This window comes from Macaca nemestrina, chromosome 16 (assembly GCF_043159975.1).
Source record: "Macaca nemestrina isolate mMacNem1 chromosome 16, mMacNem.hap1, whole genome shotgun sequence".
In the NCBI taxonomy this organism is placed as follows: Eukaryota; Metazoa; Chordata; class Mammalia; order Primates; family Cercopithecidae; genus Macaca; species Macaca nemestrina.
In genome coordinates, this window is record NC_092140.1 from 4016916 (window position 1) to 4089004 (window position 72089).

A 72089-nucleotide genomic window follows, 5' to 3' on the forward strand; every position below is an offset into this window, starting at 1 on the left:
GAGTGTGAGGAGGAAGAGAAAGAGAAAGAGAGGCAGGATGAAGCATGGGGAGAAGAAGGAAGAGGAGGAGGAGGAGCAGGAGGTGAACTGAGATGAAGAGTTCAGTTGTGGATGTATAGACGGCAAGACTCTTGTGGCTTCTCTGTCCGTACAGTAAGCCAACAGTTGAACAGACAAGGTTATAGAACTTGGGAAAGTTTAAACTAGAAATAGAAATGTGAATGTCACCTACATATAAATGACAGTAAACTGCAAGTAGTTTTGTTCATAAGCAATGAATGATCGCCTGTGAAACACATAAGCAATGTGAAAAGCAGTCTGCCGTGGTGAGATCTCTCTAGAAAACCCCAGAGGTAAATGGATCAGCAGAGACAGATCCGGAAAGCACGAGGAAAAGAGCAATCAGGGAGGGAGGGAGAGAAAAAGCAGGCACGAGCCTCAAGGAGATGAAAGGAAATTCATTTCTCAAGTTCAAGGCAAATTCCAAGTACCCAGGATTGAAGGAGCAGATATGACCAGACAGATAAGAACTGAAAACCATCCCTGGGATTTGAAAATAAAGAGATCATTGACAACTTTTGCGGCAGGAGTTCCAAGGAAAGGTGAGGTGTGCTCCAGGTTGCAAGGTTTGAAGAGTAAATGACTAGGGAGCAAGTGGAAACAAAGTGTAGACTGGGTTTTAATACATCGGCCAATAAAAGAAGGGAAGAGACAGCAATAGCCACGGAGCAGACATAGAATCATATAATTTTATTTTGTTTAGTTAGGATGAGAGCCAGTTTATAAATTGGGGGGCAGGAGTAAGAAAAAAAGAGGAAATTAGTGATAGAGGAGAGACACAGGGTAACTGATGAACAAATATCTCTGAAGACACAGAAGGCTGAAAAGATTGTTCTTGAATGAGAGAAGGGTCTGGATTTCTGAGACTGACGGGGGTGGGGGGAGCGAGGGAGGAAGGGGCTACCTCACGTTGTATGCGGCGGGTGGGAATTTGCAATGAGGCTGACATAGATTACCCATTTCCTTGCCAGTCAAGAAGGTAAATAAAGAGAACAGTGGGGAGCTTGCCATGTGAGTGAAAGTTTTCCACAATCACTTGGGGTAGGCAGGGAAGTGACCCAACATGAGTAAAGGGATTGTTAAATGTGGCCTAGGGGCAGGCTGACGTTGCAGGCTAGCAGTAATTCCTAACTTCATCCTCGGTTTTCTGAGTTTTCTCCAGGAGGCCAAAGCGTCCAAGTTAGGGGAGGCAGATTATTGGACTCACCCTGAGCTAGGGTTCTACTGCACCTGAGCATCAGAGGGATGGACCAAGAGGGAGTTGAGGGCCCCAAGGTTGCAGAGAAACAAGAGAAAGCTGAACGATCAGGTGGGGAAGTCTGGGTGAACTCAGCGGGTGTGTGTAGCATAAGTGAGGGCATGACTTTGGAGGGGTCTTGCCATTTAGTATTTCAGAGTGAGACCAGCTCTTGGAGGATGGCATCTATGATGTGGTGATGTGTATCCAACTTGTGACCTCCACCAGGAAGCCTTCCCTGATGCTCGGGTGAGACATAAATTGTTTTCTCTCATTCCTCTGAGCCTGCACATCACTCTGTTCTTTTCTTAAGCTTGACTGTAGGTACCAAGTGTGGTAGATTACAAAAATGGCCCCAATTCTCCCCACTCCCTGTGTCCAAGTCTTTTCCCAATGCACTTTGCAGTTTTCTCCTCCTCTGACTCTCAGTCAGCCATGTGACTTCTCTTGGCCAGTGGGACGTCAGCCACCATCATGTAAGCAGAGGCTTGAAAAGCCTTGGGTGGTTAGGACGGCCCTTGTCCTGGCTGCTGCGTCTGTGTCTGAGCTGGTCTTCTGGAGGAGTAAAGATGCGTGGAGCAGAGCCGAGTCCCTGTCGTCCAGCGGAGGCCATCCTGGGTGAGCCAACCCCCAGCTGGCCACACAGGAAGCACACAGGTGTGCTCAGCCCAGATCACAGAACCCCATGGAACTGTGAGCTAAAAAAAAAATGTATTTTTGCATTTTGCTGGGTTTTGTGGTTGCTTGCTACTCAGTGTTATTAATGATACACTAGGTTAACTCTCAATATATCAAAGACTCATTCAGGGCAGGGCTATGAGCTCAAATAAAGTGGCAATCATGGAAAATAAATGAAGAATTTCATGTGAGGTCTCAGAGAGGGGCCACGTACGTGGCTGCTCTAGCCTGGGAAGCCTAGTCAAGGCCGTGTTACACAGTCTGGAATCACAATTTACAAATTAGTGAAGTAAGTTAGTCCTTGTTTGCCACCAAACTAGTGAATACAGGATTTAATAAAGCAAATGTGGATACTGAATCACCCAGACTGGAAGGTGGAAGCTGTCTGGTGGAAGTGAAGTCAATCCTTGATTTTGATGCAAGAATTCCAAGTGTTTAGCGATAAATCTCAATTTGATGAAAGGTCTATTTTTTCATGAAACTAAGAGAATAATGTATAGAAAGAGAGTCCGATATTAGAAACACAACAGCATGCTTCATGTTACAAATGCACATGTATTTCTGTTCATCATTACAGAAGTATTTTTGTGTTTGCCAAATTTGCTCCATGCTTCTCTGTTTAAAAGGCTAGAGAAAGGTGGTTTTAATAAAGTTTTCTAATGTAACAGAACAAGCAGTAATAACATCCTGTTTGGAATCTTTGGGGAAAAAAAGATTTCCTTTTGAAATGTTTTTTCAAGAATTGTTTTCAACTAACTAGAAGAGGAAAAATCAGTGTCAGGGAACTAAAAGGGGGCTCCATGGTCATCTATAGTCATGCCTTTCATGTTGTTGATTGATGGTATTATTAGGGGCTCAGAATTACTCTATAATCAAATGAAATGGCCAGAAAGCTAAAAGCAAAGGGGAGCCTTTGAATGTAGTCAGAAAGAGAAGGCAGTTTCCCATTTCTTTCATCAATTAAAGCGGCTAATGCGTCCATGTGAAATCCATAGTCAGGTCTGTACTTTGCGGGATAGCATGGACACTTTATAAGGAGGTACATGGCTCATTCTTGTATGGGAACAAGTAATCCTTTAAGTGAAAGCAGTTACATAACGGGAAAGAAATTTAATGCTGATCTCTTTGCTCTCACAAATGCAATCCTGGCAACCTGTCAGCTATGACCTAAGAAACACATCATAACACTCTAGTCACATTTGGCTGTGCGTCATCCGAGGAATTCATCTGTACCTGTATTTCGATCCTAGCCGAGGGAGTTGAAGCAGCTGAATTTCATTTTTCATTTGCTTTATGAATTCTGTTGGTTTTCATTCACACCGGGCTGGAGGTGCTGTAATAGGACCTGTTTCATAGGCCTACTTTCCTAGGAAAACACTGTGTTTCAGACAACTGGCCATTACTATAAAGGAATTAAGGCTTAAACAGTACTCCTTAGTGTCAGGCACATGCCCTAGGATGAGGTAATAACAACAGGGCTGTGTGTGTGAATTACAGGAGAGAGGCACAAAAGAGGAGAGAAGCCTGGTGTCCTCAACTGACTCAATTGAGAGCAGTCCTTCTTTTACAGGCAGAGGCTGACAACTCCAGATGGTAATCGTGCACTTGTTTAGTAGCTGGTGGAATTGTGACCAAGTAGGACAGGCCCCAGGGGCACGTCTCAGTAGGTGCCCCATCTTCCAGCTTGGGGTCTGTGCAGCCACTCTCATGCTACAGCTTCCTCCTGGAGCTACTTGCTGGGCTCACAGGCTCTCCCTACTTTCTCTTCCACCAACACTTTGCCCTTCCCCAACACAGTTAATGGAGTCATAACAAAACCTACTGAGCGTCTAATGAATTCTTTCCACCATTGTTCTAGGTCAGCCTTATTACTCCCATTTTAGAGATGAGATGAGTCAGGCTTAGAGAGGTGACCTTTGCCCAAATTACCCAGCTAGTATGTACACATTCCAGGTCTGCCTAGGTCCAAAGTCCGTGTGATGTTGAAATGGTTAATTTCACATGTCAGCTTCACCCAAGCCAGGATGTGGCTACGATGATATTTGGTAGATGCGCTTAATATCTATGATCAGTAGACTTTGAGTAAAGTAGATGACCCTCCATAATGCTGGTGAGCCTCAGTCAATGTCGAAAACCCTGACAGCAAAGACTGAGATTTCCTGAAAAAGAAGGAATTCTGCCTCAAGACCGAGACATAGAAATCCTATTTAAGTTTCTGTTCTGCCATCCTGTGGAATTTGGACTCGAGACTGCAAGATCAACTCTTACCTGAATCTCCAGCTTGTGGGTCCACTCTACAGATTTCAGACTTACCAGTCCTGACAATTGCACAAGACAGTTCCTTAAAATCTCTCTGTCTCTCTCATATATATATATATATATATATATATATATATATATATATATACACACACACACACACACACACACACACACACAGACACACACACACACATCGCCTACTGGCTCTGTTTCTCTGGAGAACCCTTGCTAATACACACATCCATCATGCCTTATTTCTCACACATAGCACACCCAGCTTTTCAACATGTTGCCTATAGCATGAGAAACTGTCAGGGTACAGGCCACATGGAACCTCGAAGAAGCACAAGTGTGGATTTCATGCCAGCACTGTATCTTGTTAGTGCTGTTAGCCCTGTAAGAGTTAAACAATAGCTCTAGGCCTGATAACTGGTATGTCCCTTCCATCCTTGGGACCCCAGTGACCATCCTCTAGTCTCATTAATTCACCTCTTAACGTAGCTAGGCCTGGGCTCACTCTCTTCACTTGAATCCCTGCAAGATCAGACCTCTTTTCCAGGTGATGCCTTGGTTCTCAGCCATTATATTGGTTCTTCAGAGAAACAGAATAAATAGGAGATGATAGATTTAGATATGAAGGCATTAGATCTAGATATGTAGAGATGTAGGTGAATAGATAGATACAGATGTATAGACAGAGAGGAAGACATGCAGATCAATTGAGATGGAGATTTTATTTTAAGGAATTGGCTCGCTTGGTTGTAGGGGCTGGCAAATCCAACATCCTTAAGGCAGAGAGCAGACTGCAAACTCAGGCAGGAGTTCATGCTGCAGCCTTGAGGCAGAATTCCTTTTTCTCTGAAAAATCAGTTTTCACTCTTAAGGCCTTCAACTGATGGGATGAGGCCCACTCACATTATAGAGGGTGATCTTCTTTACTTAAAGTAGGATGACTATAGGTGTTAACCACATCTACAAAATACCTCTACAGCAACACCTAGATTCATTTTGATTAAATAACTGGGCACCTGAGCCTGACATGTTGACACATAAGACTACACATCATAGCCGTGCACTTCAGGATAACACGACTGTGTAAACCCTTATCCATAGCCCACGTCGCATTCCTGGGGCTCTCTTCTAGGTAAATCTTTGAGTCTGACTCTTGTCTATAGGCACTAAAGCCCTTACTAACATTGGCTGAATTGAGCCGAGTATCTTGAGGGTGACCGTATAATTTATTGCCTAAACTGGAACACTTTTGAGAATTAGAGGGAATTCCCTTGATAACTCTACCAGACTTAATCTAGGACATAGGTCATGTTATCCACATCTTCCTACACATAGCCTAAGTGTGGCCTTTTCATCTCCTTTTCCCGAACCTACTTTTAGGGCTCCTCTATTGCAAAGTCTTTCTAAGAAGAAAGCAGATATTTACAATGCATCACTGAAGATATTTCACTATGATATTTACATCCACTCTGTAATAAACTCTGACATTTTCTACTATTTTCTACTTCATTTAAAAAATATTTTTATGACAAATGGAAAAGCATCCAATGCTCATGGATAGGAAGAATCAATATCATTAAAATGGCTATACTGCCCAAAGCAATTTACAGATTCAATGCTATTCCTATCAAACTACTAATGACGTTCTTCACAGAACTAGAAAAAATTATTTTAAAATTTATATGGAACCAAAAAAAGAGCCTGAGTAGCCAAGGCAATCCTAAGCAAAAAGAACAAAGCTGGAGGAATCACGTAATCTGACTTCAAACTATACTACAAGGCTACAATGACCAAAAACAGCATGGTACTGGTACAAAAACAAGGACATAGACCAATGGAATAGAATAGAGAACCCAGAAGTAAGGCCACACATCTAAGACCATATGATCTTTGACAAGGCTGACAAAAACGAGCAATGAGGAAAAGACTCCTTATTCAACAAATGATGCTGGGATAACTGGCTAGCCATATGCAGAAGATTGAAGCTGGACCCCTTTCTCACACCATATACAAAAATCAACTCGAGATGAATTGAAGACTTAAATATAAAATCCAATACTATAAAAACCCTGGAAGACAACTTAGGCAATGCCATCCTAGCCATAGGAATGGGTAAAGATTTCATGAGAAAGACACAAAAAGCTATTGCTACAAAAGCAAAAGTTAACAATTGGGATCTACTGAAACTTAAGAGTTTTTGCACAGTAAAAAAAAAAAAAAATACTATCAACAGAGTAAATAGACAACCTAAAGAATGGGAGAAAGTATTTCCAAACTATGCATCTGACAAAGGTCTAATATCCGGCATCTATAAGAAATTTACATTTACAAGAGGAAAACAACACCGTTAAAAAGTAGGCAAATAACATGAACAGACACTTTTCTTTTTTTTTTTATTTTTTATTTTATTATTATTATTTTTAATTTATTTATTATTATACTTTAAGTTGTAGGGTACATGTGCATAACGTGCAGGTTTGTTACATATGTATACTTGTGCCATGTTGGTGTGCTGCACCCATCAACTCATCATTTACATCAGGTATAACTCCCAATGCGATCCCTCCCCCTCCCCCCTCCCCATGATAGGCCCCTGTGTGTGATGTTCCCCTTCCTGAGTCCAAGTGATCTCATTGTTCAGTTCCCACCTATGAGTGAGAACATGCGGTGTTTGGTTTTCTGTTCTTGTGATAGTTTGCTAAGAATGGTGGTTTCCAGCTGCATCCATGTCCCTACAAAGGACGCAAACTCATCCTTTTTGATGGCTGCATAGTATTCCATGGTGTATATGTGCCACATTTTCTTAATCCAATCTGTCACTGATGGACATTTGGGTTGATTCCAAGTCTTTGCTATTGTGAATAGTGCTGCAATAAACATATGTGTGCATGTGTCTTTATAGTAGCATAATTTATAATCCTTTGGGTATATACCCAGTAATGGGATGGCTGGGTCATATGGTACATCTAGTTCTAGATCCTTGAGGAATCGCCATACTGTTTTCCATAATGGTTGAACTAGTTTACAATCCCACCAACAGTGTAAAACTGTTCCTATTTCTCCACATCCTCTCCAGCACCTGTTGTTTCCTGACTTTTTAATGATCGCCATTCTAACTGGTGTGAGATGGTATCTCAATGTGGTTTTGATTTGCATTTCTCTGATGGCCAGTGATGTTGAGCATTTTTTCATGTGTCTGTTGGCTGTATGAATGTCTTCTTTTGAGAAATGTCTGTTCATATCCTTTGCCCACTTTTTGATGGGGTTGTTTGTTTTTTTCTTGTAAATTTGTTTGAGTTCTTTGTAGATTCTGGATATTAGCCCTTTGTCAGATGAGTAGATTGCAAAAATTTTCTCCCATTCTGTAGGTTGCCTGTTCACTCTGATGGTAGTTTCTTTTGCTGTGCAGAAGCTCTTTAATTTAATGAGATCCCATTTGTCAATTTTGGCTTTTGCTGCCGTTGCTTTTGGTGTTTTAGACATGAAGTCTTTGCCTATGCCTATGTCCTGTATGGTACTACCTAGGTTTTCCTCTAGGATTTTTATGGTATTAGGTCTAACATTTAAGTCTCTAATCCATCTTGAATTAATTTTCGTATAAGGAGTAAGGAAAGGATCCAGTTTCAGCTTTCTACTTATGGCTAGCCAATTTTCCCAGCACCATTTATTAAATAGGGAATCCTTTCCCCATTTCTTGTTTCTCTCAGGTTTGTCAAAGATCAGATGGCTGTAGATGTGTGGTATTATTTCTGAGGACTCTGTTCTGTTCCATTGGTCTATATCTCTGTTTTGGTACCAGTACCATGCTGTTTTGGTTACTGTAGCCTTGTAGTATAGTTTGAAGTCAGGTAGCGTGATGCCTCCAGCTTTGTTCTTTTGACTTAGGATTGTCTTGGAGATGCGGGCTCTTTTTTGGTTCCATATGAACTTTAAAGCAGTTTTTTCCAATTCTGTGAAGAAACTCATTGGTAGCTTGATGGGGATGGCATTGAATCTATAAATTACCTTGGGCAGTATGGCCATTTTCACAATATTGATTCTTCCTATCCATGAGCATGGTATGTTCTTCCATTTGTTTGTGTCCTCTTTTATTTCACTGAGCAGTATTCAAAAGAAGCCATACATGTGGCCAATAAGCATATGAAAAAAAGCTCAATATCATAGATCATTAGAGAAATGCAAATTAAAACCGCAAGGAGATACCATCTCACCGCAGTCAGAATGGCTACTATTCAAAAGCCAAAAAATAACAGATGCTGGCAAAGTTGTAGAGAAAAGGGAACCCTTATATACTGTTGGTGGGAGTGTAAATTGGTTCAACCATTGTGGAAAGCAGCGTGGCAATTCCTCAAAGAGCTAAAAGCAGAACTACCATTCGACTCAGAAATCCCATTGCTGAGTATATACCCAGAGGAATATAAAGCAATCTACCATGAAGACACATGTGCATTGCAGGACTGTTCACAATAGCAAAGACATGGAATCAACCTGAATGCCCATCAGTGACACACTGGATAAAGAAAATGTGGCACATATACACCATGGAGTACTATGCTGCCATATGAAAGAATGAGATCATGTGTTTTGTGGTAACATGGATGGAGCTGGAGGCTATGGTCTTTAACATACTAACGCAGGAACAGAAAATCAAATACCGCATGTTCTCACTTATAAGTGGGAGCTAAATGATAAGAACTTATGAACACAAAGAAGGAAACAACAGACACTGGGGTCTTCTTGAGGGGGGCGGGTGGGAGGAGCTGGAGGAGCAGAAAAGATAACTATGGGGTACTGAGTTTATTACCTGGGTGATGTAATAGTACGTACAACAAACCCACGTGGCACACATTTAACAGTGTAACAAAACTTCTTATGTACCCCCAAGCCTAAAATAAAAGTTTAAAAAATAAAAAATTTAAAAAGTTTCTACGGCCCACGAAATTGTTACCTTGATCCAATAGTCAATGACAAACTGAAATGTAAAAAATATTGTTCTAGCTCACTTTTCACTCCCAGCACACGTCGCAATTGCCCCAGTCCCTTTGGCTCTGGGGGGTATTTCTTTTTCTTTCTTGTATTTTTTCCCTTTTGATGAACAGAGAAACCCACATTTGTTTTCTATCTCTCATTGAGATTAGATACTTTGCCAGGCTGTGGTCTCTCCCACAGTAGCACATACATAATGTCTCTCAAACCTATGCACTTAATTTTTAATTTTTTAAATAAAAACTATTTCAAAAGTAACATGAGAATTGTTAGAAAATCTGGAAAGCACAGATATGGCCCTGATGTTCTGCCCCTTTGTCCATACCCTTTCCTGTTGCAAGTTGAAATGGGCTTTGACCAGGTACATGCTTGACCCGGCCCCTTAACACTGGGCTTAGCCATGTGACGTGTTGTGGCCCATCGGATGTCAGAAGATGTAGTAGCAGCACAGGCTTGAAAGAGATGTCTGGTAGGTGCTTGCCATCCTGCATCTCTGCCATCCCCACGAGAAGATGCCCAGGTGAGGTGGCTGTCCCCAGGGTGAAAAGGAGGAGTGTGGAGCCCAGGTCACTGCAGCCGAACCACCAGATCAGCTACAGCCAGCTGAGCCCTCCTCCTGTAAGCCAGGAGGCCAGGGTCACAGGAAACATCTCACCTAAATATTCCACTCACAGAGCACAAAAGAAATGAATGCTTATGGTGTTAAGCCACTGTTTGGGGGTGGTGTGTTACACAGGATGTCTGTGGCAATGGATAAGTGACTCAACAGAAAAGGCTACATATATACCTACCTTTTAAACAAGCACCCAGATAATTCTCATGTAAGTGGCTTGTAGGCTGAAATTTAAGGAAGTCTGCATGATGGTACAATATTAGAGAATCAGCGTTTTGATCCTGGACTCCTAAAGATTTTTTGGTCCTTTTTAATTTTCTTTCTTTAACCCAGGGATGGATATTGCATTTTTTTTTTCAGATGCCTTTTTATGGGCATTTTAAAGATGATTATATGGTTTTCTTTGTAATCTATTAATGTGATATATTAAAATATCCTTGTGCTCCTTGAATAATTTTATTTGATCATGAACTATTGTCATTTTAATATAGACTTGGTCTGAAATTGCTAGTGCTTTATTTAGAATTTTAATAAGCTTATTCATAGCCTGTCATTTTCTTTTTTGTGCCACTTTTGTCAGGTTTTGGGATCGGATCTGTGCTGGCTTTGTTAAGTGGGCTGGGAAGCTTCCTGCGATTTCCTCTGCTTTACAGCAGTTTACATAGCGTACTAATTATCTGTTCCTTGAAAGTTGGAAAGAACTTAGCCCAAAAAACTGTGGGCTTGGCACCATTTTTGGAAGAAATGCTTGGATAATTCTTCATTTTATTTTTCCCCTGTGATCATTGTACATTTAGATGGTATACTTAGTCTTCAATAGGTTTGGAAAATTGCCATTTCCTATTAGTGATTCACCCATTTCTGCAAGATTTTCAACTGCGTTATCATGGAGTTAACCACCTTTATTGTGAGAGGTTTTACCATATTATTATTTGAATCTTCTACCTAGCTGTGTTCTCATTCTTTATTTTGTATATCTGTATTTTCCCGTTTTTCTTAAAGAGATTGCCAGATGTTTGGCATTTTAATTAGCTTTTTTGGCCTCAATGAAAGGGCTCTTAGATGTGTATATCAAATCTGGTTTTATTCTATTTTGGCCATCAATTTTTTTTTTTTGTAAAAATTATTTCCTTCCTCTTGCTTTGTTTTCCTTATATTAACTTCCTGAAGTGAATGCTTTCATTTGTTTTCATTTCTTCTTGTGTAATAATAAAAGCTTTTACGGATATGAATCTGTCTTTGAACACAGCTTCATTCTATTTTTCTGTGGTCAGAGTATTTGGCCTGTATAATTTCTGCCTTTTGAAATTCAGTGAGGGTTTTTTAAACATGTGCTCTGATGCATACTTAATTTTTGTAAATATTCTGTGTACCCTCGAAAAGAATACATGTTTTTTATAGAGGACAAAGTTAGAACAATATTATTTGAATTACCATTATAACACATCTTCCAGGTGTGCTAAAATTTTATTTTTTTCTACCTCTTGATCTGTTAAAGACTGAAGAAGTTTTCTTTGTATTTTAATAGCAAAAATGTGTACTTTATTGAATAACACTACATTTTAAATCAATGTGTGTAAAAGTATACCTTTGAACATTTCGTTACATCCTTTCTCCATCACCTCAGTCCCCTCACCAAAACAAAATAATAAAATAAGACAAGACAAGATAAGATAAAACATGCTGCCACGGGTAGCCACCATTATTAGTTTTCATATATCCTTCCAGAATTGTTTTATGTAGATCAAGGATATACTAACATATATATACTTATTTTTATGCGTTTATTGTTCCACATTTGTGATGAAATCCTTTAAAGTAAGTCACAAACACCATGACATTGTGCTGTAAAATACTTCAGGATCCATTTAAAATTTGGGGAAAAAATTCCATTTAGCCACAATAACATTCTCATACCTAAAACTCAGTGATAATTTTTGACATTTCTCGTATAGAGCATGCCTGTACAATTTTTTCGCCTGTCTCTCAACTGTTCCAGAATTAACTTCCTTTTCTAATTTCATTAGTTAAGACCTCCAATAAAAAGTTACAAAGAAAAAGTAGTTAAGTAGTAGTGATGGCAGTAGACAACCTTGTCTCATTTCTGACTTTGATCTACACATTTCATATTACGTACTTGTATATGTATAAATTATGTTTAGATATTTTCTGTTGATTTCTGTGTAACTGTCTTTTTAAAAATTAGGAATGGATTTGAAATTTAATTTCAAATGCTTTTCCAACGTTGTAGTAATGAGTTTTTAGCAAGACAATATTAATGCTTCCTAATGCTGAGCCATCCATGTGGTAATATTAATTGGTTTCTTAATTGGAAATTAGGAATATTAATTGGTTGCCTAATTAGAGGCATTCAGCCATTCTTATAATAAAATGTACGTTTCATGATTTTTAAACATGTGTTGATTTCTGTTTGTTAATATTTTACTCACAATGTTTCTGTCAGCCTTTGTAAGTGTTATTGATCTTTATCTTTTGTGAATTTCTTACAGGGTTTATGAAAATAATTTGAAAGACTCTTTTCTTTGTTTAATGGTTTTGAACAGCTTAAATGGCATTAGAATCATCTGCTCTTCAATGTTTAGGTAGAATTTTCCTGAATAACAATCCAGGCCTTTTGTTTTGTTTTGTAGTGTTTTGGTATTTTCTTTATGGGTGGAATTTTTCTTTATTTCTTCTAAGGAAATTGTTCTGCTTGGACTTCTCGGTAAAATAGCCAACCTTTCTAATTTTAAAAATACATTTATGGAACAATAAGTAGCTTCTCTTGACTAAAATAGAGTTTTCTGTTTCGAGGATTATTTCTTCTTAATCATTTCTAATTTTGGTCTGTATGGTTTCCTCTTCTTTTTCTCCCCTGATTAGGTGAGAGGTTCATCAATATTACTGTAATTTCAGGGAAGTTTTAATTTTTTTCTTTGGCTGTACTCTTTTTCTATTTTATGCTTTTATCCATGTTCCTTCAATAAATTTTGATTTTTTTTTTTTTTGCTAACCCTTTTACTTGAATGCTTAATGTATTTAATTTTGGTTTTTAAATTTCCATTGACATAATTTTGAGACTATGAATATTTCTTACTCTAGCTGTATGTCATAGGTTATATTTTTATTTAATTTATATGTACATACCATAAAATTTACTTTTTCATGTGCAGTTCTGTGAGTATAGACAGATGCATGGAGTAATGTATCCATCACTCTGGTGCCATATTGAATAGTTTCATCACCCCAAAATTTCCTTTGTGCCCCTCTTTAGTGTCAAGCCTTTCACTGACCCCTAAACCCTGCCAACAATTGATCTGTTTTCCATTCCTATAGTTTTGCTCTTTCTAGAATGGCATATAAATAGGCACATGCAATATAGCCTTTTGCATGTGGCTTCTTTCACTTAGCAAAAACGAGTTTAAGATTTATCAATATTGCTGTATGCACTGACAGTTTATTCTGCTTTATCCTGAACAGTACATCTACTTTATGGATGTACTATCATTTGTTTAGCCACTGACCATTTGAAAATATCTGGGTTGTTTCCTGTTATTGCCAATTATAGAGAAAATCGCTATAAATATTTTTGCACCAGAGTTTTACAGACGTGTATTATCCCTTTTATATATTACTGAATTTGATTTAATATTTTGTTGAATATGTATGCGTCTATGTTCATGAGGAGTACTGGGCTATGATTTTCTTCTCTCATATCTTTGATTCCTTTTGGTATCAGAGTAATACTTGCCTCAAAAAATGAGTTTATAAGTGTCCTTTTCTATTTTCCACAGGAATTTTTGTAGAATTGGCATTATTTCATCCTTACATGATTGGTGGAGTTTACCTTTAAAACTACCTTGGTCTGGGATTTTCTTTATTGTAAAATTTTAACTATATAAAATATGTTTAACAGACATAACACTAACTAGGTTATTTATTTATTCTTTAGTGAGTTTTTGTAATATTTTACAAAGAGTTGATCTATTTCATCTAAGTTATCAGATTGATGCGTTCCTTTATTATCTTTTTAATGTCTGTAAGGTCCGTAGTGATATAATCGCTTTTGTTTCCGATACTGATGACTCATGTCTTCTCTTTTTCCCTTTGCTTAGTCTGTCTAGAAGTTTATCAATTTTATTCTTTTTTCCAAAGAAACAGCTTTTATTTTCAATGATTTTCTCTATTATTCTTAGGTTTTTATTATTGCAATGGTTTCTGCACCTTACTTTATTATCACTTTTCCTTTTGCTAGCTTTTGGTTTGATTTTCTCTTTTTTCTTATTTCTTAAGGTAGATGCACAGATAATTGATGAGGGACTTTTCTAATATAAACATTTTATGCTATAAATTTCTTTCTAAACTATAATTTGGCTGTATCCCACCTGTTGCATTTTCAAATAAATATATTTTGAAATATTTTCTAATTTCCCTTGAAGCTTTCTGCATGACCCAAAGGCTTAAAAGTGTGATGCTAAAATTTTAGATATTTGAGTGTTTCCAAAGTATCTTCTGTTAATGATTTATAGCTTCATTATGTATGGCCAAAAATCTTTGTATGATTTAAATTCTTTTATTGTTGTTAAGGTTTATTTTATGGCCCAGAATATGATATTTTGATAAATGTTCTCTGTGTTCTGAAAGAGAATACATATTCTGCTTGTTGAATGGAAAGTCTATACATGTCAATGAGATAAATTTGTTCAGTAGTAGTGTACAGGCCCTTCTTATCCTTGCTGATTTTCTGTCTACTTGTTTTAACAACCACTGAAAGAAGACTGTTGATATCTTGAAGAATGAGCGTAGATTTGTCCATTTTTTTGTTTATTTAGTTTTTGCTTCATGTATTCTGGAACTTTCTTGTTTGATGCATACACACTTAGGAGTATTATTTCTTTTGGATTAATTTATTTTTCATGATTATATAATGTTCATTTTTATCCTTAGTCATTTTCCTTGTTCTGCAGTTCAATTTTTCTGATATTACTATAGCTACTCTCATTTTTTAATTAGTGTTTACTTGACACATCATTTTACCATCTTTTCACTTTGAATATATCTATATCATTATTTTTGAAGTAGGTTTCTTATAGATAACATAGAATCAGTTGGTTTTTAAAACTTTAGTCTGATAATCTTTTTTAACTAGTGCTTTTGGGCCATTTATATTTAATGTAATCATTGACATGATTACATTAGGCTTCCAATTTTATTGTTCACATTATTCCAGATTTGACATTGAGAGCCCTTTCAAATTGTGTGTGGTGGTTCATGCCCTTGATTCCAATGAGATATGATGGGGTTCATCTGAGCATTCCCCCTTTCTTCGTTGGCAACTCATTTCTCTGACAGAGTCCTGGCTGTCATTACTTATATACACATTTCCTTATTTCTTCAGTCTTTGAACAAAAACTAGTTTCAGAATTGCTAACTCACATTTCCATAAAAAAGAAACTCACTAACTAGGGCACAATATTTGTACACCATTCTGTTTGTTTTAATTTTAAGTTCCCTAAAATTTTTGGATTAATACGTCCACACTGCTTAGCCAAGTCTCTGGTGTTTATCAGTCAGTCATCCACTCTCTGCCTCACTGAGGTGTGCTTTCCTATTTCTGTAGGCCAGTCATCTTAATCTGCAGGAGAATTTATTTTTGATTAATATGAGGTAGACTTTTGCTAGAAATAATGAACTAACATGGCACCAATTCCAGAAGGCACTGCTCCAGTGGCCTTTCCAAACCCAGCACCTTTTTCTGCCAGCTTCACACCCACAGTGGAAAGTGCTCTCCAACAGCCATCATTGCCTAAATGGAAGCAATTGAGTAAATATAGATACAATGGGGTGGAGTGAGGCTGTGGGGAAACAAATAGTCCTAGATACCTCAGAAAGGAGCTCTTTGTTGTAGGACTTTTCTTCCCTAGTAAAAATACAAGAGGGGAGGTGAGGAGGGGAAATTGCCCAATTCCTTTCTGTATGATAAAATTGTAATTCATTTTGTATGTAACTTTTGATTCTTAGAAATTACTTCTCTGGTCTGGCAAAGCTTGACATTTCTGCATCCCATTCTTTTTGAAATATTTTGTTTACTTTTCATGCTGCATTTAAGAGAATTTGAAAAGAAATATGAGGGAAGTTTCTCATACAAATCAGCTTTGGTTGTAACATTCAGAGAGTCATTTTTCTTAAAGTGCCATTATCTTACTCTAAAGTTAGAAAGATCCTATTCACTTTCTAGTCTTGTCATCTCCTGAATAGTCGAGAATATGCACAACCTTAAATGTTTAATCTCTTTTTGGAGGAGGAATATTGTTTGCTCCAGAAATGATCTATATTTGGGAGACTTTTAGAGCTATGCTATTTAACAGGAAGGCAGGGCCAGCCTGTGTTATTGAACCCAACTGGTTATTATTTTGTTAAATTTACGTAATTAATTGAATATTCAAGAAGAGGGCTTTTAATACTTGTGTCACTAACTTACAAATAAAATGAGCATTTAATACTCAAACTTTTGTGGTTTTTGTTTTATAAGTGCTTTCCATGAAATTATATTTCTACCTAGTACACAGATAATGGATATTTTCATAATCTAGGTATCCCTGTGTTATTCATACGTGTGTTTAACTGAAAGAGACCTTAGCATACTAATGTCATACTGTTTACCTCATATTACTGTTTTAAGACAAAATCAGAACTTAATACAGGCAATATTACTAAGTTAGTTTAAAAGATGATAACTATGTGAGATAAGATTTAAATAAGTAAATACTAAAGCAAATTTGACAAACTTTAGTAACTATTTTAATGATTATGACTTGTTCTGACCTGAAATATGTTTCTAAGCTTGAGAAATATAAGTCTTTCTAACATGAGTGTTCATTATAAAATGAACATACAAAAGGCTGAATGGATTTAATAGAGAACGCCGCTATATCCAATACCCAGATATGACAGGGATGTTAATGTCCCACCATTGACATTTTACTATGCTTGTCCTATCACACATCTATCGATCTATCTATTCAACAGTATTTTTATTTTTAATTTCTTAACTCAGAGTCAGCCTCTGTCTTGAATGACCATTAGACTTCAAATAAATTAGGTATCAACATCCCTTCAAAAACATTTGGCTTTAGATTCAACTTTAATCTACCTCTGTTTACTGTGTTTGAGGTTTCAGAACCAAATGAAAAATGACTTCACCATTTGTACCTGAGACTTCTATCTCTTTTCCCGTTAGACCTTCCTGACCAATACTTTTCAGGAATACCCTTGTCATCCTCTCCCCCTTTACTCTGTGTTATCCTTTTGTCTTCACCACTTAGCATCAGACAATATTATTATACAGCTTCACGCACCTGTACTAGAAACATGCTAATTGTGTTTTTTGTTTTCTTTTGTACATAATTAGATCTTAGGACTTGCCTGGTACGGAGATTTCAAGTTCATAAATGTGGGCAGCTGTTTATCTGACCTCTAAGTCACTGTTTTATAAACATGAAGTTTTACAACATCTTTCTGTACTAACAGTGTTACTTTAACTGTCAACATCTATTGCAAAAACAAAAAATCCCCACATAATTACTAAAGTTTTCAAAGGGTGATTTATAGCACTTTTTATTGTAACGCTAAAGGGCTTAGGCCTCATTTGCAAAATCTCCCCAGATAACAGCTGCTGCTTAAGCTTAATGACCAAAGGTAAATCTTTTTTCACTTTACATTTTATTAACTGGTTTTGTACTGGAATTTCTTCTTGTACTTTATTTTCACACGTGTTAAAATTTCTTCTTGTACCTCCAAGAGTGTTTTATTTGAAACAAACTTCCAATTGTTTGTATGGTTTGTTTGTTCTCTACCTGAATATAGTCTGCCTATGTAAGGTGGCTTATTATATCTTGAGACTTTTTTTCTTGTGAATTAAATGGCAGAAAATCATTAATAAAAGGGATGCATTTCTTCAGTGGAAATACTGCTCACACAATAGAAAGAACATCATCCTTCACACTGTAGAAGAAATTGTATCCCTGAACATGTCACTCCCCAGGTCCGGACTATGGCTTGCTAGCTGCGATGGAGTTCCATGGCCAGGAGAGGAGCCCTGTTTTCCTGATGTTAACTCTGATTACATTCACAGAATGTGTGAGATAATCACACGGGGAGTAGTTCTGGGTGGTGGAGACCAGGAAGGCAAGGGCAGCCTCTTCACGGCAGGTCACAGCCTGGGCAAAAGACCCTGATTCCTAAGGCCAAGGCAATCTCTCAATAAGAAATGAAAGTCAGTTTCTTAAAGAATTTCTTCAAAAGAAAATAAAAGCTTCCTACTTCCTCTCCTTCAGTGAATAGCACTCTAAGATCATACTACATTCTCAGCCGAATGTGATGCCTCAGACAGAGAAAGACATCAACTACAACCTAGTAAAGATTCAATTCCTTACCTTTTACCACACAATATTCCAAAGTAGTGACTTTAAACATTTCTTGCTAACCATAAAAGAAGTTTGAAAAACTCTGTATTACATCTCTTTTTAAAGATGATAGCTAGACATGTTGTTCAAAAGTTTAAATTGTTTGAAGAATTATCATTTCTGATTTATTGTGAATGTTAACATTTTGAAATAAAAGTGTTACATCATTAAAAAAATAAACCCAGTGGAATCTTAATGCCCCAGTAATTTGATACCCACCAGAAGCCACTTAAAAGGCAAATGAACAAGTTCTTTAATAATAGAAAATAGAATATGTTTCATTATTCTGTATTTATTTCAATTTTACTTTCCCACAGACTTTTTTCTTCATCTAAAGTTTTATTGATCAGCTTATATACTTCTTTTAAAAACCATATATAAAATTTTTAAAAACTCTATATTCTCTAGCACATTTCCTGTGACCATAGTGCTCTGTATTTTATTCCGAGTTGAGTTAGTTATAATTAATAACTGTAGAAATTGATCAAAACAACATAAATATAAAATTTTATGTATCACTATTAAACATAAAAAGTAAAAGGTATTGGAAATATGTCTTGGGTTTTTTGTCAAGTAGTCTAAATAACCACAGATGAATATTATTTGTTGATAGAATGAAACAGGGCTTGGCATTAATTCAATTCCTAATTTTCATTTTCACAGATTGAAGAACTGAGATATTTTGTTCAAATAAATTAGTACTTGGAATTGGAAGGAGTTTTACTATGAAAATTTCACTCAATTATTTAAACCTTTTTCAAGTTGTATGCAAAAAATCACATAGTGATCTATCATCAAATTATTTTAAATTATCTATCAGCTCCCATCTCAATCAGGACGTTTTTCAGTTTAGCTGATAGCAAAGAGTGTGGCATCCTGACTTGCAAAGTGACTCATTACCTCGTCATTATAGTCATATACTTAGCAAATTTATGAATATGACACAAAAATGCTTTGCTAAGAATTACCAAATCACTATTATTATACTTGTGGCTCTTTCACTCAGAGGCATGCATTTTTTTTTTAAACTCAAGATACCAGAAAATGTTAGAGAATGAAGAGATGTTGTTAATTTCAGTACTCCTTTACCAATGCAATATTTTAAATAAAATATGATTATCTTGTCATGGGCTTTCCATTTTCATCAAAACCTTGGAGTGGCAGGCGCAGAGACCCAGGTGAATTAAGTTGTTCACTAAATTCCCACTTGTTACCAAGAATCAGAAGGATCTAGACGGCATGTTTGCCAGCAGGTTGGTATTTCTAAGCACACTTTTTAACCAGTTTTGGATATTCTTACTGTAAGGTGAAGAGCACATTTTCTAGCCTGGCTGCCAATTTTTATCCCTGATGAAATAAGGCACCCTTAACTTCAATATTTCTTGTTCTTACTGTCTTTGTGTGTTCTCTCTCCTGAAGTTGACAGTCCTTGTTAGACAAAGATTTGGAGGCTAGAAAGTTCCATGGACTGAACGAAGGTCAGTCGAAGTTTGTTTCAGCTTGTCATTGCCCCTGCCATCGTCAGAAACATTATCTAAGGTCTTTCTTAGGTGATCTGAAAAGTAGAAAAACTTATACATAAGGGAAATGAATGGAGATAAGTTTGACCATGGCAAACTGAGAAGGCTCTGTCTTTTTCACATTCCCTGCAGAGAATTCTTACTAAACTTGCAGTAGTAGGTCGTTGCAGAAGTAATTACGGTTTTCGCCATTAATTACTTTTAACGGCAAAAACCACAGTTACTTTTGCAACAACCTAATACTTTCTTTCGTCCTTAGAAGTTGGGCTTGTTGACACTCTCAGATTAGGATCCTGGAAATGTTGGGCTTCCCAGCCCCCAACTAAATCTCAGTCAGTTTTTCTAGTACCCAAGTAAACTGATAGTCCTTAATTCCTGAGATTGTTATTTTTTAAACATAGTGATACACTCAGCTACAAGGTACTTACTTTCTATGTGTCCTTTTGGGAGTCTCCAATGTGTAGGCCTGACATTGTTAAATTTCGGTTATTAGAAGTCACTACAGGCTGGGCACAGTGGCTCACACCTGTAATCCCAGCACTTTGGAAATCTGACGCAGGTGGATCACCTGAGGTCAGGAGTTTGAGACCAGCCTGACTAACATGGTGAAACCCCGTCTCTACTAAAAATACAAAAATCAGCTGGGTGTGGTGGCATGTACCTGTAGTCCCAGCTACTTGGGAGGCTGAGACAGGAGAATTGCTTGAACCTGGGAGGCGGAGGTTGCAGTGAGCTGAGATTGTGCCACTGCACTCCAGCCTGGATGACAGAGTGAGACTCCATCCCCCCACCAAAAAAAAAAAAAAAAAAAGTCAGTATGAACTAACTTCTAAAATGAATGTACGGCGAGTTTGGTTACCAGGTACAAATACATTGGTAGGAAGATAAGAGAATCCAGGTTTGCGTGTACCTTCCTCTTTTAAACACCAAATCCATAGTTTGTTCTTCCTATTTCTTGGTGGTGAGACACTCTTCTAGGCAGCAGAGCATCCTTTAGTGAACCAAATACTAATTAATTGATGATTAGTACACAAAGCATCTTTCCTACTTAGCTTTTTCTAATCCTCCAAAATAATGTCCTGGTGTTACTGAAACACTTTGGAACTGAACTGAGAAAACCGTTCATTCATCCCTGTGAAACTATGTCCCATGTTGCCAACTGGACAGACCAAGTTTCCAGCTATGGGAGATGGACACCTGGCTGTGGAACGTGAGTCAAGGGCTCAATATTTCCTTCGTTCACTTAAGACTTTCCCCAAAGATGCATTCCTCTGAGTTATAAAGGCTTTTATTGAAATGTGGGTTTAACAAGAAGTCCAGCACCTTACCCTGTTTGCGTTGGGAGCTCTCTGAAGGCAAGATCACCAAGCTGGGGGTGGAACATATGGTGTGGGGAGAGCCCCTGCCAGCATCAGGCAGAAAAACCTGGACACCAAAAGAAAGGGGGCACAACATCTATGGCATTGAGGACTATAGCCTGAAGTGTCACATTCTTAGTGGCACAAATCCAGTATCTGAAAGACCACAGAAAGAGCAAACACATCTTTACTAAATTCCTCCAAGGACGGTTCCTCGGATGTGTGTTTTCCAGGGTGTCATTAGTCTTCTACCATGATGAGCCCAGCACCAGAGAAAGTGGAAGAACTCAGGCTATCATCGTTCTCAAGTTTGATAAATCCCACTTCACATTCATTAGTTAGTTAACTGAACACATTCATTAAGCACATTGTATATCAACCCCTATACAAAAACCAAAGGGGAAGAGTTTCCATCTTCTCCTTCCCTTCACCAACCTGAAAGCAAGAAGTAAACTTAATTCATTTCATTCTTTGTTATCACATTCTGTCACACAAAAATTCTGGCAAAGGGTGAAAATAATGTGTCTGTTATTTCAGTTCATCAGAATGTGATGGGCTGGGATAAAATTACTCAAAGCAACTTTACTTAAAGAGCTATATGGCACATCTACTCACTGAATTTGCATTCTTTTCCCTTAAAATATAAAGCATGGGCTATTACTCTCAATGGAAAATAAGTGAGAGGTCATTTTCTTCCTGCTGATGCGATGTTGGTATTGGAAAGGAGGTCACGACAATAAACTCAGAGAGGATCAGCTCCTGCAATGTGGTTCTGAGAGGCAGGATGTCACAGCCACACAGAAATGGCAGCACTAGCTTGGGTCTCATCCCTTCCGTGGTAGAGCTCCTTCTCCCGTCCAAAGGTCAGATTGTGGCACAGTCTTTTGAGAAACCTCACTGAGAAAGATGCTCGTTGGTTCAAGGGTTTAGACTTGGTGATTTGGCCTTTAATTCTTTCTTCCGCTTTGGTTTTGTTTTCACTGTCCTTGTGAGCTATATGTTTGTGTATATGAGCAGCAACTGTCTCCCTCAAAACATCTCTCTTAATATAGATCACTTTCCTTTCCTCGGCACTGACTATCTGGCCGACTAACAAGGCAGTGCCATGAACACTTGCATTTCTCATTTTTTTTTTTTAATTTATTTTGAGACAGAGTCTCGCTCTGTCACCCAGGTTGGAGGGCAGTGGTGTGATATCGGCTCATTGCAACCTCTGTCTCCTCTGTCTCCTGGGTTCAAACAACTCTACTGCCTCAGCCTCCTGCATGGCTGAGATTACCACATGCCTGGCTAATTTTTGTATTTTTAGTAGAGACAGGGTTTCTTCACATTGACCAGGCTGGTCTTGAACTCCTAACCTCAGGTGATCCACCCACCTCGGCCTCCCAAAGTGCTGGGATTACAGCCGTGAGCCACCGCGACTGGACTGCATTTCTCTTTTCGACTTGTGTGTCAGGTTCTTCATGTTGTAGCTAGATTACTGAACGTGTAGACATATAATTTCTTATGAAACCAACTTACATTTTAAGTACAAATAAGGAGCTCACATTTTAAGGGAGACCGTGGTGGAGCCTTTGAAATTCATGTTTGCTTTTTTCTAGTTTTATGTATTTTGAAACAGGAAGTTTAATATACTTGGTTCTTTTACATTGGGGTATAACCTAGAGCACTTCTGTCTTACGTTTATGCAAGTACAGTATGAATTACAAGTCCAAGCTTAAGATGTTTGAGGGAACAGTATAAGAAAATGACTAACAGAACTCCCAAATATCCCATCAGAGCAACACCAATGCCTTAAGTTAGAAATTCCCTAATTTAGCAATAAAAACACTACCTGACTGAGATTTTGTTTTCACTATGAACTAGGTGATAAACCAAGCCCAAGGCCTCTGACACTGCAGATAAACTTGTGCTTTGACTTACTCCATGCAGTAGGCGTGAAGTAAGTAAGAACCTCTTCTCACTTCTATCGGGTACTGCAGGCATTGCTCTGAGAATTTGGACCCGACCACATTAATATCCCCAATCCACATCAGGAATGCAAATTCCATTCCTTCTGGGGTATTTTAAAGATCACACTTCTAAGTCATAAAGCCATCTGCACCAGTGCCTTGTGAATGATTGGGCTGGTTTATAATCTGTTTATGAACAACTGCAGCCAGGATGTGAGCATCACAGCAATCACCCGCGGCGTCCACAGGCAGCGGGGGAGACAGAGCACCTCCCAAGAGCATGATGTGTCACTCTGAGCCTGAGTGAAGCGAGTGGCTCTGGGGAAAATGCAGACTCAGATGATGGGCGCCACCAGGGAACAGGGAGGCGTGGCTGCCAGTTGCCACACTGGAGTCAGCTGCAGGCATGATGAAAAGACACGGCGCTGAGGATTATGTGTGAGCTAACTAACTCCCAGTGAGACGAGGGTAGCTCAGCTTCTACTGGATGTTCCAGTAGGAGGCTTACTTCCTGGCAAGCCTGGTAGAGTTTCAGGGCACAGCCGAGCCAGGACCTGGCAGATCCCAAGGGGCAGAGCTGGCCTTGAAGAAGCCAGGCACTCAGAGGAGGAGACAGTTGGCCGGTTAGTCATGCCCAATTTCTTCTTGTGCGCTACTTTTTGGAGTGGAAACAATTCTTCTCAGTGGCCTTTTATTATACTTGCCTTTGCCACTGTGAAAAAAAAATATTTTTTATAGACGGGACACAAAGAGGCTTGACATTTCTACTAAACAGAATGTTGAAAGTCACAAAGATTACTAACAGCTATCAGTGGATTGATCATAGATTATAAAATAAGTTGCACAGTATGATTTCAATTTATTTGTACAGTATTTTTATTCAGAGGTATTTCTCTTAAAATTGATGTAAGAAATAAAAATTAGAGAAACAAAACCGATGAAGATTACAAACCCTTAAAGGGAAATCAAATTTACTAAAAATCTAGTCAAAATGAAAATTATCAAACAGGCCAGTCCCAGCATTGAAAAGAAATATGTATGTATATAATTTCTGAGCTTTCCAGTATTGTTCTCCACCCTCCCATATGTGTTATGTAACTAAAATCCACTTGAACTCAATCTCCTTTCTGCGCTTGTTTATACCCTCTAGATAAGACACAAGTTGACAAAAGAATGGGGAAATAAAATATTTTAATAGCATTCCAGTTGGTTAAATTAATGAGTTAGCTCCTCTCCTTCTGTAGCATATTTTGGAATGACTTCAAATTTTGTGAAAGAAAAGTTCTTGTAGTTTTTCTCTTTAGGGCACGAGTTCTTTGAAAATAGGCACTGTGTCTTACTCATTTTAGTAATGCTAGTGGTAGTGCATTTTACCTGGCACATAGAAGAAACGTAACCACTACTGAAGAGAGAATTATTGCACTGGTGTTTAGTTTCTCTGCATTGCTAAGTAGTATTGCTAGCCTTCCAGTGCAAGAGCATTGCTCATCCTGATCAAGAGAACTGGGGTACACCCATTGCTGAGGTTCAGGACCCTACTACAGTAAATCCCAAAACCAGAGTTTTGGGACTGATATTTATACTGTAAATTGCAGCTACTATTTCTGAAGCTGGTTAATTTCACTATTATGTTGCAGGGCCCAAACATCTGAACCTGGAATCAATATTTATGGGTCTCCTTAAGTAGGAAAAGAATGGGATTCAGATAATAAGAAAGACCTCTGAATCTTCTGATAAACACATTACCAGTTGTCATGATTTATCCTAGCTATTATTTACGTTTATATGCTAATATTTATGTTATTTATAAAAATGCTTATTAGCCAAGTGTCAGAAAAAATCTAGCCAAAAAACCCCATATTTTTAATGGGTTTACATAAGGAAATATGAAAGTTAAAGGCAAGTAATAGGGGTGAGGAACTGGTGACCATTTTGCCTTGTGAGTGCCACCAGCTGACTTCCCATGATGTCTGCATCTCTGTGCCTGAAGGTTTTCTTCTGTGATCAAAACAGCTGCTTTGATCCTAAGCTAGGTAATTACCTCCCTACTCCCACCCTGAAGCAATGATGCTAAACCCCAGTGACATACCAGTTCCATTGTCCCTCAGGTGGAGTCACCCTGAAGCCTGGGACTTGCATCGTTTCCCAGAGTTTCCATGGGGAGCAAAGGCTCAGTTACCCATGGTGGTGAAGGCCATAAGAACACACCTCTTTGGACTCCTCCCCCTTCAGCCCTCTTCCTGTGCCATTTCCCCCTTTCCTGCAGAATTGGGGCACCTGTCCAATAGCCCCTTGCATCTAGACTGTTGTCTCAGCATCTGATTCCAGGGGAACCCAAACTAAACACGTGATCAGGGAAAACCCCTGCTTCAGATCACCGAATGCCCACTGAAAAGTGTGAGCAGGAGGATGCCCTGTGAGGTACAAGAAGGAGGACCACAAACACCAGGCCGAGGACTCGTGGATCAGCTGTGCGTGCAGAGACAGGCTTTTCCAAAAAGACAGACAAACCACCAAGTAAGAATGTGGTGCAGGGGCTCAGACGAGCCCTGAACCTTCTGTGCCTTCTGTCCTCTCTGGTAAATACTGCCATAACTGGCTTATCAAATCCAGACATTTTACCTAAGAGGCATGAGTATAACATCCAAGAAGGAGCGGCATTTGGGGCATAATAGTGTCTTCTTTCCAGAATTTCTCAGTGAAGCATTCTTTCATTCCCCAAGACAGTTAACTGTTGCTTTCCCTGTTTCTCTAGAACCCTGCTCACTCGCTGTGTCAGTTTCCTAGGGCTGCTGTAACGAAACACCACAAACTAAGTGGCTTACACAACAGAAACCATTTTCTCATAGTCCTGGAGGCCAGAAGCTCAACATCAAGGTGTTGGCAGAGTTCGTTCCTACTGAGCACCATGAGGGAAGGATTAGTTCCAGGCCTCTCTCCTGTGCTGGTAGACTTCAAGTCTCTTCCTGAAGCTTCAATTCTCCCTGAGGCTTCAATTCTCTTCCTCTGTGAATATCTCTGTGTCCAAATTTCCCCTTTTTCTAAGGACATTAGTCAGATTGGATGAGGGCTCATCCTCGTGACCTCATTTAAACTTGATTACCTCTGTAAAGACCCTCTCTTCAAATAAGATCAGATTCTGGGTACTGAGCGCTTGTTTGGAGGTTCTAGCAGGGGAGCGCAGCTACTCGTAAACCCTTGACCAAAGACTGGTCCTCCTCTGTTGGGGATGGTTGTCCTCTTTGACCGAGCGTGCAGCTTTGGGAGGGACGAACACAGACGGGTGAGGGAGGAAAGGGATACCCGCCTGGCCAGCCAGATCAGCTGAGCAACCCTAGTGATCAGTGGGGAGACAGATGTCCCAGCGATCTCGCCCTCACGTCCAGATTCTGGGTACAGAGAGTGAGGACTTTCACATATGAATGTGGAAGAACACAATCCACTCACAGCACACCACCGTGAACCACTGTGTTGCCGTCATTCTCTTTCCCTTCCCCAGCACAGCCCTTCCCCAGCCCCTCAGATTTGGTCTCTGCCTCTGGCATAGCTGTTGGAATATTTTCCTTTCTATTACATTTTATTTTACTTTGGTATGAAGATCTACCCTCTTGACAAATGTTTAAGCATCCAATATGGTATTGCTCATTATAAGCACAGTGTTGTAAACAGCAGATCTCTAGAGCTTTTCATCCTGCATAACCGAGACTTCATGCCCATTGACTGGTAAATCTCCATTTACCCGGACCCTCAGCCCATGGTCACCACCAACCCACTCTTCAGTTCTAGGAGTCTGACTGTTTTTGGTTCTTCATATGAGTGGAACCTTGCAGTATTTGTCTTCCTGTGACTGACTTATTTCACTTGGCATAATGTCCACAAGGTTCATCTGTGTTGTTGCATAGCCCCAGATTTCTTTCTTTTTAAAGGCTGAATAGTATTCCACTGTATGCATATGCTACATTTTCTTTCTTCATTCGTCTGTCAGTGGACAGGCTTTTAGGTTGTTTCCGCATCTTGGCTATGGTGAATAAGGCTGCAATGAACGTAGGAGTGCTAATATCTCTTTGAGATCCCAATTTCAATTATTCTGGATAAATAACAGCCAGAAATAGATTGCTGAATCATTTGTGGTTCAATTTTTAATTTTCTGAGGGACTTCCATTCTGCTTTCTGTAGCAGCTGTGCCATTTTGCATTCCCAGCAACTGTGTGCAAGGGTTCCAGTTTCTCCACATCCCTGCCAAAACATGTCTTTAAAAAAAAGTAACAGCCATTCTGACAGGTGTGAGGTGATACCTCATTGCGGCTTTTATTTACACTTTCCATCTAATTGGTGACATTGAGCAGCTTTTCATACACTCGCCAGTCATTTGTATATCCTCTTTGGAGAAATATCTTTTAAACACTCAGAATAAGTGAGAGTGAATAAAAGGTAGGTGTTCCATAGATATCATTGAATGGACGAACTGTTAGCAAGTTTATAATAAGGTGCAAGTGAATGACATCAGATTCTTCCTGAAAGTAGGTTTTTACTTGTGTGAAGAGTTAGTGCTACAGACAGAACAAGGGTTGTCGGTGTCTAACAAAGGTGGGAGGGAAGCAACTGATGGCTGCAAGGATGGGGATACTGAAATGGAAGGGGTGCCCTGAGACAATAAATACGGATTTTCCATTTTTCCTGGGGCCATCCCTGAACTTTTGAACTCAAAATCTTGACCTTCCTTGTGCTGTAGGTATAAGTGATTTGGTGGCCATGTTAGATACCCTTGGTCAAGGCAAGGTTAGAGGTATCATTTCCTTCCTTCTGACTCATCTAAGAAGATGTTCTCTAAACTCCAGGCTATTAATGGCTTTGCAAAAAATTCTGAGTGATAATGCTGCCTCCATTACCTTTTTGGCTGATTCGGTATCTTTCTTTTTCACTATATAATATTCATACAGGGCTGTTGCACCCATGACTGGATGAGCCTGCATAGAAAAGAGGAGATGACAACCTTAAGGAACATTTTTAAATTGAAAATTGCCCAAGACTTTTGAGCCAAGCACATATATGCTAATGACATACAAATTACATACAAATCATATGCAAATATATCTTTCATCTATCCAAGTCTCCTTATGCTTTGATGTGGCCCTTGGGAAGCGTCCTGCTGCAGATCATTAATCTAAGGAGTTGATTTAACAGCTTTCTCATTCTTTAGCCTTTTGTTATCTAATTGCCTTCATTATCTGGAATAATGCATAAATGCATTGTCTAGAATTTCATAAATAAGAACCCATAATTTCAACAAAGAGATTTGTGTTTGGCGAATACTCTTATCACATTGATCATATATACATATACATATATAATATATGCACATATATACATATATATGCAAAAGCTGTATTTTGAAAGATGTTAAAGAAATTAGAATGCAAATAGAAGATACATTCATAATAGTTGTTACTTTCAAAGTAAGCACATGCCATCTTTAAGAGCTGTCCTTTGAAATTTATTATGTTAGGTACTTGGTAAAGCAAAGCAATCACATTTAGGTACCAAATACATCTGACAAAAGCTGTAACAATAGATACTGAGATCATAACTAATTTTTTAAACTCTCTTATATCTATTGTTGAATGTAAGGCAAGTTATGTGTAAGACTTGTTGAGCATTTTTAAGGGTACCATGCAGAAGGATCAATATCACAGTGTGAGGGAACAGGGGCCTCATCTGTGTTCAGAGGCAGGTATACAGAAAGCATTCAGTAAATGTCTGGAGATGAAGACAGAGCCACACACCTGTTTGCAGGAGGCATTTAGCTTCATGGTGCACCCTCCAACAGCAAGTTAAACTTACACAAATTCCTGCTTTGATGAAGTCATTGGGAACTGGAGCTTGCAGAAAGAGTGACCAAGACCCAGCCAATGCTCAGCTCTCCCCCACAATTCCCCTGCCTCTTTTTGCCCTCATTGTCTTCATTAGCTGGAATAATGTATAAATGCATCTTGTAGAATTTCATAAATTAGAGGATATACTCACTGCAGCCAGTGAGTCAATCAGCAAATACTCATTGAGCATCCATAGCATGCACTACAGGGAAACAAAGAAGTAAAAATATACACTGGCCACCCCCAATTAAAATTATCATATAGACTGACATCTTGCTTAGCTAATGTACCCATATAGTACAAAGATCTCACCCTGAAATCCGCTACAGCTAAAGGCAGAAATGAAATATGAAAGATATCTGATGGGATCTAGACTTTCTCTCTTCATCCTTTTGGCCATGGGTCTGGCTGCCGACACAGACTGCAATTGCAATATATGGGAAAGCAGTTGACTCCATTCAGAGATATAGCCTCCTGAATGTTCTTAATAATATCATATTGCATTTAAAGGCAATTAAGGGGAAAGTTTTATTATGAATTGACCCTTACATTTGTGGTTGTATCTGAAAATCTTATATTTCCATCTGCACGTTATTTATCAGTTGTTTGTATCACTCACAGACATCGAAAACCTACCCTATCATTGACATGAAAGAAGAGACTCACAGCAGCACTTTCCTTTCTTTTCTTTTCTTTTCTTTTTTTTTTTTTTTTAGCTGACGGAATCCCACTCTGTTGCCCAGGCTGGAGTGCAGTGGCGAGATCTCTGCTCACTGCAAGCTCCACCTCCGGGGTTCGCGCCATTCTCCTGCCTCAGTCTCCCAAGTAGCTGGGACTACAGGTGCCCACCACCATCCCTGGCTAATTTTTTATACTTTTAGTAGAGACAGCGTTTCACCATGTTAGCCAGGATGGTCTTGATCTCCTGACCTTGTGATCTGCCCGCCTCGGCCTCCCAAAGTGCTGGGATGACAGACGTGAAACACTTCCCTTTTGAAATGGAGCCGCCATCCCAGACATTGCACTGACCTCAGGCAGCGCTAACCAGCGGCAATGTCTTTTTCTCTTTAATGCATTTTGGTTTTGCCTCATTTAATAAACACTTCCATAGTACTTGCTGTGTGCCAGGTATTATCTTAAGTGTTCTACAAATATTAATTCTCAAAACAGCCCTATATGATATAGACTATTATTATTTCCAACTTTCTGTGAGAAAATTGAGGCATAAAAAATGGAAACATTTTACTTAGTTTTACACAATACAGAGTCAAACCCAACACAATCTAACTTCAGGGGCTATGCTTTTAGCCACTACACTATGTGACTATTTTCTTGTGTAGAGCTACATGATTTCCTTAGACCTTTCATAATTTGCTAGTCTAATGCAAGAATGACTCCAGAAATTAGGTACTGGGGGTGATCCAAGGCAAATTAGCTACCTTCAGAACTGGGAAAAAGACCTACATCCAAAAGTGCATCACGAAATAGGAAAAAAAAAATGTTGCTTAAAGTCTCAATGTAGAAAGTGATCTACCAATCTGGTTATCATCTGTAGCTATCGGATGGTTGATTTCTGTTCTGCCAAAGATATCAGCATGCACTGAAGAAGCAGTACAGGGACGATAACTCTCAGAGACCAGACTAAATATTTCAAGTGAAGCAGAACAGAAAATGCCTAAAGTTTTGGAAACTGCAGCCTGTGAGTAAGATAAGGTGGAAAGCAGCCAGACAAAAATCAAAGAAGTCCAAAGCGGCCCCTCCAGCACTTTGGAGGAAGTCAGCCTATGATCTGGGACACTGCTGAAAGCACAGCCACCAAAAGGGAAATGAGAACATTGTCAAACGGCATGCACCCTGGCGCTCCAGGCAGCCACATGCTTCTCCTTGGAGAAGAGCATGGGGCAGGTGTGGCAACGCTAAAGTCAAACCTGCTGTTGGTTATTGACGAAGGGGGCAGGGGTTCCCTCTCCAAGGAAAGCTTTGAAGCCTCTTCTTCTGGACTTCAGCACCTACCTGACTCCCATTTTCCCTCCACCTACCTTTGGGTTATACCTTGCTCTCAAATGTGTACTTACTTTTTGTTAGTTGTTTTCTAGTCCATCAGATAGTGTAGGTAGGTATCCATCTTTTAAAAGGGGATCCAATTTTGCCAGTTTTGAGTCTAGGCAAACAGGAATTGTTACTAGAAAGTTATGAAAGTATTTCAAGCTTAATTTCTGAAGGATAGGCTGGAATTGGTTGGAATTCTAGAGCAATTCCAGTCGAGTGCACTGGGATATGTGGGTGTTACATGGGGAACCAATGCTTATGAAGCATCTAGCATGTGCCCAACATCATGCTGGGGTGCAGACACTGCTCACCAGTGGAGAGGCCAGCCTGGAGGCAGCCAGTCCCAGCTGGACAGTCATGGAGTGTCCAGGCAAGCAGCAATGGCCTGTGTTCCTGCAGACGGCACTTCTGGGCAAATACTGAGCTCTGTGACTGGAAAACGCTGTCAACATTGGTGCAGCCAGGTGAGCCCAACCTGTTTCAACAAGGGGGACCCACAGGTCACCAGGAGCTGAGATGTGGGGCCAAATAGGGTCAGAGACCTGGAAGTGGAGAAAGGTAGGGGCCAAGGTTTGAGTTGCCAAGAACTGGGCAGTGGTCTCTGTGAACCTCCAGTGTCTGGGCCTGGAGTAGAAACCCTCCACTACGTGTATGTACCCATACAGTACACAAGTAGTGTTTCTACACTATACTCCGGGCCCAGAAACTGGAGAGGTTTACTCCAGTAGTAAACCTCTACAATACATTTATGCAGGCATCCAAAAGTTCTTAATTTGAGGGGGCTGTGCCTTCCCTTTGACTTTCTGGTGATGAGTAAAGACCCCATTGCAGGTAATGTTTGTAAATGCATACGATAAGATATATAGGATGAGAAGCACCTTCTTGTATTAAAATGCAATTCCATCTTCAGAGTCCATAGACCCCAGGTTACACAGCCAGACATGTGACTCTTGTAATGATGATAGCAAGGATTGCTTAGGGTTTGAACCCCAAAAATGTCATATTGGATAAAGGAGCTGAGTGTTTTCCTCACAGCAACATTGGTTGCTAAATGGGCTTGGGTCTGTGTCCCCGGGGAGGGCAACTGTGGATCTGAGATGTTAGGTTACCCGCATGGGAGAAGACACAGAGAACCAGGTGTTGGGTATTTCATCCAGGGCTCAAGCATAGCTTTTTTGACTCCAAATAATATATTCTTCCTTCTATGCCAAACTGTGAATGGCAGAAGGCTAAGGCTGCTGAGAGCAGATGATCTGAGGAGGAGCAGTCAGGGTGAATGCTCCCTGACACGCTCCAAGGTGGGCCAGTCTGGTGCTCCTGTAGATCAGGGCATCTCAGCCTCAGCATTGCCGACACCTGGTGCTTGAGATATCTCTGTTGTGGGGTCTGTCCTGTGCACCGTGGGATGTGTTGTAGCATCCTGGCCTGTACACATTCAACGCCACCAGCAAGCCCCTCAATTGTGACAATGTCTCCAGACATTGCCAGATCAGCCCTGTTGAGAGCCACTGCTATGGAGCGGGATTAGGTCCAGTTGCTGAGCAACTGAATGTGTTTGGAACTCTATCCCTCTGTTACATATTACTCTTCAGGCTTTTCGCTCTCCATGAGGGCAAGCCTCCTGATGAGGTTTGGATTCATATCCCCACCCAAATCTCACAATGAGCTGGAGGAAGGGCCTGGTGAAAGGTGATTGGATCATGGGGGTGGATATCCCCCTTGCTGTTCTCATGATAATGAGTGAGGTCTCAGGAGATCTGGTTGTTTCAAGTGTGTGGCACTTCCCCATTCTCTCTCTTTTCTCCTCCACCATACTAAGACATACTTGCTTCCTCTTCGCCTTCCTCCACGATCGATTGTAAGTGTCCTGAGGCTTCCCAGTCATACTTCCTTTTTTTTTTTTTTTTGAGATGGAGTCTCGCTCTGTCGCCCAGGCTGGAGTGCAGTGGCCGGATCTCAGCTCACTGCAAGCTCCGCCTCCTGGGTTCACGCCATTCTCCTGCCTCAGCCTCCCAAGTAGCTGGGACTACAGGCGCCCGCCACCTCCCCCGGCTAGTTTTTTGTATTTTTTTAGTAGAGACGGGGTTTCACCGTGTTAGCCAGGATGGTCTCGATCTCCTGACCTCGTGATCCACCCGTCTCGGCCTCCCAAAGTGTTGGGATTACAGGCTTGAGCGACAGCGCCCGGCCTATTTGTGTTTCTTTAACATTTAATAACTGAAACGTTTAAGGGTGAGATTTTTGCCTTAGGGAACGGCTTTGGCCACAACTTTTAAATGTTACTACCTTGTAGTCTCAATATTTTATTGTCAGAATAATCTGTAACTCTAGTTTTTATTTCCTTTTGGTCTAAGAATTACTTATTATAATGTTTAATCACCAGTTGTATGCTTTCATAAGTGAGAATATTGCAAAAAGGAAACATAAAACATAATAAAACCATCATGCATATTCCTATCATTCAGGATGAAAAATAGTGATGAGTATTTTTAATAACTGCACATGTAATAGATGTATATACATTCTGCATAAGAGACAGAACAAGAATTAAATCCTGTAGGCAATGCCAACTTCCCCTTTGATGCTTACATGAAGTTCGATTGCTAACTTCTAACACCCAGAGCTCAGTAGCATGTGTTAGGTATATGCCAATTTAGGTCATCTGTGTATTTTAACATTTCTTCACAGTAAGTAGTCCAGCATATTCTGCATTTTATTCATTCCCTACTGAGGGCTGTTTCTGTTGTTTTCCACTTTTTCTTCCTGCTGTAAACACTGCTGTAGTGATCCTCTAACGTGTCTCTTCTCTTGAACATGTAGAAGTATTCCCTAAGGTGTGCACTGAGAAGTGAAATTGTGAAACTGATGGATATGAACACTTCTAATTTTAATAAATATTGCCCAACTGCTCTTCAGAGTTCCTGTGGCAATTCAGGTTCAGAGGCTGGAACTTTAAATGTAATATTTTATTAATTATATCCAGTTTTCAAATGGTCAGAATATATAGAGTCATGTGAACTTAACATATATATTTATAGTTATATTACATTCTCCTTGAATTCCTAACAGATCTTACTTTAAGTTTTGATATTATATTTCTGATGCATTAAAATTCATAGCTTTTCTATTTCCAGTTTAGATTATTCCCTTTATCAATATTAAATAACCTCAGTCCCATTTGATTTTTTTTTGTATGTCCCAAAATTGTGTTACATTATACCATTGCTTTCCTTTGTAATTGCTTTAATTCTCACCCATTGTTTTATTTCTACCACCCTCAGTATTAGTTTATTACATACTCTGGTTTTTTTGGGTTTTTTGTTTGTTTGTTTGTTTTTGAGGCAGAATCTTGCTCTGTTGCCCCAGTTGGAGTGCAGTGGCACAATCTTGCCTCATGGCAACCTACGCCTCCTGGGTTCAAGCAATTCTCCTGCTTCAGCCTCCTGAGTAGCTGGAATTACAGGTGTGTGCCACCACACTTGGCTAATTTTTGTATTTTTAGTAGAGACAGGGTTTCACCATGATGGCCAGGCTGGTCTTGAACTCCTGACCTCCTCGGCCTCCCACAGTGCTGGGATTACAGGCGTGAGCCACTGCACCCAGCCACATTAACGTTAGTTGTGCTCTGCAGTTACTCCATGGTCTTCCAAGCATGCGGTTGGGCTAGGCAAGGGTGTTTGCATGCTTCTGTTTTCTTTATGATGTAGCTACTCACTTCTGTAGCTCTATGCTCCATTGCCTTCAAATGCATCACTTGGCAAAAAAGAAATCTAAGCTCAATTTGATATTTCTTCCTTTTAAAATAACTTGTTTATGACCTGAATGCTTAAGGCAATTTTCTTTATGTTATAATAAAAATTCAATATTTCTAGAGATTTATTTTCTTTAATTTTTCTTTTTGTATTTTAATCTAAACTTCCAAGCCTTTTTCTTTGATTATGTTTTCATTCTCTGCCCTGCACGAAGGTAATATATTTGTTATTCTTTATTGCTTTGCCTTTTTCTTCTGCACTCTGGAAGAGGTTTTCAAATTTGTTCCACATCACTCATCACTGATTTATTTTCTTTTTTTTTTTTTTTTTTTTTGTTTTGAGACGGAGTCTCGCTCTGTCGCCCAGGCTGGAGTGCAGTGGCGCGATCTCGGCTCACTGCAAGCTCCGCCTCCCGGGTTCACGCCATTCTCCTGCCTCAGCCTCCCGAGTAGCTGGGACTACAGGCGCCCACAACCGCGCCCGGCTAATTTTTTGTATTTTTAGTAGAGACGGGGTTTCACCGTGGTCTCGATCTCCTGACCTTGTGATCCGCCCGCCTCGGCCTCCCAAAGTGCTGGGATTACAGGCGTGAGCCACCGCGCCCGGCCCATCACTCATTTATTTTCTATGGTATCAATTCAGTTACTCTTCCTCATACTGATGCACTTGGCTTTGTCACACTTTTGAATTATTTTAATTTTTCATTTCTTGTTCATGAATGTTTCCGTTGGTTTCTTGGAGAACTTTCTTGCATGCTATTAAGGTCATTAAACAGCAAGCATTATTCTAGGTGTTATAGTAGGTAGATTTTCAGAAGTACGTCTTTCCTCTGACAGTTTAGGGGGTGGCCTCCATTTCTGTGTCTCCCGTGATTCCCGTGTATTATTTGTGAGTGCATGCGCATGCACTCATCCTGAAGAGCGGTTTATTCAGACCCAGGATTTGCCAGAAGTCAGTGTAGACTGAGCTCCGACTGAGAAGGAGTGCTGCCCTCCACACCAGCAGTGGGAGCTGGTGGAGCCGGCTCTGTTTCCACAATGGCCAGGTGTTCATGGGGGGTGCTCTGTAGAGAGGGTCTTCTCAGTCCCTCAGTGGGTCCTCTAATAACTGAACCATCAGAACACGCTCTGTTCCCACTGGAATTTCTCAACCCTGCCCCTGCTCCTCCGCTAGCACTTTCCTCCTTGGAAATTGAGTAGGTTTCCCTGCACGCCCACACCTCCAAGCTCCTTCCTAACTTAGGGTTCTGTTATGGGGTCTTTGTTTTCCTTATTTTTATGCAGACATAATAAGAATATGAAGAATAGTGATTGTGGTGCTGTGTTGGTGTGGGAGGCAGCTGTGCAGTGTTTGTCACTTCAAAACAACACTCACCTACAGGACAGGATTGGCTGCCATGTTTCCTGTCCTCGGAGCAGGGAGCAGGGAGTGGAGGAGAGAACAAGGTCTCCTTATCGCTGTTGGTCTGGCAGTTTGCTTTGTTCCGTGCAGGAAAGAAAGCGTGGGGAAGATCTCATTTTGGTTTCTCAGATTAGCACTCTATGGATAGAATTTCTTTTCCTAGGTATGTGTGATAAGTGTTATTCTTTGCCATCTTTTGCTCTGTCTTGGAAGGCTGTTTCAGAGACTGCTAGCTAGAAATCATTCCTAATGACATGTATCCTGGTAGATTTTCTGAAAATTCCATTTTCTATTATAAATGCCTTTCATTAGACATATACTTAAACATTGTTCAGTGTCAAATAGTTATCAAATGACATTGGTTCCATGAAATGGTTACTTGAAAACTAACATAAAATAATTTGTTGTCTAATGAATACCTTGACGTCAGGAAATCACTCATTGTGGTTGGTATTAAATAAATGTGAGTGGGTTTACTGACAGGAAAAGGGAAAGAAAGAAGGAGGGAAGAAAGGAAGGAAGGTGGGAAGGAGGAAAAAAGGGAAGGAGGGAAGGAAGAAAGGGAGGGATAAAGAGAAGGGGGAAGGAAGGACAGAAGGAAGGAAAGTAAAGGAAACGAAAGGAAAGGAAGGAAAAAGGGCAGGTGAAGGAGGGGAGAGGAGGAGGGAGGGAGGAAAGAAGGAAAGTCTGAGTTTCTGATTCCAATATCTGTAAGATAATTAGAAACACGCATGGAATGAATAGCAGAGCATTTTCTACCTGTAGATTAATGTCAGCAAAAGTCCTGACTGAAAAAGAAAATGTGACTTTAAAATAAGGTAAGTATATTTTATTTTATGTGCATTTATGCTAATATTTTATATTTAAGAGCCATAGCAAGAATGCAAATTCTATCTGGACAGTTTTATTGATATGTTTAGTTACAAATTTAGAAGCATAGGACATACTATGCTTTTTATAAACCTCACAGCTTATAAAGTTTCTGGAAAGTTGGCAAAAATCCACAGCATTTCTGTATTTCAGTAATAATTCCTATGCTGTTCTTTGGTGTATTCCCTTCTTCTGCCAGACACCTTCACCAAACAATTCATTTGTTACACTAAATTATCTTTTTCTTTCTTTTTTTTTTTTTTTTTTTGAGACACAGTCTCACTCTGTCGACCAGGCTGGAGTAGAGTGGCACGATCTCTGCTCACTGCAACCTCTGCCTCCAAGGGTTTAAGTGATTCTCCTGCCTCAGCCTCCCGAGTAGCTGGGATTATAGGCATGCTCCACCACACCTGGCTAATTTTTGTATTTTTAGTAGAGGTGGGTTTCGCTATGTTGGCCAGGCTGGTCTCAAGCTCCTGACCTCAGGTGATCTGCCCATCTCGGCCTCCCAAAGTGTTGGGATTACAGGCGTGACCACACTTGGCCACATTAACTTTAGTTGTACTCTGCAGTTACTTCCTCCATGCTCTTCCAAGCATGCAGTTGGGCTAGCCAAGGGTGTTTGCATGCTTCTGTTTTCTTTATGGTATAGCTACTCATTTCTATAGCTTTCAGTACCCAGCTTATTAAGTACAACAGAGGATACATCAGAACTCTGACCCAATAAAGGCAAGTACATTGACATGGGGAAGAGGAAAGAGTGGAATCACGTATAATTTTCCTTTCAGGAACATTGTTTTCCCAAGTAACCCTTGACTTTGTGCTAATGAGTTACATTGTCTGCCATCGCCCTATATGTGATTCTGGACATACATTGGATTTTTAGGAAAGCGGCTCAATTTGGCCCTAAGCCTGTCATGCCTCCAATTGTAAACGTGGAGTGCTATGAAGGGTGATATCTATGTACTATCTAGGAAATCCTGTGAGTTTTCACAAGTAACATGCTAAAATCACAGCATCTTTCACCTGCCACAGACATTATCTTTAAACTTAAAAAGTGTAAAGGAATGTGAGTTGATAGCTTTTTGTGTCAACCAGAGGATCTATGAGTAAGTCATGGTCCCAAGAGTGTTGAAAGACATCAGTCTAAATACCATCCTAATTAACGCTGTTAGACGAAGATTAATTTTAGTTTACCATGGATCCACAAGGCACTGGGAGCATGATTGTTCATTATAAATGGGGGAACATTCCACTGCACTTAGACAAATCCCAAATCTGGAGCTTATAAAACCTGACAAACTTAAACAAGCTAACAATATTTTAACAAGATTTTAATAACATGTTGATGAATGCCCAATGGGAAAGCATTTTCAATTATACCATGACACACTCTTGTCCCTTGTGCTGTAATAAATAAGAGAGTCACAGGCAGTCACTCGTGTTGCTACACTGGAGTTGTTTACTGTCTGAGGTCACTAAAGCTTATTCTGGATCACAGTTAATGGCCAGTGTTATTTTCTAGAAGGAAAGAGTTGTGTGTGTCTGCATGTGTTCTAATTATGTCAGTTGCTAATTCAATTCCTCTGTTTATTAGGTCAGTCTATTTTCAGCAATGTTATTGTCTTAGTCCATTTTTTGCTGCTTTAACAGAATACCAAAGACTAGGTAATTTATAAATAAAAGAGATGTATTTGGCTCATGGTGGTAGAGACTGGGAAGTTCAAAAGCATGGTGCCAGCGTCGGATGAGGGTCATCCCATGGTGCAAGGGTGGAAGGTGGAAGTGAGTACCCAAGACAGAGCAAAAGGAGGCTGAACTCCAGAGATGACTAACCCACATGTGTGAGGGCAGAGTCCTCACGACCGATTCAGCTCTTCAAGATCCCACCACCCAATACTCTTACAGTGACAATTAAATTTCAACATGAGTTTTGGAGGGGATAGCAGGTATCCACAAAGCTGGTAGGGAAGGGATTCTGTATTTCCCCTGATGGCTCTCTGTGGGCAGCTTCCTTGAGTTTTTTTAGGTCAAGTAAAGGACTTTGGCATTAGTAATAAAAAATATGTAATGACAAAGAGTTAGAGAATAAAACCCAAATAAATGTTAGGCACCGAGAACCTAGAGAGGTGAAGGAAGGATGCTGTGAGAGGAAAAGCCTTAAGGAATTACTATATTCAGAAAAATACAGCTGTATCATGGAAGGTCACAAAAAGTAAGTCATACACAATTTAATTTTATGTTCTGTTTAAAGCTAAATATGAACAGTGCTTCTGCTTGAGATGGCCCTGTCATCAGCTCAATCGCAAAGGATAGCCAGGAACAACATAACAAAGGCTAATTGTCAATACCATCATTTCCCACTAAATCTTTCCTCGTTCTTAAAAATTTCTCAGGAACAATAAAACTTTTAGAACGGTGTAGTGTGTGATGACATAGCGTTCTTCTTAATCTCCCATCTTTCTGATTTATTTGCAAGGCAAAAGGTAGCTCCCAGCACTGGGAGATTTTCTGAACTTGTGATACATATGAACTGGGATTCACTCTGAAGTATGATAGCTTTACCTGCGTTATTTCATTATTTAAACCTCCTACCAATATACATGTTTCCATGATTGTCTCTATTAAATGTGCTACCCCTTGAAAAAATTCTACGTCCACACAGTTTCCCTGGTGAATGCCTTTTAACCTTCAAGAATAATTCCAGTGCTACTTAAGCCATTACAGATCTTTAACAAGCGTTCTTTAAAAAAAAAAAAAATTCGGCAAAAACTACAATATCAAAACCTGTGGAAGATACTGTCCTGGTGCACATGTGTGCTCATACACACACACACACACACACACACACACACACACACACACACACTCTATAAATGAAGGCTAGCCTAATACATAAATATCAGCAAAAAACTGAACTTAATAACCAATAAAATTGAGGAGCATTTGAAATACAATACTCTATGAGCAAGTGTGAATGTGCCAGGGAAGCAAGGAAACCTTGCAATTAAAAGTTTTATTGTCCCTGAAGAAAATTTATATAGTTAAAATATATTTATTTATATTTCTATATCTTATATATCTAATGATATATTTATATATAACATATATTTATATTTATAATGTACATTTATAGGGGAAATTAGAAAGAGTTTATTGATATGGAAACACCCTAAATGCTATAGTATTTCGTTACCCGACAAAGAGCCTGGAACACAGAGCTAATGTTGCAAGTTTGGCTCTTGAAAACTTTTTTTGTTTTTTTTGAAGAAATACACTTCTGTGCTATTAATATTGCATGAATATGTAATGCAATGTTTATGTTTCAATATTAAGAAGGTAAGCAACCCAATAAAAAATACCAGCAAGTTTGCAGAGACACTTTACAAAAGAATGAATACAAATAGCCAATAAGCATATAAAAAATGTTCCACACGATTAGTCATCAGGGAAATGCAAACTAGAACCACAATGAGCTATCAATACTCACCAATCAGAATGTCTACAATTCTAGCTTCCTGTGCTTCTTTGCAGTCTATTCCTCTCTTTATCTCAGATACCAATGTCTTATTGATTTTATTAGAAATTGGCTTGAAGTCTTCTAGAATTTTGTATATATGCACAGTATTTAATCCTTTGTGCCTGTTTGGCTTTTTTCTCAGCAAAATTATTTGGAAGTTCATCCACATTGTTGTACATATCATTGGTTTATTCCTTTTTATTGTAAGTAGCATTCCATTGTGTGGCAATACAGTCATGCACTCATGTTTCAGTCAATCATGGGCTGCAAATATAATGGAGGTCCTGCAAGATGATAATGGAGCTGAAAAATTCCTATCCCCTGGTGACATCGTAATGTCCTAATGCCATCCTTCCTCATGTGTTTGTGGTGATGCTGCTGTAAACAGACCTACTGTGTTGCCAGTCCCATAAAAGGACAGCATATACAGTTATATACAGTATATAATACTTGATAATGATAATAAACTGTTACTGACATGTGTATTAACTATACCATATTTTTATCATATTTAGACTGTATGTCTGCTCGGGTTTTTTTCTAAAGTTAAATGTATGACAGCCTCCAGCAAGTCCTTCAAAAAACAAAGGCATTGTTCTCAGAGGAGATGAGAGCTCCATGCCTGTCATTGCCCCTGACAAACTCCCAGTGGGACAAATTGTGGAGGTGAAAGACAGGGATATTGATGCTCTTGACCCTCTGTAGGCCTAGGCTCACATGTGTGTGTGTGTGTGTGTGTGTGTATGTGTCTTAGTTTTTAACAAAAACATTCAAAACATTTTTCAAAAAAAAGTTTGAAATAGGAAAAAAGCTTATAGAATAAGGATATAAAGAAAGAAAATATTTTGTACAGATGTACAATTTGTTTTAAGCTAAGTGTTATCACAAAGGAGACAAAAAAATGTTTAAAAATACTGCCGGGCGCAGTGGCTCATGCCTGTAATCCCAGCACTTTGGGAGGCTGAGGTGGGCGGATCACTTGAGCTCAGGAGTGGGAGACCAGCCTGGGCAACATGGTAAAACCCCATCTCTACCAAAAATACAAAAAATTTAGCTGAGCGTGGTGGTGCGCACCTGTAATCCGAGCTACTAGGGAGGCGGAAGCAGGAGGATCACTTGAGCCTGGGAGACGGAGGTTGCAGTGAGCCAAGATTGCACCACTGCACTCACTCCAGCCTGGGTGAAAGAGCGAGACTGTCTCAAAAACTAAAAAAATAAATAAAAATAAATAAATTTAGAAAGTTAAAAAAAACTACTGTGAACTAAGGTTAACTTACTCTCAACAAATTAAAATGTTTTTCAATAACTTTAGTGTAGCCTGAGTACACAGTCTTTCTGAGTCTCTAGCGGTGCACAGTAATGTCCTCGGCCTCCACGTTCATCCACCGCTCACTCGCTGATTCCCCCAGAGCAATTTCCAGTCCTGCGAGTTCCCTTAATGGCAAAAGCCTTATAAAGATGTACCATTTTTGTCTTTTATATTATGTTTTTATTGTTCCTTTTCTATGGTTAGGTACACAAATACCGTTGTGTTACAGTTGCCTACAGTATTCAGTACAGCCACACGCTCAAGAGGTCTGTAGCCCAGGAACCATGGGCTCTGCCCTATAGCCTAGGTGTGTATCAGGCTATACCATCTAGGTTTGTGTAAGCGTACTCTATGGCGTTTGCACAGCAGCAAAATCGCCTGATGACCCATTTCCCAGAGCTTACCCTCTGGTTAAGTGATGCTGACTGTGCTGCAATTCACTTATCCCGCTGAGGGGCATTTGGGTTCCTTCCAGTTTGGGTCTATTACAAATATATTTGCTGTGAACATATGTGTACAGTTCTTTGTGTGAGCATATGTTTTTACTTCTGTTGGGTAAATACCTAGGCATGGAATGGCTGGATTACACGAGAGGTGTATTTTAACATTTTAAAGAAACTATTAGACAGTTTTCCGAAGTGTTGGGTTGAACTGAAGTAAACTGAAGTGTTTCTACCCCAACAACAAACACTCAGCCTCTCTTGAACTCACCCAGTTAGGTTTTTAATCCCTCACATTCCATGGGTGAGTTCTTCCTAGGACATCACACACCTCCAAAGCTTCATTCTCTGCTTTATCTTACTGACCCATTGGTCATCTCTGATACAATTGATCACTCTCTCCTTCTTGAAATGTTTTCCTTGCTTTCTTCCAAAGCAACAGACTCACCTGGGTATTTTTCTTACCTTCCTGTTCATTGCTTTCCAATCTGTCCTGCAGGATCACCTCCTGCTCCTGAGGTCCACACCTAAGAGCGCCCTGGGACCCAAAGCTCTTCTCTCTCACTTTCTCTGTCTACGTATATTGTAGGAATCCCATCCATGCCTGTGGCTTTAGATGCCACAGGTTCTGTAATCCACCTATCCATCCCTCAACCTAACCACCTATCTATCCTCCCTCACTCTTTTCATTCCTCTTTATTTTCTTTATCTTTCTTTCCTCTTTTTTTTTTTTTTTTTTTAAGACTGTCACCCAGGCTGGAGTGCAGTGGCATGATCACAGCTGACTGCAGCCACAGGCTCAAATCATTTTGCCACCTCAGCCCCACAAGTAGCTGAGACTAAAAGTGCATGCCACCATGCCTGGATAATTTATTTTATTTTATTTTTTAAGTTTTTGTGTAGAGATGGGATCTTACTATGTTGCCCAGACTGGTCTCGAACTCCTGGGCTCAAGCAGTCCTCCCACTTGAGCCTCCCAAAGTACTGGGATTACAGGCATGAGCCACAAAACCCGGCCTTTTTAAAAAAAGTCTTTCTATCTCTATCTTTGACCACTTGGTCTGAGTTCTGAACTATATGTGCAAATACCTGTCCAATTGATATTCTACATGTATATCTTAAAATAGGCATGCATGTATTTCAGGGAGAATTCTTGATTTCTCTTTTCCCCCAGCCCTAACATCGAAACCTGTTTCGATCTAGATCTTTCCCATTTTAATAAATACCAGTTCCATTCTCCAAGTTGCTGAGGTCAAAACACTGCTTAGGTCAAAACACTGCAAGTCAATATTAATTTCTCTTTTTTCCCTCACACCCCACATCTAAGTCATTGGCAAGGCTTTAATTCCAGAATAGTATCTGAATTTGAACACTTCCCACAATTCCCACTACTGCTTTCCTGATTCCCAACACTGCAGACATCCACACGGATCTCTTGGGGGCCCCTTCTTCACACTCTTGCTCCCTGAACTCTCTATTCCACACCACAGTCACAGCTCTACAACCAAGATGGCCCAGTGCCCCGCGCAGACCTCGCTCTGGTTTTTCACTGTACTTGGAATCCCACGAAAATTCCAACCGTCACCTGCGCGACGTCCTGCCGCCTCATCCCTGCCTCATCTCACAGTGCCCCAGGCTCACCTCGTTCTGCCCTGCACCTTCCTCTGTCCCTCACGTCGGCCAAGCTAATCCAGATGCAGAGACTTTTCACTAGCTCTTCTGCCTGGAATGCTTTTTATTCTCGTGAAGCACCTTCTTTGTTATTTGTTTTTCAGATATCTCATCTACTGAAAAAAACTCCCCCTCAACATCGTATCTACACAGCCCACTGAGTCTCCCTGGCCCGCCACCTCCCTCCACTTTCTAAGGCACTTATTTCTTCATAATATGACATCATGTCTCATTGACGTTGTACTGTCTGTCTCACACTAGGCAGTAGACCTCGTGTGGCAGGACTTCGTCTGGAGTTTCAGCGCTACAGTCTAGGTAACGCTGCAGGGACGTATCACCTGAGAATCTCTGTGCTGGATGCCACAGGTGCTTATTTCACTCAGGAAAAGCCCTCCGTGAATCTGGGTGACTCTTTAGAGTCACTGCCCTGCAGACTTTGATGCAGCAATCCAGGCAGACGGATGCTCCAGCGTCTTCTCCTGCACCACCCGAAAGCCACTGGCACGGCAGTAGAAGACACCAAATGGAGAATTCTGCTCCAGACCTTAAATCTATTTCCTTAGAATGGACACAGCTTATAGCTATGGACAGTTCCTTCCCAAAACTTGTCACGTGGCCACATCTAACATCAGGAGTGCATGGATATGATGGTTAATACTGAGTGTCCACTCGATGGAATTGAAGGATGCAAAGTATTGATCCTGGGTGTATCTGCGAGGGTGTTGCCAAAGGAGACTACCATTTGAGCCAGTGGGCTGGGAAAGGCAGACCCACCCTTAATCTCGGTGGGCACCATCTAATCAGCTTCCAGTGAATATGAAACAGGCAGAAAAACATGAAAAGATTAGACCGGCCTAGCCTCCCAGGCTACATCTTTCTCTTGTGGTGGATGCTTCCTGCCTTCAAACGTCAGACTCCAAGTTCTTCAGTTTTGGAACTCAGACTGGCTCTCCTTGCTCCTCAGCTTGCAGATGACCTGTTGTGGGACCTTGTGATGCTGTGAGTTAATACTTAATAAACTAATAAACGTAATAAACTAATAGGAGATATAATACTTAACAATAATACTTAATAAACTAATATGAAATATATATATCTCCTATTAGTTTTATATATATAATCTCCTATTATATATAGGCATATATATATAAAATATATATAGGAGTATATATTAGTTTTATATATATAAAATCTCCTATTATATATAGGAGTATATATACAATACTTAATAATAATACTTCATAAACTATAGGAGATATATATATCTCCTATTAGTTCTCCTATATATAATTCTTATATATATACACACATATGGATATATGTGTATACATGTATATATGTGTGTATACATATATATAGATATATACATATGTATATATATGAGAACTATATATATAGGAGAACTAATATACATATACATATACAAAAATATATCCTACTAGTTCTGTCCCTCTAGAGAACCCTGCCTTACTAATACAATAAGCAACCCGAGTGAGGGTGCAGCATTAGGCAATATGACCCCATTTGTCTTCATCATCCAACTTCCAGCCCCTGGAACTTGGAGAGTAGCACTTGGCTTAGTGTAGGTCTTCAGTAGATTTTTGTTGAATGTGTAAACCAAAATTAAAATTCTAAGGTCCCTCGACCATCTAAATGAACTTCCTCATCAGCCATGGCTCTTAAAATTTAAATTGAAAGACTGGTTTAGGCCATGATGGGAAGTGGGGGTGGGACAAGCCTCATTATGCCTCTCTGCCATTAACATCAATACAGACTTTAAGAAACATTTTACATCATGTTCTCTCTGAAGCCTGCTAGCTAAAAGCTTCATCTGCACAATAAAACTTTCATCTCCACAACCTCTTATTACAACCCAAACATTCCTTTCTTCTATTGATCCCAGGTCTTTAGACAAACTCAACCAATTGTCAACCAGAAAATGTTTAAGTTTACCCATAGCCTGGAAGCAACTTCCCACTGCCACCCACCCAGCCCCCACCCTCCCACCACACCGCCTTTGAGTTGTTCCCCCTCTCCGGAGCAAACCAATGTATTTCTTAAATGTATTTGATTGATATCTCATGCCTCCCTAAAATGTATAAAACCAAGCTGCACCCCAACCACCTTGGGCACATGTCATCAGGACTTCCTGAGGCTGTGTCACGGGCTCACATCCTCAACCTTGGCAAAATAAACTTTCGAAATTAACCGAGACCTGTGTCAGATTTTCTGGGTCTACAGATGAGATTAAACGTGTCCAGATCTTGGCTTTTCTGGCTGTGGAATCATGGTTCCAAGAAAACCAAAAAACTTCTAACAGTGCTTCTGATCTGCTTTAGCCTCCTGATTTGGGTACACTTCATTGGACGAGGCTTCTGTACGCCACGCCCTCTCCCATTGGGAATTCTGTGTTTGGAAATTCATTGACACAGTTGTGTGAATTAGTTTACCGTGTCATCCTGCCAAAGAGCAATGATACTTCTCGCAATGGTTCCAGTTTGGGAAGAAGGGTTTTGTAAGGGATATCTTTCTGGTGCTTTCAAACTACCTGACAGAAGCAACCGACTACTTCTTTTTTTAAAACTTTTACTTTAGATTCAGGATCTATGTGCAGGTTTGTTATACAGGAAATTTGCATGTTGTTGGGGTTTGGTGTACAGATTACCTCATCACCCAGTTACTAAGCCTAGTACTCAATAAGTAGTTTTACCTCGTCACCCAGGTACTAACCCTAGTACTCAATAGGTAGTTTTTTGATCCTCACCCTCCTCCCACCCCCCACCCTGAAGTAGACCCAGGTGTCTGTTGTTCCCTTCTTTGTGTTCATGAGTTCTCATCATTTGGCTTCTACATGTAAGTGAGAACTTGCAGTATTTGGTTTTCTGTTCCTGTGTTAGTTCACTTAGGATAATGGCCTCCAGATCCATCCATGTATCTGCAAAGGACATGAGCTCATTCTTTTTTATGACTGTGTAGTATTTCATGGTGTATATGTACCATATTTTCTTTATCCAATCTATTGTTGATGGGCATTTAGGTTGATTCCATGTCTTTGCTATTATGAATAGTGCTGCAATGAATATTCACATGCATATGTTTTTATGGTAGAACAATTTATATTCCTTTGGGTATACATCCAATAATGAGATTGTTTAGTCAAATGATAATTCTAAGTTCTTTTGGAAATCACCAAACTGCTTTCCACAATGGCTGAAATAATTTACTTTCCCACCAGCAGTGTATAAGCAGGCTTTTTTACTTTGCCACCTCGCCAGCATCTTTTACTTTTTAACTTTTTAGTAATGGCCATTCTAACTAATGTGAGATAGTATCTCATTGAGGTTTTAATTTGCATTTCTCTAATGATCAGTGATGTGCATATTTTCATATGGTTGCTGACCACATGTATGTCTTCTTTTGAAAAGTGTCTGTTCGGCAACCTACAGAATGGAAGAAAATTTTTGCAATCTACTCATCTGACAAAGGGCTAATATCCAGAACCTACAAAGAATTCAAACAAACAAGAAAAAAACAAACAACCCATCAAAAAGTGGGCAAAGAATATGAACAGACACTTCTCAAAAGAACACATTTATGCAGCCAACAGACACATGAAAAAATGCTCATCATCACTGGCCATCAGAGAAATGCAAATCAGAACCACAATGAGATACCATCTCACACCAGTTAGAATGGCAATCATTAAAAAGTCAGGAAATAACAGGTGCTGGAGAGGATGTGGAGAAATAGGAACACTTTTACACTGTTGGCGGGACTGTGAACTAGTTCAACCATTGTGAAAGACAGTGTGGTGATTCCTCAAGGATCTAGAACTAGAAATACCATTTGACCCACCATCCCATTACTGGATATAGACCCAAAGAATTATAAATCATGCTGCTATAAAGACACATGCACATGTATGTTTATTGCGGCACTATTCACAATAGCAGAGACTTGGAACCAACCCAAATGTCCATCAGTGACAGACTGGATTAAGAAAATGTGGCATACATGCACTATGGAATACTATGCAGCCATAAAAAAGGATGAATTCGTGTTCTTTGTAGAGACGTGGATGCAGCTGGAAACCATCATTCTCAGCAAACTATCACAAGAACAGAAAACCAAACACTGCATGTTCTCACTCATAGGTGGGAATTGAACAATGAGATCACTTGGACACAGGAAGGGGAACATCACACACCAGGGCCTGTTGTGGGGTGGGGGGAGAGGGGAGGGATAGCATTAGGAGATATACCTAATGTAAATGACGAGTTAATGGGTGCAGCACACCAACATGGCACATGTATACGTATGTAACAAACCTGCACGTTGTGCACATGTACCCTAGAACATAAAGTATAATAAAAATATAATAATAAAAAAAGGAAAAGTGTCGGTTCATGACCTTTGTTCACTTTTTAATGGGGTTGTTTGCTTTTTGCTTGTAAATTTGTTTAAGTTTTTTTTTTTTTTTTTTATAGATTCTGAATATTAGACCTTTGTTGGTTGCATAGTTTGCAAGTAATTTTTCCTATTCTGTAGATTGTCTGTTTACTCTGTTGATGGTTTCTTTTGCTATGCAGAAGCTATTTAGTTAGGTGCCATTTATCAATTTTTATTTTTGTTGCAATTGCTTTTGGTGTCTTTGTCATGAAATATTTGCCTGGTCTTACGTCCAGAATGATATTGCCTAGGTGGTCTTCCAGGGTTTTTAGAGTTTTGGGTTTTGCATTTAAGTTTTTAATCCACCTGAGTTGTTTTTTGTATATGATGTAAGGAAGGGGTCCAGCTTCAGTCTTCTGCATATGGCTAGCCAGTTATCCCAGCATCATTTATTGAATAGGGAGTCTTTTCCCTTCTGCTTGTTTTTGTTGATGTCATCTAAGATCAGATGATTATAGGTGTGTGACCTTGTTTCTGGGCTTTCTATTCTGTTCCATTGGTCTATATGTTTGTTTTTTTGTGCCAGTACCATGTTGTTTTGGTTACTATAGTCTTGTAGTATAGTTTGAAGTCAGGTAATGTGATGCCTCCAGCTTTGTTATTTTTGCTTAGGATTTTCTTGGCTATTCAGGCCCTTTTTTTGGTTCCATATAGATTTTAAAACAGCTTTTTCTAATTCTGTGAAAAATGTTAGGTAGTTTGATAGGAATTACATTGAATCTATAAATTGCTTTGGGCAGTATGACCATTTTAGCAATATTGATTCTTCCTATCCATGAGCATGGAATGTTTTTCCATTTGTTTGTGTCATCTCTGATTGCTTTCTCAAGTGCTGTTTTGTTTTGTTTTGAGACAGAGTCTTGCTCTGTCGCCCAGGCTGGAGTGCAGTGGCACCATCTCAGCTCACTGTAACCTCTGCCTCCTGAGTTCAAGCAATTCTCCTGCCTTAGCCTACTGAGTAGCTAGAATTACAGGTGCACACCACCACGCCTGGCTAATTTTTGTATTTTTAGTAGAGACAGGGTTCCACCATGTTGGTCAGGCTGGTCTTGAACTCCTAATTTCGTGATCTGCCCGCCTTGGCCTTTCAAAGTGCTAGGATTACAGGCATGAGCCACCATTCCCAGTGTTTTTTAATTCTCATTTTAGAGATCTTTCACCTCCCTGGTTAGCTGTGTTCTTAGGTGTTTTTTTCTTTTTAAGGCTACTGTGAATGGGATTGAATTTTTGATAGAGCTCTCAACTTGGCTGTTGTTGGTGTATAGGATTGCTGCTGATTTTTGTACATTAGTTGTGTATCCTGAAGCTTTGCTGAAGTTGTTTATCAGATCAAGGAGCTTTTAGGCAGAGACCGTGAGCAAACACCTACTTTTAAAAGGACTGTTTTCTTAACATATTTTGTTCTTAGTTTTAATCACGAATCATGCTACCTATTGATAGTATGCAATTTATCCATAGTACGCAATTTATCCTAAGCCTAGCACAAAAAACTAAAGTTGGGGGAAAAAGCAATCTTTTTTGGTGTGTTCCTTAATTTTTGTTGGTAACAGGTTTTGTCTATGAACAGAAAGATGTACTCAAAGCATCTAAGAGGTCTTAGAGATCATCTGTTGAGCAAAGTAGAAGCTGAGATTTAATGTTCAACATTTAATTAATGTGGAGGAGGTTACTTAAACTTACACTAGTTAAAGAAGTAGGAAACACAAGAACTTCAAGTTCTCGCTTCTTAGCCAAGAATCAAATTGTACAAAAAACAAAAAAATAAATTTTTATGTTTACTAGTCAGTCCTTTAAAAATTCTTGAAAATAGGAATTGAAAATCTATTTTAATTCAAATGTTTCTAGGAAAAGCGTATCTTCTCATCAGAAATAATATATTATTTAATCCCCACTGTGCACTTAGATTGTTATAATCAAGTCTGAATTTATTTTAAGGAAAGAAACCTTAAGGTTTCTGTGAAATCATGTATTTCTGAGGAAATACAAGGAAATACGATGATACAAGAAATCCTTCATCTTTGAGAGGAACTAAGTGGGAAGTGAATTAAACTTTTCTCAGCAATTTTGTGTACTCTATAGATGTTAAAACCTCAGAACTGATGTCATTTTTACCGTGCAGAGAATTAAATTCTTTCCAGCTCTTGTTAATCAGAAATGATAGAACATATATATATGTTGTGGGAATAATTAAGGAAAGAACTAAAAACGTGAGAAGGAAAATCTGGCTTCTCTTTAAAAGGCCATTAAAATCTTGATAGCATTATCTGCTTAAGCAGCACATTCCAGACAAAAGCAAGAGACTGTATAAATGTAAAGATCAGAAGCACAAAACTCTGGAATCAGGCGCATAACTGTAAATCCCACTGCCTCTTGCTAGCTGTGCAGTCATGACAAGCCAGTGTGTGCCTCACTTTCCTCATCTGTAAAATAGAGACACCAATAATAATAATAAGACCTAGCTTATAGGGTTGTTGGGAGGATTAGATTAGATGCATAAGCTACTTTGACAGACTGCATGCTGATCTGTGACACTAATATCTTCCATGGCTGTCACCAGCAGTGGGGCTGCTCTCATATCAGGAATAAGAAAAAATCAATTCACCATCCTCAGCATTCACTGTCTGTCTTCAGTGTTCATGGCCCTTAGCATTCATGGTCTTCAGCGTTCCCTGCCTCTGTCATCTTCCATCTTGACTCCATCCACCAACAGAGGCCCCGCGTTTTAAGTTTTCTTTGTAAAAACTCATTAAGTAAAGTGTTGCTCTGCATAGAAGTAAAACAACATAAAATATTTCACGTCTCCCAGTTTCCCCTTGGATGAAGCCCTTTGCATTCTTGCCCAAGACTAGAAACTTCTAGTCCTTGCCTAATCATGACTGTGTGTCCCATCTCCTTTTGCAAAGAATTACTCCGGTCTTCTGAGCCTGGGGACACAACCTCACATATGTTCTATTTCTGCTGTCTGGACTTCCCCATCTCTTCATCCTTCTTGCCCTGCAAAGCCTCTGCCTTTCTATTCAGTCTTCGGCACAACCATAAAGGATGTCTCGCAGGGCCTCAGCACACAGCACAAAGCACGCTGTTTTCTAATTATTTTTATCTTCCTTAGTAAACTATGAGCTGCTGGAGAGAAGCAATCCTGTCTTCTTCATCATTGTCTCTCCAGGGTCAGACCTGACACACAATAAATTCCCAATAAGTCTTGTTGAAAGAACTGTAAATTGTTGAGACAGGCCAGAAAGCAAACCTCATTCCAAAACATCCATTCATTGGATTGCTTTGAAGTGGTCTCAGCCAAATCCACCTTTTACATTAAGCGTATGTTACTCCCAAGGATAGCAGAGAGTGTGGCTTTGGAGTCGGACTGGCCAAGTCATCTCTGACCATCCCAGTGAACTTGACCAAAACCCCCAGTCAAATGGAAGCGTATAGATAACACCACACCAAGGCCCTGGGGTAAATGCTTCCTGCCTTGATTCCCAAGCTCATCCGAGGATCTTCAGAAAATGCTAGGGAGGGTGTCTCAGACCACTCCCATGATTATGATGTAATTGGTCTAGCCTACAGTTTGACTCTTAGAGCTTTTAAAAGACACCAAGTGATTCTGAACTGTACCTATTTAGGAACCATTGGATTAATAGATAGCTGCTGTTTTTGCCATTCTTCTATTACATTTAATATCATATAAAATAATATATAACATATTATACAATATATTTTATATAAATGATATTTAATCTTGTCCTGAGAGCTAGGAAGAATTTAATGCAGATTGTACTTGGGAAGATATGTTTATTGAAGCAACTATATCATTGTTATGAGACTGGATTTGTTCATCAGACTATTTTTATTCTCCCTGCAGGGTAAAGGACTGAAGCTGTGGAGAACCCACTGAGAGACGGACAGTGAAGACAGCCTACAGCCCTGGGAGGCCGTGGGGACTCTGTCTACTATGGGCAGTGCTGGGAGAAGCCTAGTGGGCCTTGGGGCCTGGGAGGGGACGGTGGAGGGAGCCTCTGAGAGCTGGGAGGTGGCCCAGACCCACAAAGTGTCACTTCAAGCCCGTTTACCCCTCAGTCTTTGAAATAAAAGGGCAACCGTGTTGATGTTGAATCTGCAGTCAACCAACAGTTAAAGCTGTAGTTTATACCCAACAGGTGTGCGGATGAACCTGAAAGTGAGTCATGGCTGAGTCCCTGACCCAGCTTTAACTTGTATGTCTTGTATTGTAGTAATTTCCCTTTATTTTCCATGGCCCCCTTAGTACGGATGCTCTATGTTTTTTGCAATCAGCAGATATCCCACATTTTTTGCCACCACGTTGATTTTTCACGTTGATCATCTACATTAAAAAAGCACCGACACTAGGCCGGGCGCGGTGGCTCAAGCCTGTAATCCCAGCACTTTGGGAGGCCGAGACGGGCGAATCACGAGGTCAGGAGATCGAGACCATCCTGGCTGACACGGTGAAACCCCGTCTCTACTAAAAAATACAAAAAATTAGCCAGGCGAGGTGGTGGGCGCCTGTAGTCCCAGCTACTCGGGAGGCTGAGGCAGGAGAATGGCGTGAACCCGGGAGGCGGAGCTTGCAGTGAGCTGAGATCCGGTCACTGCACTCCAGCCTGGGCGACAGAGCGAGACTCCGTCTCAAAAAAAAAAAAAAAAAGCACCGACACTAAATGTTTATTTTTCTTTTAGAACGTGACATTCTAACGTTTATCATTATATGAAGAGATGTTTTCATGTTTCCAAAATTATGTTTTCCAGACACAAAACATCCTCATGTGTAGAATCAATAGAATTACTTAGCTACAGTTTTCCTATCATCAATATTTGACATATTTTTTGTAAATTTGTCAGCCTAAGTTATGTATATATGCAGCGAAGCTTTCACTATTTTGAAATTCTAACAATAATAACTGTAAAATTATAAGAGAACTGATAAGCACTCAAAAATCAGTTTATAAAATATTTGTGTTAAAAAATGGATATGTAAAAAAAGAGATATAATGGTGACATTAATTCCAAAGCCAAACTTCTATTCCTATTGGGAAGAAACGTCACATTTTGATGTGCTTTGTCCAGTGAAACGTAGAAGTGGGGGGAGGATGTGAAAGGCAGCCCAGGGGGGTGAAGATAGGTCTGTCCAGGAAGAGGGGTGCCCCCCTCTGTGAAGCACAGCTTGTGGGGGGCGTAAATCATTTGTCTCCAAGTCCCAATTCCTGAGACCCTAGTAAGTAGGAGAGTGTGTGGGCTGGAATCCTTTCTTTAAAAAAAACTATTTGGAACCACATGAACTGAGCTACTGATGCGAGGACACATTCTCTATTAATAGCGCCTCTATTCTAGCTCTCCATCACATCCTATCTGTGACATTTAAAGCCACTTAAGAGACACAGCATTGGCCTTGGCTGCCTTGGACGAGTTCTTATCAACATGCAGAGGCTTAAGGGAGCATCTCAGGATAGTTCAGTGGCTGCCTCCGTCAATACAAACACCGTAGACTAAGTCGCCCCTTCCGTCACTGACTGCATTCTGAACCCGCTCTGGAAATGCTTCTTCAAAGTGCAAGACAAACCTCAGCCCATTCTCTCCCGCATGCCATAGTGACCTCTGTGCACCTGTGCCCAGCATGAAACTCACAAAAGCAAAACTGTCCCCTCGAGTCCCTCGAGGTCAGGAACCGGTCTTGCTTATCTTCGTGGTACTAGATCTGAACATGGCGCCTGCCCCGCAGGGTAAGTGCGCAGTCTGGGATTGTGGAACGGAAGTCATCAACCTTTTTACTGCCTGGCTTTTTAAGCTGCGGTCTATGGACTAGGGCGTTGGCATCTCCAGGAAATTTGTTAGAGATACCGAATCTTAAGCCCCACCCAAACTTACAAAAGCAGAATCTGCATTTAACCAGATCCCCAGGGCATGTGTGCACACGCCAAAGTTTCAGAAGAGATGTACAGTTAACTAAATTTTACTAGGTTAACCTATTTTCATGACACTGTTTGCTTCCTGCACCAATTTTAGATAATGGGCTCTGAGGGAGGCATGGAGCAAAATGATAAATTCACAGATCTCTTATTCATGCATTTGAGTACACCCCATCATTAGCAAGGAAATGAAAGCTCCTGATTAAAGTGACTATTTTTGTAACATCACTGCACTTTTCTGTTTCAAAATAAACCAGAATACAACTTGTATGTTTATCCCATTTTTCAGCTGAATATTACATCTAGATAAATAATACTAAACCCCGGTGTCATGAAGGACAGCCTGCCTATTACTTCTGCGAGGGGATGGAAATACCACCGCTCCACTACCCCTGCCCCATTAAGTCCATGTAAAGCTTAGCTCATACTTTCTGATCCATGACCTACAGATCTCTGTATTCATTTATTTCCACTCTGTATCATTCCAAACTGCGTTCGGGGTTGTCCCCCACCGCCCACTGCTCCCCTCTCCGACACAAACACTTAAAATAAAAACTAAGGATATGTAACCTTCAGCTAAGCTTGACAATGAATGGTCACCCTTATGTGATATTGCTTGCTAATATCCTTTTGCTGCCTCTACCTTGTTTGCTGCTAATATTTGAGCTGGACTTAAAGCTGAACTCCTAGGGACCCTGTGCTGTGTGTTTGTAACCTGTTTTCCTTAGAGCCACTCAAAGTCTGTGGCCTCACAGGTCTGGTCTGGCATTGCAGTGTGAAATTCTCCACGTGCCCTTGCCATGCCTAAACGCAGCCCCTGGAGAATGTTCCAGCCGACATTCTCTAAGACAGCCTCTCAGCTGGCCCTTCATGTAGAGAGAAGCGGAGGTCACTCCGGGTAGAAATATAGACCCAAACACCCAGATTTCTGGTCGTGGCTCATTCTAGAGCACAGGCTTCCCCAGCATCATGTTTCTTTCTGCTGGTAAAAGGAATCTGCTGCCCCCAGGCATGGAAAAGAGCAGCTACTACATGGCTCAGAGCCACAGGGACTCGAAGGACCTACCTGGGGTAAAATGTGGAGCTGAGACACAGTGACCCCATTGTCCACAGAAGCAGCTTTAAGAAAGAACAACTCCAATGCGCATGATACAGCTTCAATATGGAGCTCTTGGGTTTGCCTTCATTTCACCTCCTTAGTCTGCGAACTTCGCCTCCACCTCCGTTTCTTGCAGTGTTTTGCATGGTGTCTTGAACGTAACAAATGTTTAATGCAGCTTTGATAGATTAAAATCTTCTGAAGTATTTTATTTGGGGTGGCATTTTAATTTTGTGCCTGGCATCTCTAACTGATGGCTTGATTAACATTGAGCAACACCAATAAAACATTTTTATATACAATATTTTGAGCCTTGACTTCAAAGGTGAGTGCAGGTTATGAAGAAAGCCTGGTTTAACCAAGAATGGGAACAGATAGGACAGATCGGGAAGCACTGAACACGTTGAAGTGAAGATTCTTATTTTCTTTTTTAAGAATCAGCATTTTAAAATAGATGTATGATGAAGATTTACTATAAATTGAATTTTATTTAAATGTACCTAGAATGACATGCTTAGTCAGCGTGGAGCCGTGTTCTGATGCGGTGTGGGCAGCGCTGGGAACGCGTCTTGGTTTAATCTGCCAGCGCCCATTAGTCATGCCTGTTGCTCCTTCTCGGGGAGAAGGAATGTGACATAACCACTAAGCTAACTTTACTCGAAATCTTGGTCCTATTTTCAACCCCCGACCTTTAGACCAAGCTTAGAAAGGCTCCGTCTCCCTTCACGGGTGTCATTTATGGCCGCCTGCACGTGGCACCTTCTCTGGGGCTTCTCTTTGAGTGGTTTCTGGTGGCCATGTCTTTTTTCCTCCAGGGATTCTGAGCTCTGTGTGAAGTTCTGTATCTCACATGATTTACATTCTGCGGCTGTGAGAGAAGCTGCCAGGATCTGGACACATAACCATGTGAGGGCAAAGCTCCGTCCACACCAGCCCGCAACACACACGGAGTGGTGGCTGGAGGCGTTCAAATAACACCTGCCGTGAAGCTTTCAGGGAAGGGAAACCGGCCTTAGATCACTCAGCTGCTGCTGTTTCCTGCGATCTGTGTTTAGAACCCATCAAACACCCAGCCCCAGTGGCAGGGTCCTCTCCTCTGTTGGTGACCTGCTTGCTGACCCCGGCCACCTCCTTGCGCAGCCCCTCACGTCATCATACTGGGGATCAGAGGCCCTGAGAGCTCCCATGGCGTGAGCAGCCGCAGTGACACGAGGTCACAAAACGCCAAGCTGACACATTTCCGTGAAAATGCTGTGATGGGTGATTGGTCTTCGCGTCAGCGTGCTGTCCCTGTGTCTGCTTGACCTGGCTGCGTGTGTGATCAGCCCCTGCCTCGCCCAACAGCTCCAATGCAGCAAAACAGATCACCAACGACATTGCCGCGCTCCTGACCATCTTGCTGTTGTGGCTTCTCTACCTGAACATTCTAGGTGTGGCCGTGTCTGCCTTAGCACCCACTCTATGGAAAAGATGTAGTGTCTGAGCTCATGAATTTAGAATTGAGAAGAAACCTTGGTGTGAACCTAACGAGTCTCCCTTCCACGGGTGAGGAGCTGCCCTGCCCTCCGGCCATGTGGCGTGCTGGTGGCAGAGCTGACCTGCAATTTAAGGCATCTCATCCTCTATCCAAACGCCAGGGGGATGAACTGGACCGCGTCTCCGTTATACTGAAGCATGATGAATGGAGTGAATGGCATTAATACCAGAAGGAAGCAGATCTGGGTTATAGGTTTGATTCTACAACTTCTTTTTCTGTGGGATTTTTGAGCACATCTCTTCATGCTTCTAATACATGGTCGCCTTGTTGCGCAAGTGAATCCAAGAATCCCCTACCTACCTATCCAGGCAGGACTGGAGCCGGTGATGTACTGAGGTCATTTCTTTTCGGTTGTTTTTGTTTTTTGTTTTTTGAGACGGAGTCTCGCTCTGTCTCCCAGGCTGGAGTGCAGTGGCACAATCTTGGCTCACTGCAAGCTCTGCCCCCGCCGGGGTTCAAGCAACTCTCTTGCCTCAGCCTCCCAAGTAGCTGGGACTACAGGCACGTGCCACAATGCCCGGCTAATTTTTTGTATTTTTAGTAGAGAGAGGGTTTCACCGTGTTAGCCAGACTGGTCTCAATCTCCTGACCTCATGATCCACCCGCCTCAGCCTCCCAGAGTGCTGGGATTACAGCCGTGAGCCACCGCGCAGAGCCTTTTTTTTTTTTTTTTTTTTTTTGAGACGGGGTCTCACTCTGTCACCCAGGCTGGAGTGCAGTGGCACAGTCTTGGCTCACTGCAACCTCCGCCTCCCGGGTTCAAGCAATTCTCCTGCCTCAGCCTCCCTAGTAGCTGGGATTACAGGCGCCCACCACCATGCCTGGCTATTTTTGTTTGGTTTGGTTTGGTTTGGTTTTTGTTTTGTTTTGATTTTGTTTGTTGTTATTGTTGTTGTTTTTTGTATTTCTAGTAGAGACAGGGCTTCACCATGTTGGCCAGGCAGGTCTCAAACTCCTGGCCTCAAGTGGTCCACCCACCTTGGCCTCCCAAAGTGCGGGGATTGCAGGCATGAGCCACCGTACCTGGCCTGAGGTCACTTCTGACTCTCAGATCGAATCCTGGTAAGCGGGTGTTTGCTGGAGCACTCACGTAGGACTCCTGGCCAGTGGGTACGTGTCCAGCGCCATGCTGGCCAGCCTCCCGACTAAATACTCAGGACCTGCTCTGAAGAGGTTGTGAAGTGATTTGTAATACAGCCCTGGTACCTAATATACAGATATCTTCACATGAGAAACTTCACTACAAACTAACATACAGAGATCACATTAGAAACTTCACAAGAAACTCTGGAAGAGTTTCTAACATTTTCTTTATGTACCTTTAAAGGTGTGTGAATTTCACGTAAAGATTCTTCCTCCTTTTTGAAATCATCTGACATTAATTTGATCTTAAGCTCCTGGCAGCTTTCTTTTCCAGTACTGTCTGGACTCTTGAGTATTGTACACCATAGAAAATCATCATCCTGCTAGTCTATTTGTTATCAATCAGAAGGGTTCCCTTCTCTCTCTAGCAATATTCTAGATTTCTTTCTAGGTTTTTCCACAATGTGTCATACCGCTTCCCCAAACCATACATTTACCTACCAGCTGCAGATTCCCATAACATAACTATAAATCCTTTCCATTTTACTTTGGAAAAAAAAAATTAGGCTAAAGTCACTCTACATATGCTTATTTAACTTGCTAGATTCTGGAAATTTTTTGAATTTTTTGCTGCAAGAACTTCATGTTTAATTCAGAAATACTGTTTATTAACCTTTATACAACTGGATTTTTACAGAATAGAAAAGATCATAAATCTTAGTTGGTTTGGTAATAGAAATACGTTGCGAAACAATGGAAGAAGGATTTTAAATTCTGATTATTATTGGAAAAGATAAAAAGCTTATTCAGTATTTGTGTGTGTTTTTGTTCAGGCTCCTGTAACAAAATACCACAAACTGGGTAGCATATTAACAACAGAAGTTTATTTATCAAGTTCTAGAGGCTGGGAAGGCCAAGATCAAGGTGCCATCAGATTTGGTGAGGGCCACTTCCTAGTTCAGACACATTATTTTCTTGCTGTGTTCACACGTGGTAGAAGGGCAAGGGCTCCTTTTTGCGTCTCTTTTATAAGGACACCAATCCCACTCATGAGGGCTCCACCCCATGAGCTACTCACCTTCCAAAGGCCCTACCTCCTAATTCCATCACCTTGGGCGTTAAGATGCCAACAACATGTGAATTTGAGAGGGACGCAAACATTCCATCTGTAACTGTACTAAAGCTAGTAAATAGCCAAGTAGACTTCATGGCTGAGTGTATTTTCCAAAACGGTCACACAAATATATATCCCGCTTCACGAATCTTTACAGTGTGTTCTTGACAACTTTCCACCGAGAGGTGGAGTTCAGTGACCTTCCCTCATGTTTGCAGTGCGTCGGGCAGGAGACTCTGGGGACAGTGATGCCCCGTCTCTCCTGAAGCTAGGTCAGAAGAGGCAATATGCTCACTTTTCTCTCTGATTCTTCTATGAGTTACCACCTAGGCCAAACCCAGTCACTCTATCATGAGGAAGCCCAGACCATGTGGATGGTCCATGTGTGGGCATCCCAGACAACGGCTCCAATCAGTGTCCCAGCCTCAGCCAGTACCCACCACCCTGCCTGCCAGGGAATGGGACCTCCGGTGATGGCAGCCCCAGCCTCCGAGCTCCAGATGAGTCCGGGGTATCATGGAGCGGAGACGTGCTGTGTCTCAAGTGCTGACCCTAAGAAAGTATGAAAGATAATAAATGATTATTGTTGTATTAAATCACTAAATTTGGTGTAATTTGTCATACAGTAATAGATAACTAAAACAGATTTTAAAAGTCACTGGCATAGTATGTAAATTACAAGCATATGTCATGTGTATGTAATTAAATGTAAATTGCATAAAAATTACAATAATGTAAATTATATCTGCCTTAATTATGGACACAGAGATTAGGAAAAATACATGATATGTTATTTGCATACCACTTTCATTATTTAACTGTAACCCCAGTTCCAAAAAAGAATAATTAAACAGTTTTGAAATTCTAAACAAATTCAAACATAATGTTGGAGTGTATTTATCTTATTGATGTTTTTATTTATAAATAAACTTTGATTTTTATATTGCACTTGCATGTTAGGTGGCTATGCATGTAATTGGACTAAAATTTTATATGTGACATTAATAAAAAGGGCATCTTCAGGATAAATACATATTCATCCTGTGAGAATCTTGTGTAGTTTTCCAGGCATCCTTGAATAATTATGTCCCTGCAAAATTTAGAGTTAATATAACTTTCATTTTACATGGAGTTTATAATATATAAAAAATCTACTGCGGAAGATATAGGTTAGTGAGGTTGACCATCTTTTTCAACATTAATGGACATTTATAGCTGATATTAAGTTAAAAGGATTCAACATTAATGACTACTGCCAACCAGATAATGATACAATATAATATCATATACTAACATAAGGCCACACATATTGTAAAACTCTACTCAGAGGAAATTCTAATATACAGGTAAATTTAAGCCACAGATTATAGTCAAAAACTCAATTGTAATACATCCAATTCAAATTAATTTTGAAGAAAAGTTGACCAAAAAGTAAACCCCAAAAGATGCATACATTCTAAGATTAAGTGGGGCTGAAGATGTGTGTACTTTTGTGTTCACAGTCTTTTTTAAAAAAGTGAAACCTAACTCTCAAAATTAAATTTTATTTTGTTTTACAGGCAAGGTATTTCTATCTTTACCTTAACATCTGTAAGCTTCCCATCGGAAGAAATTTCAAGACACAACTGTACTACTGATTTCTTCTATGAAGATCTCATACCCCATTTGCCTTGCCTTAGTAACGTAGCCATTATTCAGCGACCACACGGAGACACTGCTAGTTCACCCCTAAACTTGTAGTCATTTGAAAAGTTAGTATGCCCAGATGCTGTTGAAACTTTGCTTTGGCTATTTCAGTACATTTACGCTTATCCTGAAAAGAAAATAGCAGTATGTCAATTGCTTCTGCTTTGAAGCACCATTTTCTTTTACTTCCCTACCCAAGTCCCAAGTCCCAGCAGAGCCTGTGGTCCTAGGAGCTGTGAGCTGGATGCTGAGAGGGAGCTGAGGCACTCGTGCTTGGCCCACACTCATCTGAAGATGCCTGGAAGTGCCATGCTGCCCTTACACTCATGCCCTCAGGAGCAATAGGCAGACTCATGTGACATCCTTCCAGGGCTGTTCTTCAAAACCAGAGTCAGAGGGCTGTTGTGCTCTTGTAGTTGTGGGTGGATCAGCCCCCACTCAGAGAAACAGAAACAGGCTTCCCTGAGATCATGCGACACATCCCTTGGGACTTGGAGAAGGATATTTGTAGGTTCTAAATCAGCACGCCAAATAGAGTCCTGAAGAGCTGGTCAACCTGCTGTCTAGTCTCCTAAATCTCACAGAGCATCCCATGCACAGAGCAGGTAAAATAAAAAGTGATAGCATGAATAAGAAAATGCATTATGCCTTAGCAAAGGTCTACCTGCATCCTGACAGTTCTTAGATCCTTGCAGTGGGGAGGGCACAGAAAACTTGCAGAGAGCCCACCTGGCCCAGGCCTTGCCCTCACCAATGGCCACCCCTGCTTTGCACCACCACCTCCTCAAGGGACAGGTCCCATGGGACAGCATGACTGGTATGGTGGTTGTAGAAGTGTGAGAGAACGCAAGGACACAGCCTGCTAGCCTGAGAATGCCAAAACAGCTTCTGAGTAGTGAGCATTATGATTGCAAACCCAATTGTTCATTTTCATATGCAAATCCTGGCATGTGTCCCAAAATGAAAACAGTACTGAATGGGATAAACCTTGCTTGCTTACATGGTCCTTCCTTTCCCCCTTCCTTCCCTCCCTCCCTACCTCCCTTCCTTCCTTCTTCCTTCCATCCTTCCCTTGTCCCCCCTCTCCTCCTCCCTTTCTCCCTTCCTTCCTTTCCTTCCTTCCCTCTCTTGTTTTCAGTTTTGCTTTATTTTTTTTGTGTGTCCCTTTTTAGTCAAAGTACTCAGTGTCTCCATTAAATACACTACAAAAATGTTATTTTGCAATGCATGATGCATTAACTCAGCGATGGTTTCTAACCAGGGCAGGCTGTGCTGTGTCCTCAGCATTGGGTGTCTGTTCAGCAGGCATCACAGAATGAAAGGCTGTCCATGAATAAGCCTTCATTTCACTCATGCAGAGACAACCTGGTCTTCTGTTTTTTGAAACCTGTCAAAACCTTGCCAGGAACCAGAAGCCATCAAGCCTGTTGTGGTTTTATTTTATCTGTGAATGAGTATTGAAAAGTAATTGTGTGGTTGGCTCTTACGCTTCTTGGATTTTTGAGATGCTTTTCATGCCAGTTGAAAAGATTATTTTATCAGTGACCTTTGTAGACTAACTCTGTAGTAAACAGGAAAATGTTCAGCCACTATGAATTATGTAATACTTTGAAATTGTCTAGACAGTGTGAGCAGGGCAACAGATGGAGTAAATTCTTAGAAATGAAAAGCAGTTTAGCAACAGAATTCTGAACTGAGATGGTCTCCACATCTCTCCCACCCCAGGCCCTCTGATCCCATCCTCTCCCCGATGCTCCTAAACTCTTTCACCCCGAGTTATAAAAGGATTTATCTGGGTTCGGCTGTGGTCTACCCTTTCCACTGATTTAGTAACGGGCTACAATGTCAGTGATTTGCTCATTTGTCATATTTCTTCCTCAGTCTTCTTGCTGCTGGGTGAAGAGTCAAGGATGACATAGCAAATAGGAACCCTAACTACAGAAATTATCGCTGTGGTGCTTTATCCAGGCAGCACAGAGGGAAGGCAGGCCTGTGGTGGGTGGAGGGGGTGCTCTAGACTGCCTTGCTGTGTAGACACCAGCGTCACCTTCTTTAGAAGAGTGCCTGTTCCTCTCATGGTAGAAAACTGTTCCTGTCCATAAGAATATCTTTGAGCATGGTTACATGGTGGGAATGAAATGAAAGACAAGAAAAAAAAGCAGATTTAATAATTAAATCATCACTTACTGAGAAATCAATAAGTGTCTGGGGAATGAATAAATGTGTTAACTGTTGTCAGCAGAACTTTCTTCCCAAATGAAAAAAAACAAAACAAAACTAGATGCTGAGGTCTCTGGAAGCTACAAAAAAATCTAAGACATGAATGCAGCCTATAAAACCTTTTACAGTGATTTGGGGGCAAAGTGTCCTGCCTACTAAGCAGGTAACTAAACGATGTACACTAGGATTCCCTCAGAGCAACAAAATGACAGAGAAGAGCAAGTTCCCCTGGTGCCAGCACCAGGGAAGCCAGGAATGGATTTACTGGGGATGGGAAATTTAAGCTGATCCTTGAAGGAGGGTAAAATTTAGATGAAAGAGGAGGACAGCACAGCAGGTCGCAAGAGCATCAAACAAACTTGAAGTTAGGAAATGGTGTTCGGAGGTAACAGCAAGGGCGGTGGAGGAGAGCGCATTGACTGTGAGGCTAGCAAGGGTTGGGACTAGGAGTTGCCCTAGAGCCCAAGACTGGGGTGTGGCATGTCCATAAGCATCTCAGGCATTTCAAGCTTGGGGCCATATGGACACCCCCAGGGCCTTTTGCAGAGACCTGTGTGCACCTCCCTGGGAAGCAGCCCAGGTTTGGTTAGGTTACCTGTCTGGTTCTCTCGCTATTGTTTTAACGGGATCTCCCCATAAAACAGATCTGAGACAAGAATTTATATGACAACAGTTTATCTTGAAGGTCAGGAGACATGGCTAGCAATGGGGGCAGTCAGTGAAGACTGACTTACCTCAGCATAAGAAGATGGCCACAGGGAGTGCCGTGCCACACTGGGGCCACCATGTGTGACACCGTTGAGTCTCAGAGGGAGACATTCATTATCCACATAGGAGACGAGCAGGGTGATTACATCCCAGTTCCAACTTGCGGCCTGCTCCAGGTGTCCCAGGAGCTCCCTGGATGTACCCAAGGCCCCCAGGAAACCAGGAATCAGGCTGCGGGTGCTCAGCAGCGAGGCCTGCAAGGCAAGAGCGTGGGTGTGAACAGGGAGGGAACACCTTTCATTCATCTTTGTAGTAGCCGTAAAACCTAGCACAGTGCTGGCCGGGAGAACTTGAGAGGCAGATGAATAAATGCAGAGCTATTGGCAGCGGAATGCTTTCTCCCTGCATGAAAACAACACCAACTGAAGTGGCCCCTTCTAGAGAGCCTCTATTTTTTTTTCCTTTTTTTTTTTTTTTTTTTTTTTTTGATTTTCTGTTCCTCCTGACTATGGATTCCTGAGCCCTCTGATTTAATGCCACCTTCTGACACCACAGACTACTGACTCCCTAGGTCAAGGTTACAGGGTAGACTCCACCCTGGAGGGCTGCCAGCATCTCCTCCCACCCTCGGCACACCCTGGGTCTGCTCCCTGGGGGAACCTGAGTCCAGGTGAGAGCAGGGGTTGGAGGGAGAAGCCTGGGGTTTTCCCCAGCTCGGGAATTTCTAGCACTCCCCACAAAGACAATAGTGAGAAGCAAACATGAAAATGTACTAGGAAAATTATGATCAGAAAAGCATGTGGAGACATTAATTGAAAAATTGAGTCTTTGAATAACTATTTCTTGGAAACCCTTTGGATGAAATACAATAATTTATTAGTTCCAGGTAAAGTTAACTTTGGCAGGCTCTTTCTCCACTGTAGGAAATTCAATTTTTTTGACATGCCATGAGGAATGAAGAATGCACCAAAACAGAGGCTTGCTTCCATGACTTCCATGTCCCTTTTTAAAGGATGTGGATGATTCAATTAGCAGATTCGATTAAAATTGATTAGACACTGCAGGATTCGGTTTCCTTTCCAGCCTTCTCACCTTTCGTTGTCTGGAAATTAACCACGGCAGGGTTGTTGTACCAGAAACGTTAGCAGGGTCTTTATGTGATTATTTGAGAGAACAAACATGGCTCCCTTTTTCCACGAGCCTTTAAAAAATAACTTCCCCTCCTGAACCAATAAAATGCACCTCGCTGACTTCAAATCTCTTCTTTCTTTGTGCTCACCTGGAGAGAGTGGTAGGTGCTGAAAGGAATGTCAACTTGCTGGGCAATTCATGAGATTTTCATTCGCATCCAAGAAGCTTGTATAAGTTGGTTGGATCTTCGAGTTTAGCAAAGGTGTTTATGTAGAACCAATCAGGAGACGAAAAGAAGATGAAGGGTTTAAGGGATTAATTGTAGTCCTCTCCGGTTATAGTTGAGACAGATATAGATTGTAGGGGTATGTCAATGTTCACCTGCATGGAATTTTAATCTACCTGCACATCTCAGAAACTAATTTATATTGCTGACCTCAGAATAAACATTAGAATAAAATATGAAAATGTATATGATGTCCTGTTTTTTGCCAGTTTTGAGTATGACTGTAAGGAACTTTATAGTTTAAAATGGAGCTCATCAAGATACCCTTCATACTCTATGATGCTGACCAGCAAAGATACCTGAGAGGTTGCTTTACTTTTTTTTTCTTCCTATAGCGAGGTCCCGGTAAAAGAAAGAACATAGATTTTCATCTTCTTCTCCATGTATTAGGCAGAGATTGCATGGGTTATCGTCGTACAATTTTCTATTATTTGCAAGAGATAAATGGGCTCAAATACCTCTGAATTTGAGCAACAAATTATTTTGCAAATGCAGTCTCTCAATGCCCTCTTAGGTGTATATATGTGCATGAGTGTGTATACACACATACACTTATATATAGTTGTGATATATATATATGTTTGTTCTTCCCATGTTGTTCCATCAAAAAAGGAATGAAATAATGGCATTCGCAGCAACCTGCGTGGAATTGGAGACCATTGTTCTAAGTGAAGTAACTCAGGAATGGAAAACCAAACACTGCATATTCTCACTCATAAATGGGAGCTAAGCTATGAGGACACAAAGGCATAAGAATGATACAGTCGACTTTGGGGACTTGGGAGGAACAACATGTATATAAACATATACATGTTTAATGTATAAGCATGTATTTATATATGTTCTAACATGTTTAGAATCTGCTAAATATATATATCACAAACATATAAATATATATATTTATACATATATCAGCAGCTGAATTGATTATTCATTTAACCAAAATGTATTGAACATTCACTAGGCACTCAGAATTCAGGCCAAATGAACATGGTTTGTACTCTTGAGGGGCTTAAGGTGTATTAGAGGAGACAACAGATTGTTTGCAAAGCCTCTTTCCTGGAATCCCCGCCTCCATTTTCACCTGGTTAAGTCCTTCTTAACTCATAGGTCTCAGTTTAGACATTGTTTCTTTCTCGTATTTAATTCTATTATGCTTAGTGCACTTAACATGAGATCCACCATCTTAACCAATGTTTAAGTGTCGCTATGTTATTGCTGACTGCAGATGCAACGGTGTACAGCTGCTGTCTGAAGCTTTACTCATCTTGCTAGACTGAAACTTTATGCCATTGATTAGTAGTAACTCCCAGACATCTTTTTTTCTTAGAAGCCTTTCCTGACTACCTAAAGTTTGCTGTGTGCCATCCGCCACCCATGCTAGCAGGACACATCTCACATCTCACTGTGCTTTCTTGTCTTGCCCCTTCCTCATCTACATTCCTGTCCTACTTATTTCACAAAGTGGATGCTGTTCTAAGTCTATCCTGTGCCTGGCCACATAAAGAAAATCCACAAATATTTCATGAAGAATAAATGAGATCAGCAAGCACAGCTCATGGTGATAAGATATTCACCAGGGTGTGCCTGCGATGGAGACATCTAAGTCCAAAGCTTTCCAGGGAGTTTTGGAGGATAGATAAGAGTTTGTCAAAGAACAGAGAGCAGCCTTCCAAGTGGAAAACCAGTACCAATCTTGGAGTTCCCAAGATGTTGAGGAGTGTTACCAGGACTCATAGGCAGTCCTCCATGGCCTCCACGTGAGAGAAGGAAGCTGGGTCTAGAAAGGCCGAATTACACAGGGCATGGTGGAAATACCTAAGTGGGCACTGAGGGACAGTTTTCAGTTCTAAGGTGGTGGCCACTGAGTTGAGAGACTTTGGGCAAGTCACTTAGTCCAAAGGTTCTCCAGTGAGCATTATGGATGAGCTCCACCAAACATGTCCTGGAGGAACTTTCTAAAAATGCGCTTGCCATGGTCCCAGCCCAGAGGCTCTGATTCAGGAGGCTGGCTATGGGCCTCCCTCTGACATTGCCATGGCACTTGCATGGCACCTAAGAGAAGCACCTTTACAGACCATAGAGATGGTCGGCCATGGGTCAGAGGGTGCAGACCTGGGCCACCTGGAACCACCCTGCGAGGCACCTCAAGGTCACTCTGACCACCAGTAGCCAGGTTTGGGGAAAAACAAGCAGCATTCAGGGGCTGCTTCCTCATTTTCACAAATTCCTTCCGGGATGAAAACATCCGGGAGCGACTCTGAGAGACACCGGGCACTGTCTTGACCTCAGAAGGTTGCTGCTGTTTGATCGTCTTCATTAGCAATGGTGGTTGTGAAATGACTGACAGTCCTGTGGGGAACGGAATGAGCAGGTCCATCTTTCCCGGGAAGCTCCCTGAGGCTGCCTTCCCACTCAGTTCCTCCCCTTGCTTTGCCAGGCTGGTCAGATTCCTTCTAGATTTCCAGTCGGATTCTTGTCTGGCTTCTGCTGGGCAGAATTTTTCTGAGTTTCTAATTCATTCTTAAGGAGCGATGCCTCACCTGGCGTTGCCAGCACAGGGGGGTCTCCTGGGCGTCCGTGAGGGAACGGCGCTGCCCTCTGGAAGCCGGAGCCCACGTTCCCTGCGGGGCTGCAGGGCGTCCTCCCAGCCAGCAGCTGGCTCTGCGCTGTGTGCCCGCTGAGCCCGGTCGGCCCCTCCGTCTTTTGTCTGAGCCCTCGGTCTTGGCTCATCGCCTGGCAACGTGCTGGTGCCGCCATCCTGGGAAACCACTTTCTCTTCTCTCGGTGTCACGTGTGTACTCACCCAGAAAGATGACACAACCGCCCCGGAGTTGCCCGTCTTCACTCTCCTCCGCGTCGTGGCTGCATCAAGTGGTCTGCACGCAGCAGATGTTTTATGTGCAGCGAGTGCTTGGTTATTTTTCAAGTGACTGTGGTTTTTTTTTTTTCCCCAGAAATGTGGCCTTTTTCTTTCCCTGGAAAGGAAGCTTCAATGTGTGCTTCTGGGAACGAGCAGAGGGAGAGTCGCGAAATGCATGGCTGGCATTCTCTCCCACTCCTTATCAGAGAGGCGACTCGGCCAGGTGTCTGATTTGCTTCCTGCCGTGAACCTCGAGGACAAATGGGGACACCGTGTTGGTGGAAACCTATTGCTGTGTTTCCCATTTAGTGAGCCCAGGCTGGGATTTTCTTAGAAATCACAGTGACAACCAGATTTTTATTCTCATATATCTCAAAAAGGCACTCACATAACAGCGAATCTAGCTGGTTGACAGGAGTTGGCATTAAAGCCATGATATTGTTTACCAAGATTTGACCTTTGGTGACTCAGGATTTTTCATCTCTTGCTGCAGTGTCATTGTTTTTAATGTTTCAAGGCAATCTGAAATGACATTGAAGTCTGATGACCTTACGTCAAGTGCTCCCTCAGAATGTTTTAAGCCTTATGATCTTCCAGAGGCAATAACAGTACAACTTATTCTAATAAATAAAGCTGTATATGTCAAGCGCTTTCTATGTGCCAAGTATGGTGCTTAGCACTTACCAGGAATTACCACATCTAAATGTGATGGGCACCCAGGGAGGCAGGTGTGTCTCTAACCTTGTCTGTTTAATGGAGGAGTAATTACAGTTGCCTTACTAAATCCAAAGAATGTTTTGAGGATCAAAACACATGAGAGGACTTTGCTCTTTCCAAAGCACCATACAGATGATAGTGTGATTGATCTGCATCCTATCTGAGCATGTTCCTGACTCACTGTTCACAGTACAAGCACATCAGGATGTTTTGCTAAGAGTGGGATAAAGGTGACACTGCTCTGCTCAGCACTTCTCCTGGGTGAGATGCCAGGCAAGAGGGGGTCAGTGCCACCCCCTTGACTACAGCACAAAGGGGCCAACAGAGGGCAAAAACTTAGTTCCTATCACCTCAAGCCCCTGCAGACACGAATCAGAAATTCTCATTGCTTGTTCCTCTTTTATAGCACTAATTCTAACTGTATTTTCTTAAATCACAAGAAAACCTGACATTTCACTATATAACTGCCTGAAACAGCAATTTAATCTAATTGTAACTCATACTATTAACACCATTTTCTCCATTGAGTGATTTTTCATTAAGGTCCAATAATTATTACCTAAAAATGATGTTGGACCATTTTCAATGTTTTAGTCATACATCTAGAGCCAAGTTATCAAGACTGCATTTTTTGTTGTCCCAGATTATGTGTTAAATACAAACTGAATATGTACATGAGTGAGCTATAAAAATTTCCCTCTAGATATTAGAATAAAACTGTATTTTCCAAGAGCAAACTTTGATCAAAATGCAGGATTTTATTAAAGGACCCCAAGTATTTTTACGGTCATGCACGTGTGCACAGACATAGCTAGATAGTGTGTGCGTATAGACATAGATAGATAGTGTTATGTGCTGAATTATGTTCCCCTAATCCCAGAGTTTCACAATCTGACCTTGTTTGGAAATAGAGTCTTTGCAGATGTAGTCAAGGTAAGATGAGGTCATTAGTGTAGGCTCTGATTCAGTATCACTGGCATCCTTCAAAAAGAGGAAAATTTGAATACACGTACACACACAGAGAGAATGTTATATGTAGATGATGGCAAAAATTAGGGTGATGACGCAGAAGCCAAGGAACACCAAAGATTGCTAGCAGATTACCAGAGACTGAGTGACAGGCACGGAGCAGGTTTTCCCACACAGCTTTCAGACTGCCAACCTCTTGACTTCTGACTTCTCGACTCCAGAACTGTGAGACGACAGGTTTCTGCTGCTTAATCTACCCAGTTTGTGGTACATAGTTAGGGTAGCACTAGGAAACAAATATAGAGTTATAGATGATAAAGAGATAAATTGATTGATAAATGATAGATGAATTGATAGATGATAGGTAGACAAATAGTAGAGATAGATGGATGATTCATAGATACATAGATAGATTGATTGAAAGATGATAGACTGATAGATACATAGATAGATGATAGATAGATGGATAGTTGATAGATTATACAGGCAGTCAGATGAATAGAGAGACAGACAGACAGATAGATAGATGGACAGACAGATGACATGCTGTGTATCCACAGCCTTTTTCTTGTCTTCTGTAAATTTTTTGTAATAGATTCTAAACCTTTTATTGACATAAAATATACACTTAGAAATGTGCACACATGTGTACACACTGATCACCCCCGCCTTCCCAGAGGGTCCCACTCCCCTTATTTCTATCAACATAGATTAGTTTACGGATTTTGGAATTTATAAAGAAGAAATCATGCTGTGTACTGTTTTGTTTCTGATGCCTTTTGATTATCATTATATCATACAGTTCATCCATGGTGTAAAATGTATAGCTACATTTTATTCATTGTCATTGGTTAAATAGTATTCCACCATGTGAATACATCACAGTTTATCCATTTCATGATTGAAGGACATAATGGTTGTTTTCAATTTGGGACTACTACAAATAGTATTGCTATTTTTGGTGCATATTTAGTCTGTGGTGCACATCTGTATGTATTTCAGGTGAAAGTATTGTAAGGAGTGGAGTCACTGAACTTCAGAGCCTGCTTAGGTTGGGTTTTAGAACCCATGTATGCCAGTTTCATACATGACTTCCAGCTGTTCTTCATACCTGCCACCATTCCAAATTATCACTTCCCTTCTTTTCCGTTTCTGCTTCCCTTCCTTCCATCCTCCTTCTTTCCCTCCCTCTTTCCTTCTTTTCTTTCTTTGAGACGGAGTCTTGCTCTGTCACCCAGGCTGGAGTGCAGTGGCGTGATCTCAGCTCACTGCAACCTCCACCTCCTGGGTTCAAATGATTCTTCTACCTCAGCCTTCTGAGTAGCTGGGACTACAGGCATGCAACACCACACCTGACTAATTTTTGTATTTTTAGTAGATAACGGGGTTTCACCATGTTGGCCAGGCTAGTCTCAAACTCCTGAACTCAAGTGATCCACCTGCCTCAGCCTCCCAAAGTGTTGGGATTACAGGCGTGAGCCACCACACATGGGCTGTCTTTCTTTTATTCTTTCCATCTCTGGCTGTATGTTCTGTCTTCCTCTCCTTCTTTCTTTTCTATTTTTTATAATTGTAGCCACTCTGGTGAATATGTAATGCTATCTTCTTTAATTTTATTTGTATTTCCCTGCTGGGTTTGCGTACCTTCTCATATACTTTCTGGCTACTTGAATAGACTCTTCTGTGAAATAGCTTTTCAGTTCTTGGCTTTTTTAGGGTTCTTTTAACATTTTTTTTTCTTTAAAGTATGTAGGAATTCTTGATTTTTCTGACTAAAAGCCTCATGTTAGATATATGTATTACAGTTGTGTGTATTGAAAAATCTTTAACTCCTTTGCAGTTTGCATTTTTCCTTCTTTATGGTGATTTTGATAAACAGTAGTTCTTGATTTTAATAAAGCATAATTTATCTTTTTTTCCCCTTTCTGGACAGCATATTTTGCATTCTGTTTCAGAAATCTTTGCTCACCCTAAGGTCGTAAAGATTCTTTACATTTCATGTTTAGATCTTCAACCCATTTGGAATTGATTTTCGTGTATGGTATGAGGTAGGAGTCCAAATGTATTTGTAAAACATGGACATTCCATTATTTCTGTAGCATTTATTGAAAAAATACTGTATATTATATAATATACAGTTATATATACATATATGACATATATAATATACAGTTATATATACAGATACAGTTATATACACAGAATATCTATTTAGGTATTCTCTAATTTTTCTCTATAAAATTTTCAACTTGGTTACATTTGTTAGATTAATTCC

General features: G+C 40.6%; 2 long non-coding RNA genes across 3 annotated transcripts; both read left to right on the plus strand.

Moving 5' to 3' along the window:
• Positions 1-1639: 1639 nt before the first annotated feature.
• On the plus strand, positions 1640-57477 carry LOC105485303 (uncharacterized). 2 transcript variants are annotated; one of them, XR_011614593.1, is made up of 3 exons: positions 1640-1915; positions 52340-52654; positions 56316-57477. It is a non-coding gene; the product is annotated as an uncharacterized lncRNA (long non-coding RNA). The 2 variants fall into 2 exon arrangements; XR_011614594.1 differs by lacking the exon at positions 1640-1915 and adding an exon at positions 44682-45027.
• LOC105485302 (uncharacterized) lies at positions 32655-39695 on the plus strand. The gene is made up of 3 exons (XR_989472.2): positions 32655-32754; positions 36984-37036; positions 39343-39695. It is a non-coding gene; the product is annotated as an uncharacterized lncRNA (long non-coding RNA).
• Positions 57478-72089: the final 14612 nt, after the last annotated feature.